The following is a 72,089-nucleotide window of genomic DNA, read 5'->3' on the forward strand; positions in this document are numbered from 1 at the left end:
CCAGGTCTCAGTCCAGACTGGGAGGCTTACTGGCTCTGTCAGAGGATCATGCCTTTACCCTCGAGTCTCATTCCACAGCCAGCAAGCCTCTGCTCACTGGCCCAGGTGTAGCCGGGTACCAGCCCTGCCCACTGAATTCACTCCACACCGGGCAACCACTCTCCTGCTTGTGGGTGCCATCAGAACTGGTGGCTCTGAACCCCCTCCTGACAGACACAGCCCGAAGCAAGGGTCAACACCACCACTGGCCAGGCAAAGTCATCACTGGGGAGACTGCTCCTCCTCCCTCCAAGTGTCCCTTTCTTCCCCTGCCCTCTTTCTGACCACAGTTGTCACAGATTCCGTCCTGATGTTCAGCAGTCCACAGTATGCCCAGATCTCTCAGGAAAAGACCAAACACTTTGCGCTCTGCAGGGGGCAGAACTTCAGACTGCCATGCGAGGGGGAAAGGGTGGACTAGGAGTTTGGAATTGTGGAGGAAAATATTTGTTCGATTTTATGCCTGGTGGGGTAGTGTCTAGGTTTATAAGTGGGACCTCCCTGTAAAGAGAGACCCAGTGTTCAGGAGCTCTCTCTAGCGAGCTAAAATGAGGCATCTTTTGTTCCCTGCTCCCATGCAGAAAACCTGCAAGAGGCCTCCCGTTTGGGGGGTGGCAGTCTCCCGTCTTGTAGTCCATAGGCTTTGTACCTGTAATTTCTTTTCTGAATGCTCTTCCTTGAAGTCACAGCTTGCTGAACATCTTTTGGCTTCATAGAGTCCAATTCTGTCCGTTTTTCTCCCTCTAGACAGGAGCCTCTGTCAAGGGTTGTTACTATTCGGCCATCTACCCAGAATTCCCATTGGAGAATTCTTTGTTGTTGCTGTTGTTGAGACAGTCCCACCGTGTGCCCTGAGCAGAGTGCAATGGTGTCATAGCTCACTGCAACCTCAGACTTTGGCATCCCACTGCCTCAGCCTCCAGAAGCCACTGGGATTACAGGCACTTGCTGTGGTTCCCGGCTGGGTTTTTTTTGTTTGTTTGTTTGTTTTTTGATGATTGTTTGTTTGTTTGTTTTTTCATTTTTTAGGAGTTGGGGAGTCACTCTCATTTAGGCAAGTCTTAAACTGAGCTCAAGCAATTCTTCCCTCCTGAGTCTCCAACAGTGCTGTAATTACAGGCATGAGCCACTGCACATAGCTCCCACTGGAGAATTCTTACTGGAGAGAAACCTTGTAAATATAATGAAGGTGGAAAAGTTTTCAGTTCAAACTCATGCTTAGCACATCATCATGTGTTCATACTGGAAAGAGGCCTTAGAAATGTAATGAGTGTGGTCAAACCTTTAGTGTCCTGCATTCTAGAGAAACCTTTCAAATATAATAAATAGAATATGGCAAGGTTTTCATTGACAATTCCTACCTTGAACATCATCACAGATTTCTGAAGAAACAAATTTTTTTTCTTTTTTCTTTTTTTTTATTTTTTTATTTTTGGGGATTCATCAAGGGTACACAGAACCAGGTTACATTGATTGCTTTTGTTATGGGAACAGGACACAAATATTAGAGGGTCCTTATCTAACAGAAACATCTTGTTTAATAATGAAAAAAAACTAGAAGGAACTACTCAAAATTATCATGAAACAACAATTATAATAGTTGTTTCATGATATTTTTTCTTCATTTTATCTTCATGCCATTTTCAAATTCTCTGCAATTATTTTTACAATTTGTAAAAAATAAGATGTTATTTTTAGCTTATTCATAGAACTGTGGTGATTTTTAGCATATAATGAGTATTCTAAGGGTTAGCAGTCCAAGTGCAACAATATAATAAACAATTCATATCAAAAAAAAAAGAAACATCTTGTTAATAGGACAATGTGATTAATGTACTAGGGTATTTCTCTGAATTAAAGCTTTGGAGAGCATTAAGTAATTCACACATTCCAAGCGTGAGGAATGCAGCAAAGTCTTTAGTTGTCATGTAAAGATTAACCATCAGTTAATGTATGGAAGAGGGCAACCTTGGAAATACATTGAATGGGAAACATTAGGGCCTAAGTTTGACATTTGAAATTTTTGAACATTCCTTGCTGGAGTCAAACCTAAGACCTGAGCACAGCAAATTGTTTAGTGTCCATTCACTTCTCAAAAACCCATACAGGAGAGAGAATTCAAACCTAAAGCACCTGGCAAGGTCTTCTGCCACAATTCACACCTTTCCTACTTGAGAAAAACCTTACAAATACAATGAGGGTTTTAAATCCTTCATTATGAATTCAAATATGAATTGACAGGAAGTTTATAGTAAAGGGCATTCATGTAATTGTATTGTAACAGAGATACTATCCTGGACTCAAACACACTGGGCCTCAAGAAATTTATCTCTGGTGAAACCATACAAATACATGATTTGTGGTTAAGCTTTTGAAAGGCATTGAACATCAGAGCGATCATACTGGAGAACAGCTACACAAATGTAGTGAATGCATCAAGCCATTTAGTCATGAGAGGTTCATACTGGATAGAAAAGGAAGACAAATGTAGTGAATCTAGAAAGTTTGCTAATGCAATGTGCATCCTTAGGATTCATTAAAGAGTTTATAGTCAAGAACACAAATGCAGTGGTATGGTATACTAACCAGTTCTCACAATTTACATTGCAGAGTTGACACAAAGAATAAAGAAGTCTCTAATTCTCCAGGATTAACTTGGGTGTATTACTGCATAATAATCACAAGTTGAAATATGTTAAGAGTCATACCAGGCTGGGCTGGGCTGGCCTATTATCCTTGCACTCTTGGAGGCTGAGACCAGTGGATTGCTTGAGCTCAGGATTTCCACACTAGGTTGAGCAAAAGAGAGTCTACCTTTATTTTATTTTATTTTTATTTATTTATTTTTTTTTTTTTGAGAGTCTATCTTTAAAAATAGCTTGGCGTTGTGGCAGGTGCCTGTAATCCCAAGGTGAGGAGTTAGAGACACATCACCGTGAGTGAGTCATTGTATACATTAAGTCTGGGGTTGAAGTCCACCAGCTCTCCCATATCCGATGACCCAAGTTCCCTACTGTCCTTACAACCTCACACATGCTCTCTTCACCCTACGTGAACTCATGTCCCCAGGACCTCCTGGGGTCATGTACCCCTTTGTTGAAATGGCTCAGCCATTTATCTCGTCCTCGTCCATGCCACATACACACCTCCTGACGCCCTGTTTTCTTGATTGAAACCCTTTACTGACTTCTCCTCAGCCTCCTTCCATGTATAGTGGTCACCTGACAAGTGGATTTAGGAGCATGAAATTCAGGAATTTTGTCCCCCCCAAGCCACGGGCTTGTCACCCCTGGAGGGCAGCATGGCATCCCCAGTCAGGGATGAGCCGCCTCTTCTCCTGAGTTTTGGGATTCCTCTGACCCTACTGGATCATAATCCTGTCAGCACCTTGTCCTCCTGGTTTGGGGCCTTTCTGCTGCCCAGGTTTCCTCCCTCAAGACTACCACATCACCTGATCTGGCACAATATGGGAGGAGATGCCACTTCGATGTGCCCTTTGACCCTTGTTCTTCCTTCCCAAATGCCACCTGGCTGGAAAATGTGCTGTCCCAGAGGCTGTCATCTTATCCCATCTCTGTCCTTGTGCATATGCTTCTAAGAGTGAGTGAGAGTAAATAGAAACATTGAGGAGAATAGAAAAATGAGGGAGACCCAAAGCAGAGGGCAGATGGGGAGGGATCTGCTAAGACACCATAGGAGTGATAGAAGCTGAACACGTAGGAGAAGAAACTAACTAGAGAAATATACAGAAGAGCTCCACATCCAAGGAGGTGAAGCACAGTGAAATAGGGAGTGGGACAGCAAAGGGGAGGCCTCTCAGACTGACAGTGAGGGAGGAGAGGAGGGATTTGGAGCCAGGACAGAGCAGCCTGGTGGTGGGACTAGAGAGAGGCACCTGGTGAAAAGGAGAGCAGAGGCAGAACCAAAACAGGAAAGAAGCCTAGACCAGGTGGGCACGGGTTGCCTGAGAGTGGGGAAGGTGGTGTCAGGAGGGAGAGAGAATTTAACTGGGAATGAGAGGAAGCAGAGAAAGGGAAGAAAGAGGCAGAAATGCATGAGATCGGGGACAATACAGACATTGGAGAGCAGGAGCCCCAGCAGGTGAAACAAGTTTCCAGAAAAGAGCTAATCAGGTGTAAGAGAAGGAATTGAGAAAAGAAGAAAAAGAGCAGAAGAGGTGGGGCACAAAATGAGGAGCAGAAACTCCAGGGAAAACATGGGAAAGAGAAAAAGAGCAAGAGAGAGGACAGTGAGAGATATATAGGGAATGAAGGTGAGAAACAAGGAAAATGAAGGCAGAGGACCCTGAGCCCAGATGGGTGGCCAGTTGATTTGGGAAGGATAATTACATTATAATATATTCATTTCTGCCTTTGTAATTTCACAAATTTAAAATTTGTTTACATCATACAGATGAAAAAGAAAGTTGCAACACCTCTGTCTGTACTGCTGGTGCATTTGATAATTACTGTTGTCAGGCCAGCTTCCATTTGCAATCCCTGTTCATCCAAAGCACAGCCTCATTCAGTCCCAGGTCTCTCTCTTCACTTTTGGGAAAAACAGTATGGTTGGGGGGAGTGTATGAGCTGGGAGGAGAAATCACAGTGCTTTTTTCCCTTCTTGTCACACTGAATAAAACCGTGAACACTCAACACAAATACTTCACCTGTGGTTACCAAGTACAGTCACTGAGAATTGCTGCCCATTCTCTATCAGATGCAATTGGTATCCTATAGTTTAGCTGAGTCCTGACACTATCTACCTAGAATTAGCATCCGGTCCCACAGTGTTAGTGTTCAGTTCTGTAAAACTGGCCACACTTCAGATGCCAGTCACAAGTCCCAGGTTGAAGTTCTGACCGACCAGCTATAAATAGGGGATTCCCATTGCCCCTCCTCAGTCTGTATTAATTTGCCAGAGCAACTCACAGAAACTAGGAAAGCAGTCACTGAGGTTTACTCACTTGCTATAATGAATATTACAAAAGATACAGAAGAGCTGGATGGAATGTTCATTCTAGAAGATGAATCAAATACGGAGGGGCCTGGAAACCCTGATGTTTAGCTGGTCAGTCAGAAGCACAGGTGGCAGGTTGTACTCAGTACTGCGTGTGAGGGGGGCACAGTTTCATGAGGCTGAGCCCCTAACTTGTGGGATCAGACACTCTCTCCTCAAAGATAGTGTGAGAATAAGTGAAAGTTTAGGATTCCCAGGTGGGAGTGTCTGGGAACCGGCCACTGTGGGGAAAACCACACATTTCAGTGACCAGAGTTAATTATTCTGTGCTATGACACTGGTAAGGACAGTTGGTTTTTTCTTTTCTTAAACAGTAATGGAAAAAATCATCCCCACCCCGCTCACTGGCCTTCCTCAGGGCCTGTGTCCTCTGTGCTGTGTTGACTTGGACTCGTCTGCTTTTGCTTTTGCTTTCATTTCTGTTGTCACCTTCTTCTCTTACCATTTCCCTCTTCTGTTGTTTCCCGAACTCCCTGTTGTCTGCATGTGTAGTGACCCCAGCTTAGTCCTTGGACCTCTTCCCCTCTCCGTCCACACCCACTGCCTTTCCTCATCACGTGCTGTCAGGGTTTAGGCCCCTGTGACATGTCTGTTTCCCGGCAGCCCTCTCCCTGGAACTCTGCAATCCCATGTCTAGTTGTGTCCTCACCTCTTTGCTGGGATGTGTAAGAGACACTTCCCTGTCCATGTGTCTAAAAGGGACTTCCTGAACCCCCAAACCTGTTCCCCTGTAGTCGCCAAATCTTAGGTGAGCGGACCGTGTACTTCCCTGGCCTTCTGCATCATCCTATACATGTGTTTAATACATAGGAGATGTTACATTTTTGTAAACATCTTAATAATATACAGAAACAAATTTCTTTGCGTATTTACTTAGAATGAGTGAGGAAATGAATGATTTACAAAACTCTTGAGGCGTTAGAGAGGAATGTGTATAGGCCGGGCCCTCACTGCTCTGACCCCACGGCAACTCTGGCCTCATCTCCTGCTTGTGTTCTGCTCACTCGCTCTGTTCCAGCCACACAGGCCTCTTTCCTTTTCCTGGGAACAAGATTTCTCTTGCCTCAGAGCCTCCAGGTGAGCTGCCCTCTGCCTGGACAACTCTGGCCCCTTAGCTGGAGTTGGAAACACCCTCCTTGGGGTCCTTGTTCCTGTATCCACTTCTTCATGGAGACTTCTGTGACCTGCCCCATTTAACACTCCAGACACACACAAACACCTTCACTGTTGGCTGTTCTCTGTGTGTCTTTGTTTTTTCGCTTTCTACTGCCTGAATGCTGGTGAAAAAACAAAGCCTAGAGGAGAAGCAGTATGACAATGTCAATGTGTGCTGGGCTTGACCCTGAGTCGAGGTTAACCTGGCTTCACAATACAGTGTTGAGGCATTTTGCAGAGACATCTCTTACGCTGCCTTAGCAGAGGTTTTCATTCAAATAAATTGAGTCCTGTCCTTAATAATATTTAAGATACAATCTAATTTGTGTCCAGTACTGAGCACCAGGGCTCTGTATTTTCCGTTGCTAAGGGGCTGAGCTGAGCCTGTGATCACAGAGGGGTGAGGGGCTATACTCTGCCTCAGGTTTGGGGTTGTGTCCTGGAGGCGAGCTTGGTGCAGCTCCGCTCCTCATGCTGCAGCATGTGGTGGGCATCACCAGGGGTGGGGCAGGGTCTGAAGAAAGGGGTCAAAACTCACTATGGAGCCTCCCATAGGAGTTTGCTGTCCCTTTATCCCCCTGGTACACTGGGCAGAGGGGGCCCTGCTTTCTATTGGTGAGATTTTGGGTATGTGGCTGTATCACTGGGAGGGGGTCTGTGGTTCTAAACAATAAACAGCATATTTTTGATATTCAGGATTGACTTCTAAAGATTCGTGATAAAGAAAAGCCATAAAGAACAAAAGGAGATTAGAGGATTCAGGAATAGTTCTTACTCAGGTACAGTGATGTTCTTGGTGGGTCCTTCTGAGTCCCCCCACCCCTTTCTGAGGCACTGGACTTGCTGATCTTCCCTGACTCTGCAGCATCTGGGCTGATGTGTTCGCTCACACTCACCCCTGCCTTCCCTCAGCCCTCTCACCTGCACTGAGCTCAGTGCAGCCCTGCTCCCCACTGCTGCAGCGTGTGGTGGGGGTGTCACCAGGAGGGGGGTGGAGTCTGGGGAAGGGGTCAGAGAATGACTAGGTCATCAGCCTGTGGGAGGGTATTGTCCTGCAGCCCCCGATGTTATGGATAGGAGAGAGCAGTTTTCGTATGTGGGAAGTCTTTCCTCTGCATGGGATAGTGGCACAGATGAGGGGTGAGTTGATTCTCACCATTGAACACCACATTTTGTTAAATTAAGGATTGACTTTTAATGATTCATGTTTGGTGAGGAAGAAGCCCAGATCAGGAGGAAGTGGAAAGAGGTAACTGGAATGTCTTACTCGGGTACAGTGATACAGTGGATTGTTCCGTGTCTTTTTCCTTTCTCAAATGCTGGCTTTGGAGTTGCTGATCTTGTCTGACTCTGAGTCACTCTCAGTGACAAGTTTGCTTCCACTCTCCCACGCCTTCAGTTGTTGTCACCTCTACTTTAATGCCATGTCACTGTGACACAGTGACATGAAGAGCCTCTGTAGGGACCTTCATCCCGACAACCTTTGCTGGGATCTGCACGGAGGGCAGTTGACTCAAGAAGAAATACAGACTCCAGTTATCCACCTGAGTTATCACAGGTGAAATAACCAGTGGGACCCTGTGAGGAGCATGCACTAAGCCAACAGCATCTCAAGTGCAACCAGCAAGTGCGGCCCTGGGCCATTCTCACATAGGTCTCTTGAATAAAAAATCATGATTCAAAAATCATGAAGCATGTTGACAGCATAAACGTAATTTGAGTTATTCAAAGCAAGGCACCTCAAGTAATCATTAACAGTCAGAAGAAGAAGGGAAACGAAGGAAAGGAAAATCTTGCAGGCACACCACATGGTTACAACTTAAACATTACAAATTGGGAATAAACTTGCCTAACTCACTTCAGTAATTTGTATCCATGCCTGGACAGGACTCAGGCAATAGTAATCATTGGTTGCTAGGCCTTCTGTTCTCAGCCACCAGGGTAACAATAAGGGCCTCCTGTAGCACCTGAAAGGGGAGCCCCAGATACTGGACTGTGGTCAACAGGACCGCTGAGCCTGCTGGGTGCCAAACATCCTGTGTAGACCACCAGGCTATTGCTAGCATCCAGGGGTTTGAGAAACTTGGACTCTGGTCAACAAGCCCTCCAGAAATACCTGGCCTAAACTACACTACACACCTGACTCCCACAAGCCTCCACTGGGCACAGTGCTGGGAAGAACTTCACCACCAGCCCTAGGTTGGGGGGGGGGTAGGGGGTGTGGCCCTGGGTGTCAGTAATGTAGGGCAGCAGGGACTGTTCAGGGGCCACATCTGGGTGCACTGCCAGCTCTCAGTAGAGGAGGATTAGGCCAGCTGTACGTGGAAGTCACGAGGTAACATGGTACATTCTGTAAAGGATGTACCTTGTTACCATCTCTCTTCTCTCTCAGGGGAGATCTTTTCTACCCAATTTTCTATTAAATTTCATGCTACATTGTGTGAATCCCCATGTTTCTAATGCTAAATTGTTTGTGACCAAGAATAGTGTGGACTGATAGACATCGGTGGTACAGAGTGTTTGATTCCATCATCTGTTGTAAAATATGGAATCAACATAAACATCTGGCACCAGGAGACTGGTTCAGTCATTCTCAGTGTTTCCTTCCCACAGTGGCTCTGATGTTCCTATGGAGACTTTTTTTTTTTTTTTCACAGACAGACAGGATCTGTGTTACCTAGACAGGATGGCCGAATTACATTCACTGCACCTTCCAGTTCCTGTGCTCAAGTCATCCTCCCATCCCATCCTCTCACGTAGCTGAGAGTGCAGGTGCACATCCCTGCGCCTGGCTGCTTGTTTCTGTGTATAGACAGAGGGTCTCGTGATGTTGCCCTGGCTGGAGTTGAACTTCTGGCATCAAATAATTCTCCTCCTCGATTTCCCCGCGTGCTTGCATTTGCACACATGAGGCACTTGCATGGCTGGAAAAAATTCTTCAGTGATTGTTGCATTGTGATAATTTATACTGCAAGTGTCAGGTTATATATTTAGAGGTAATATATGTCATAATATGTTCATGGCATTTAGCAAGTTTTCTTGTTCTTTTCAAAATTATGTTTCTGTTCCCTCAACTTACATAGCACATAAGGTTCACATCCATGGATCCCCTGAGTTTATCAAGCCTATGCTCTGTGGATAAGGGTGCTCTAGCCTATTCTGTATCCAGCATTGAAAACTGAGGCATGGGCTGGGTGCCGTGGCTCAGACCTTTAATCTCAGCACTCTGGGAGGCCAAGGTGAGCAGATTGCCTAAGCTCAGGAGTTCGACACCAGCCTAAGGTAGTGCAAGACCCTGTCTATGAAAATAGCCGAGCATTGTGGTGGCCACCAGTAGTCCCAGATATTCGGGAGGCTAATGCAAAAGAATTGCTTGAGCCCATGAGTCTGAGGTTGCTGTCAGCTATGACGCCATGGGCACTCTACCCAGGGTGACAAAGTGAGACTCTGTCTCAGGAAAAAAAAAGAAAAAAAACTAAGGCACAGTGTCCTGCATTTGTGAGTGCTGAGATCGGCCTGTGATCCCCACAGGGGTGATGGGGGCTGTGCTCTGCCTTGATTTTCATCAGGGCCTGGTCTGTGCTCTGGAAGAGAGCTCACTCCAGCCCAACTCCCCCTGCTAAACTATGGGAGTGGGTTTCACTGGGAAGGAAGCGGGCTCTGAAGAAATGGTCAGAAACTCTGTACTTGGTCTTCCTTTAGAAGTTATTGTCCATGAAATCCCCTGACTGAGTGGGCAGCAATGGGCTGTCTTTGCACAGAGACACATCCTGTTATTTCAGTGGATATGTGTAAGCATATGTGTGTATACATGAGAGTGTGTCCTTGTGATGTGTGTGAACATGGGCATGGGTCTGCAAAGGCACATCATCATTTTACATAAGTGTTCTGGTTTTTGACCATTGCAATTTTCTCTTGAATGTTTTCCATGGGTCTTAAATTGTTCTACACTCTCATGTTACCTTCTGTTTTGTTTCTTTCTTTTTTTCTTTTTCTTTTCTTTTTTTTTTGTTGTTGAGACCGAGTCCCACCCTATGCCCTGAGAAGAGTGCAGTGGCATGGTTGCTCACTGCAATCTCAGACCTGGGCTGTGGGCATCCCGCTGCCTCAGCCTCCAGAAGCCACTGAGATTACGGTGCTCGCTGTGGCGCCTGGCTGGGTTTTTCCATTTTTTTTAGGAGTCTGGGTCTCGCTCCCACTCAGACAAGTCTCAAGTCTTGAACTCCTGAGCTCAAGCAATTTTCCCTCCTCAGCCTCCCACAGTGCTGGGATCACAGGTGTGAGCCACCGTGCCCAGCTTTGTTTTGTTTCTTAAGGTGGTCCAATTTTATTGAAACCTGTTACTGAGGACATAATTTTATTTTTTTCAATTTTATTTAGACTCTAGTCTCACTATGTCTTACTCATGGCATCACAGCTCACAGAAACCTCCAACTCTTGGGCTTAAGCAATTCTCTTTCCTCAGTCTCCTAAGTAGCTGGGACTATAGGCGCCTGCCACAACACCCGGCTATTTTTTGGCTATAATTGTCATTGTTGTTTGGCAAGCTAGGGCTGGGTTCAAACCTACCAGCTCTGGTGTATGTGGCCGGCGCCCTAGCTGCTGAGCTACAGGCACCAAGCCTATTTTTGTTGTTGTTGTTGTTGTTGTCATTGTTGTTTAGCAGGCCTGGGCTGGGATCGAACCCACCTGCCCCACTGTATGAGGCTGATGCCCTAACCACTGAGCAATGGATGCCAAGCCCTGTGGACATATTTCTAATAAGACTCATCATTTGTAGTTTTCAGGCATATAGATATCTTACTTATACTTTACTACAAAGGAATATCAAATACATTAGTTCAAGGTATAGTGTAAAAAGAAATTTTATAAATGAACACTGAGTCATTAAATTGGATGTTTGCAAGTGATTTCTTTTTTAAAAAAAAATCTTTAGCTCTTAAAAAAAAAATCAGACAACCAGTGATGCCTGTAGCTCAAGCAGCTAAGGCGCCAGCCACATACACCAGAGCTGGTGGGTTCGAATCCAGCCCAGACCTGCCAAGCAATGACAACTACAACCAAAAAATAGTCGGGCGTTGTGGCGGGTGCCTGTAGTCCCAGCTACTCGGGAGGTGGAGGCAAGAGAATCCCTTAAGCCCAGGAGTTGGAGGTTGCTGTGAGCTATGATGCTTGGGTGATAGCTTGAGGCTCTATCTCAAAAAAAAAAATCATATAACCAGTTTGAATTGGGTGAGAAAAGCTGTGCTTACTATAACATGAATTGTGTTCACACTGAGACACTTCAGCCCCAACTTTCACAAACTTCTGTAACTTAAAAGGTACTTTGTTCCTAATGAGAAAAAAAAAAAAGAAAAACTCACATTTTTTCCACATCAGGGGAAATTATACTGGACTTAACACTTTTAAATGAGGAATAACTCACAACATTAGAGAGAAATTACCTCTTGCCTTATGAATGCAAAATAAGTTCTCTAGACTCTCACTTTGTAGAGATTATCACTCACTATTAAAGCCTGAACCTCAGTAAGCACATTTTGGGAAGGAAAGGAGACTTCAACATGAGAATTGGCTAGAATAGGCATGTCCTGCAGGGAGCTCCTCTGATTGTTTTTGTTCAGCATTCTCTCAGTCTTTTTAAAACCCACTCCATTCCTAAGATCACTGAAGAGGGAAAGAGTAAATCATAAGGCCCTGACAGCAACCTTCATCATGTCTTGGCAATGTTTTAACTTGGATCTCTGATATATTTCCTCCCATTTCCTATTGACAGCGTCTCTCCCATCTGTTAGAGTATTTGAGGTTCCCTCATGTGACGGACCCTTCCTTTTTTGGCTTTAGGCATAACATTTGCATTTTTTGAAAAAATGTGTTTAATCAATATTTTTCAAACCCTGTACCTAATTTCCTGCTATGTGAAGGATGGAAGCTTGGTTTGCCTCAGGACTGTCTGATGCTGACTTTTACACCAACCATTTAGGTCGATTCCTTAATGTTTAAGTTTTCTTTATAGACCAGAATTCATAGAAAACAAATTGAGTTGTGAAATACCTATTCCTAATTTAGAGCAAAGCTATACAACATAGCAATCTCCATTTATTAACCTTGGTCACATGCAAATTTCAAGAAAAGAATAATTCCAGACCCCAATATAAATCTTGAAGCTGCTTCAATTCAAACATGATAAAACATTTCTGAAATGTTCCAGTCTTTGGTAGAAGTGGGGTTTTTTTTGTTTGTTTGTTTTGAGACAGAGTCTCAGCATGTCGCCCTCTTTATTTTTTATTTATTTATTTTTCATTTTTTTGCAGTTTTTGTCCGGGGCCAGGTTTGAACCCGCCACCTCTGGTATATGGGACCAGCTCCCTACCTTGAGCCACAGGCACTGCCTGTGTCACCCTCTGTAGAGGGCTTTCGCATTATAGCTCATAGCAACTTCAAACTCTTGGTCTTGGCGATTCTCTTACCTTAGCCTCCCAAGTACCTGAAACTACAGGTGCCCACCACAATGCCTGGCTATTTTTTTGTAGTACTTGTCATTGTCGTTTGTCAGGCCCGGGCCAGGGTTCAAACACGCTAGCCCCAGTGTATGTGGCTGGCACCCTAGGCGCTGAGTTACAGGCGCCGAGCAGAGAAGTGTAGTGTTTTCATCAACATTACGGATCAAATGTGTTGCCAGGGAGCACAGTGTCTGACCTGGTCACAGAAAGTCATTCTGGTAACCTGACACTTGGCCAAGATTCTAAGACTAGAATTCAAGGTGTTCTCTTGGGATTCTGTCCTTGCTTCAGGCTCAGTAAAGATATTGATCAAAGCTTGGCAAAAATAAGCTGGTTGAAGATCGTGGGTAATGTTCTCCAGCAAATTCAACAGGCCACTGGAGTTTTTCAGAGGTCTGTGCCATTTCTCCATGGCCACCTCTGCCAGAATCATAGTCTTGCCCATACTAATCTCATACCTGGTGCCCAGCTGGCCCACATCCCTACTGCCTGCCCTCCTTAAAGCCTGCACCCCATTCTGTGGGGATGATCCCGTCATCTAGACACATTCCACTTAGGTACCACATGGGGTTTTCTGCATGTGCTCTTGAATAGTATTCCACAAAACCAAATCCACGTGCTGTTCTTTCCATTTTATCCAGACTCACAATGATTTCTGCTTTGGCTGAAGAGTTCATAGACCTCTTCTTCAGCTGTATATAAAAAAAAAGATTTTTAACAATGTACAGTTTTTCCATCCTTTTCTTTCCTTTTTTTTTCATTGAGACATAATCTTACTCTGTCACACTGGGTAGCGTGTTGTGACATCATAGCTCATTGCAATCTCAAACTCCTGGGGTCAAGTGATCCTTCTGCCTCAGCTGCTTGAGTAGCTGGGACTGCAGACAGCTATCACAATGCCAGGCTAGTTTTTCCATTTTAGGTAGAGATGGGGTCTTGGTTATATTCAGTCTGGTCTCAAACTCCTGACATCAAAGGATCATTCCTCCTTGGCCTACTGGAGTGCCAGGATTATAGGTGTGAGACACCACACCACATCCTGGTACAGTCTCTTGAGTAGTTTTTGTTAGTCTTCAGTGTCACTGTGGAAGTGCAGGTCGCAATAGTGGCTCGGCCCTCCACCCACAGGAAGCTAGCCAACATAGTGCAGGAGGTGGACAGGCGGTGGGACACTCCCTACTCTATCACATTAATGAGTTGTTATCAGTAAGAAGGCTAACGTATCAGCCGCATACACTGGTGTATATGAACATAATGACCTTTATGCAGTTGCATGTTCTCACCCTTCAACTTGTTTCAGTTTTTCTCAATTACATGATTCTCTGTCAACTTACCTCTGAGGCTGGTCTGCTTCTTAAGGTTTTGAATCATTAGGTCCAGTCCCAGTACCCAGTCACCCAGTTTCAGTGCTTACTGTGCTCTTTTTAGCCCATTGACCCCAAGGAAGGTTTTTCTTGCAGTAACTGAGACACGGTTGTCTCCTCAGTAAGATGGGAAGAGATCTTCCTCTCATGGGCTGTTGTTAGTATAGCAGGTAGTCCAAGTATTCAGAGTCCTGCTTGTCACATGGGAACTGTTCAGTAGCTTCTGACACAGCTGTTGCTGTCATCATATCAGTTTTTAGATTCTGATCTTTCTAAGACTGACAAGGGACATTGTCATGTTGAAGACAACATTCATTATCTAGAGTGGGGGGGGGGATACTGAATAATATTTAGTGTGTCAAACAGATTGAACACCTCTGTAGAGAAAAGGTATAAGCCTGTGTTAATGTCATCCTTGTTTCTCTTGTGATGTCCGCAAAACTGAGATCCACACTAATTTAGAGAATATCCTAACTGCTCAAGGAAAAGTATAAAACAATCCATAGCAAGCTGAAAATTATATTAATGTGGATCTTTCAAAGCACTTACTTCAATCACATCAATTTTGTCAATGCTTTTCTCATTTTCTGTGAAGAGAGAATTTCTTTTCATCTCTCTTCGGTGAAATATGTTTTTCATTTTAGGGACCCTTGACATTCAGAGATGTGGCCATAGAGTTCTCTCAGGAGGAGTGGCAGTGCCTGGACCCTGCTCAGAGGGCTTTGTACAGGACTGTGATGTTGGAGAACTACAGGAACCTGGTCTCCCTGGGTGAGGATAACGTGGCTCTCACAGTCGGCCTCTGCCCTGTGTGTCTTTGCATTTTCACTTCTGCTCCTTGTGGGAGCCCCCGCATAGCTGGGCTGAGATGGAAACCTTATTGACTCAGAGAGAAAAGCTCCATATGGATTTGGAACTTTCAACATCCCCTTTCTGCAGCTGTTGTGCCCCCTTCCTGACATAGCACTTTGTGGGGCCACAGCTTACATATGCAAAAAACCCTTATGGCAGACTTCCAAAACTCTAGTTTTCTCCTCTGTTCCTTTTGACTAAATAGTTGAAACACAGTTTCATACACACTCAGAAGGCAGCTGTATGTGGATGAAGTTGTGAAATATTTTTCTCGATACATTTGTGTTTTCCTCTGCCTTACCTAAACAGAGGGCTTGGATTTTGGCAAAGCTATAGCACTTCTTTTTTTTTTAGAGACAGAGTGTCGTTTTGTCATCCTCAGTAGAGTGCCCTGGCATCACAGCTCACAGAAGTGTCCAGCTCTTGGGCTTAGGCAATTCCCTCACGAGTGGCTGGGACTACAGGCACCCACCACAATGCCCAGGTATTTTTGTTGTTGTTGTTGTTGCAGTTTTTGGCCAGGGGCCGTTTGAACCCAACACCTCCGGTGTATGGGGCTGGCACACTACTCCTTGAGCCACAGATGCCGCCCGCCCAGCTATTTTTTTGTTGTAGTTTGCCCAGGGCTGTGTTCGAACCCACCACCCTCAATATATGGGGCCTGCGCCCTAGTCAATGAGCCACAGGCACCGCCCAGCCACAGCACTTCTTGATCCCTTGTTTACACAAGCAGAACTCTTGCTTCCTGACCTGAGGGTTCTCCCCATGTTGGAGGGAGGAAAAAAGCCCTGGACGTGGAGACTGAAGTGAAAACACCAAGAAATTAAAACTGGCAGAAATGGATCAAAGGGAGTGCACTCAGGTAAGAGCTCAGGTGGGTACAGTGGGAGCCGCACTGTTACACAGTGTGTGGGAACGTCTGCAAGTGGAGAGGGAATTCTCAGGCTGAGCAAAACATTAACTCCTATGAGCTCTAAGCAGGAACCTTTGTCTCAGCTTACCACTGTGTTCTTTAGATGAGGAATAGTTTATTTTTCACCCTCCAGTAGTGCTGCAACTCAGAGACTAAGGAAAATTCTTTATTTTATTAGGCAAGACCTCTGTGAACTCTGGTCCTATGACTGTGTGTGACAGAGGCAGGGCTATTTCAAAGGGGTCTCTTTCCCCTGTGGTGTGTCCTTCTATATTTCATTCCATCTGGTGCTCAGTTCCCTGTCCATACAGGTCAGAGCTGAGACCCCTGCCCCATTTCCTGTACTTGGAAGACCTGATCAGGATGTGGGAAAACGTTGGCTGCTCTTTCTTTGCAATAGCCCAGAGCTGTCTGCGACCCTCTCTGCCTGTTCAGGTCAGCTGCAGATAAGAGGAAGCCAAAGTTTTTTTCTGTTCTCTCCTGACACTCAACACAGGATGTCTCTCTTCTGGTCAGCAAAATGTGTTGGGTTTCTCCCCACCAATAACCAAATTTTTGGTGGCCATCAAAGGGTTTCCTGTACTTCATTTGTGACCCTGTTTAATAGAGTTAGAGTCAGAACCCACAGGCAGAGGGCTGCGTCCCTAAGCCTGCTCCCACCTGATACTCTAGTCCTAAGTAGGAGGTTGTCACCTCTCCTTCTGACCAACCAGCTGTAAGGTGGAGGTGCCTGGAGGCCCTTCTCAGTTGTGATTATTTGCTAGGTTGGCTCACAGCCCTCAGTGACATACTTTATGTGCCTGTGGTTTATTATAAGGGACATTTGAGAGGATACAGGTGAAAAGCCAGATGAAGAGGTGTACTTATAGCTCTTTGAGGATTCGGCATACTTCTTTTTCAAAAAGGCAGTATTAGTTTGATATCCCACCTACAGTGTGTGAGGGTTCCCTTCTCTACACACCGACACCAGCCTCTGTAGCACTGGAGTTTGGGATGTGAGCTATTCTCACTCAATTCCTACCTAACTGGGGTTAGGTGATACCTCAAGATGCTTTTGATTTGCATTTCTTTGCTGATTAGGGACGGTGAGCACTTTCTCGTGCGTTGGTTGAAGTTATTGTCTTATTGAGAATTTTTGTTCATGTCCTTTGCCTACTGATAAATGGGATTGTTTGCTCTCTTCTTCTTCTTCTCCTTCTTCTCAGAAACTCCCTTTGTCATCCTTGGTCGAGTGCTGTGGTGTCACAGCTCACAGCAACCTCAACTCTTACGCACATCGATTCTCTTGCCTCGGCCTCCCGAGTAGCTGGGACTAAAGGTGCCCAACACAATACCTTGCTATTTTTAGAGACAAGTCTTGCTCTGGCTCAGACTGGTCTTGAACTTGTGAGCTCAGGTAACCCACCTGCCTCAGCCTCCCAGAGTGCTAGGATTACAGGCATGAGCCACCACACCAAGCCTGCTCTTTTCTTCTTGATTACTTTGAACTCTGTGTAGATTTTTATGTAGCATTAGAAATACATAAGCAGCTTCAAGTGTCTTATTTTCCCTACAAAGCTTATCTGTGCCTTTTTTCAGCAGCTTTCAGTATCTGTTGTATTTCTCTGTTCATAATTTCTCTGAAACTCACCCATCATCTTCCCAGCTCCTGCACATGGCCCACTACTCCAGTGCATGACTCACCTCTTTGTGTTTTTAGCATTGCCAATGTGACATGCAAAGTATACGGATGTTCCTTTCAATGTCCAAGTAGGTGTCCCGAGTCTTATGCTCAGACTCCAGAAATGCAGAGCCATAGGTTCAAGTTCCCCTTTCTTTTTCTTTTAAGGGAAAGAATGCAAGCCTATTAAAAATCAACTTAGATTAAGCTTTTACTCCTATCTGCCATTTCAAGAGCAACGTAAAATTGATGAATGGAATGAAGTTGAAAACTCTCTCAATCAGATTACCTCACGTTCACCACTTGAAAATATTCTTTCTAAACTCAAAACCCACATACGTAATAAATACAAGAACAATTTGGGGAAGTCTCCAAATAGTCACACAAGAACTGAGCGCACTCTTTAGAGAAGAACCTTACAGGCATAACGAGCACGCACGGCAAAGCCTTTAGTGGGTCTTTAAGGGCTCCTAACTACGGGGTAATTCATACTGGAAAGAAAATTGTGACATGCGAAGTGTGTGGCAAGGCCTTCAGGCAAAATTCAGACCTTATACGACATTGGAGAAGCCATACTGGAGAGGAAACTTACAGATGTAATGAGTGTGGTAAAATCTTTAGAATCAGTTCCTAACTTACGTGACAACGGGGCGTTCATACTGAAGAAAAACCTTAAAAAGGCAATGACTGTGACGAGGCTTTCAGAGCAGCGGTTCTCAACCTGTGGGTCACGACCCCTTTGGGGGTCAAACGACCCTTTCACAGGGGTCTCCTAAATACATCCCGCATATCAGATATTTAGATTATGATTCATAACAGTAGCAAAACTACAGTTATGAAGTAGCAACAAAAATAATTTTATGGTTTGGGGTCACCACAACATGAGGAACTGTATTAAAGGGTCGCAGCTTTAGGAAGGTTGAGAACCACTGCTTTTAGAGAAAAGATATCCCCTTACAGTTCTGTAGAAAAGAAAACACATATTATAGAGAGACTGTACAAAAGTGTGTGACCGGGTCTTCAACTGTAAATGATACTTTGTAAAATATCAGGGTATTCAAACAGGAAAGAAGCCTTATAAATGCAGTGACGGTTGGAAAAAAATTGAGGTCATGTTCGAAACTTCATATATATCAGGTTATCCATAATGCAGATTAACTATAAATGTGATGGTTGTGTCAAGGTTTTCAGGGACAAAGCATCCTTAACAGTTCATCTCTGAATTCATGCTGGAGAGAAACCTTACAACTATAATGACTGTAACAAGGCCTTCCTATGGAAGAAAATGCTTACAGTTCATCAGAAAACACACATTGGGGCTCGACGCCTGTAGCTCAAGCTGCTAAGGTGCCAGCCACATACTCCAGAGATGGCAGGTTCGAATCCAGCCCGGGCCTGCTAAACAACAATGACAGCTACAACCAAAAAATAGCCAGGCATTGTGGCAGTGCCTGTAGTCCCAGCTACGTGGGAGGCTGAGGCAAGAGAATCGCTTAAGCCCAGGTGTTGGAGGTTGCTGTGAGCTGTGACAGCATAGCACTCTACCTAGGGGGACAGATTGAGATTCTGTCTCAAAAAAGAAAGAAAGAAAGAAAGAAAAGAAAGCACACACTGGAGAGAAAGGTTAAAAGTGTATTGGATGTGACAAGGCCTTCAAACACAAGATGTCTCTTATAGTTCATCTGAAAACACGTACTAAAGAGAAACCTTACAAACGCAATGAGTGTGGCAAGGCCTTTGCTCGCAAAAGAGACCTTATACACCGTTAGGGCATTCGTACAGGAGAGGAGCTTTACAAATGACAAATTTAGGTTGTGTTCGAAACTTCATGTACATCAGGTTATTTGTAATGTAAATAAACCCTATAAATGTGATGATTATGGTACGGATTTTAGGCAGAAGGTATCCTTAAGAGTTAACCTCAGTATGTGTACCAGATAGAAACATTATAAACATAATGATTGTGGCAAGGTCTTGGCAGCCTGTAGCACAGTGGTTACAGTACCAGCCACATACATCGAGGCTGGAGGGTACGACCCTGCCTGTGACAGCTAAACAACCATAACTGCAACAAAAAAAAAATAGCCGGGCATTGTGGGGGGTGCCTGTGATCCCAGGTACTCGGGAGGCTGAGGCAAGAGAAGCACTTAAGCCCAAGAGTTTGAGGTGCTGTGAGCTGTGATATGACAGCACTCTACCCAGGGCGACATAGTGTCTCTGTCTCAAAAACAAACAAACAAGCAAAAAATATAATAATAATAAGTAAAAATAAATAAAATTGTACCTTAAAAGTCATCAAAGAATTCACATAGGAGAGAAACTTTACAAATGGAATGTATGCACTAAGGCATTCAGTGACATTCCGTACCATGCATAGCATCAGAGAATTCATCTGTGAGAGACTCTGCAGACTCATTGAGGGTGACAACTTCTCATCATGAGTTCCATCATTAGTCAGCATCAGGGAGTCCATACTAAAGGGAAATCAAATAAATGCAAAGCACGTGGCTGGGCTTTATCCAGGCCTGACCACTCACTCACTCCTCATTACACAACCAAAGGTACATCTTCCATGAAACCACCCAAATGAAATGTTTGTCATGTGACTAATACCCAAGGACCATTATTGTGGAATATCAGAGTTTGCACAAGAAAGAAATCAGTCTCTAGTTCTCCAGTATTTAATGGAGATGTTACATGGTGGAGAGTAACTATACTCAAAATAGATTGACCAGCATGACATGACACGTATCACACATACAAGGACATATGGACATACTCAAGGGTGTTTAAGTTATACAATGTTTCATTATTTGAGGTTCTTTGTAAAGGCTACTTTACTTTTTATGACTTTCACCCTGAACTTTGATATGTCTTAATATGCCATTGTTAGTGACCTTTCACTGTGGTGTCTGAGAAAGAATCAATAGAATGACAGGCCTCAGTTGATCACTGAGATTCACTCATTCAAAGAAGGGACACTGCCTTTAAAGGTTAATTTCTGTTACTATTTTTATGGAGACTATAAGGCAGGGTGAAATGCACTGATGTGATCATAGCCCATCCTCCCTGACCCATAATTCACAGCCTCCATCTGTCTTGTTCTCTCTACCTCCCAGATAGCTGGGATTAGAGTAAACCACATTTGGTCTACCTCATTATTCTTAATTTGTTTTTGACAAAAAGCATCTTGCTGTGTTCCCCAGCATGGTTTCAAACTTTGGATTCTAGCAATTCTCCCAACCTGATCTCCCTGCCTGCTGGGATTACAGATGTGAATCATTGTGCCTGTTTCGTTTGAGATTAAATATTGGCTGATTTACGCAGGATGGCAGTGAGCAGTGAATATTGTACAACTGTGGTGTCAGTCTCATGTCTAGAGCACTCAGCACACACTTCTTAAAGAATGCATGCTGGGTTATAGGAACCAAGTGGTCTGGCAAATCAGAGAAAGAGAACAGGCCACAAGCTCTGGACTCTGAGAATTTTATGAGAAGAAGGTAATAGCTTGTGTTTGTTGTCGTTGTTGTTTTGTTTTTGTTTTTTGCTTTTTGAGACGCAGTTGTACTTTGTTGCCCTGGATAGAGTGCCATGGTGTCATAACTCACAGCAACCTCAAACTTTTGGGTTCAAACGATCCTCTTCCCTCAGCCTCCGGAGTCGCTGGGACTATAGGCACCCACCACAACACCAGGCTGTGTTTAGAGTCAGGGTCTCACACTTGCTGATGGGGATCTCGAATTCCTGAGCAGAAGTACTCTACCCACCTCAGCCTCACAGAGTGGTGGGGTTACAGGAAGGAGCCACCATGCCAGGCCTCAATAATAGGGCCTTAAAGACTAATAAAGGCTGTAGAAATAACACAGGGATACTGGTGGTCACCTTCTCCATTTAATGGCAATAGGTGTTGTTTATTGATTTAAAAAGTAGTCTTTTTTTCAGGCTAAAGAGAAAAGTTCTATCCAAGTAGACAATTTCATCAAAACTACCAGTAGAGCAGGATCTTGAGGCCATTCACATTTACCTCTTGGCATTGTAATTTGCAACTCCTTTATTCAGGATACATCATAATAGCCCAGTTTGAACTAATAAAACAATTTTCATGCTGTATTGAGTCACAGTGTTTCTACCAACGTTGTATTATCCCACCTGAGGAGAAACTTCATGACAGACAATAACATTGGCCAGTTGGGCCAGTGATTTTTAACCTTTTTTTTATACCACTGAACTTTTCAACCTACAGTTAACCTTTTGTGGGCACACTTGAGTAAAGAATAAGAATATATTTATTGTGCTATGAATGTCTTTTCTAAGTCATTTCATTAATGGTCTTTAACAATTCTTTTTTCTTTTTTTTGAGACAGAGTCTCATGATGTTGCCCTGGGTAGAGTGCCATGGCATCACAGCTCACAGCAACCTCAAACACTTGGGCTTAAGCAATTCTCTTGCCTGAGCCTCCCTAGTAGCTGGGACTACAGGCGCCCAACACAGTGTCTGGCTGTTTTTTGGTTATAGTTGTTATTGTTGTTTTTAGCAGGGCCGGACCATATTCAAACCCCCAAGCACCAGTGTATGTGGCTGGCATTCTACCACTGAGTGTTGGGCACTGAGCCGATCTTTAACAATTTTTGAGGCACACCCAAGATCCTCTCAACGGCAGGCACATCACTGCATCGAGGCATTTGAAAATCACCGCATTAGGCCCTGTTGGATGAGACACTTAGAACAAATTTTTTGGTGAAATCAAAGAATTATTCATTTATGCAGGTATGATTGCTACAAAGTCATCATTCTCAGTAACTAGGTTATTGTCTCCGTGCCCCCCTTGGATACTTATGTGAGTCCCGTGAAAATTGCAGAGATACGACTTCAGACTCTTAGACCCTCAAATATGCATCCTGTGGGTGAACATGCTCTGTGTGATGATATTTCTACACGCTTCTCTCCTGTGCCAAGTATGCTGCTTGGTACGCCCCTGTGTTGTCCTTAAGCAAAAATGCACACATAGTAATATAGAAATAAAGACATCCCTTTATTTCATCATAAATAAAATAAAGAAAAGAATAAAATAAATAAATAAATAAAAAATAAAAGAAAGAATAAAAATAACTCTGCTTCCCTTGGTCTTCGCAGGACTTAAGGACATAATTTTTAAATATTATCCCTGTGTATTTCCTGTGTCAAATCAGCCCTGAAAATGGGACTTTTTTTTTTTTTTTTGCTGGGTAAACGAGGGACCACCTGTATTCACTCTTGTCACACTGTACCTGGGTTTTACTTTTCACTCCCCTGGATCTTTGTTGTTCACATGCACCTAACCTTTGGTTGAGATATTGACAGCGGTGTGTACACGGAAGAGGTGTGAGAGTTTGCATTGCACAGTGAGGTTTCTGAAGTTTCTCTCCACCTGCAGGTGCACACATGGCTTGAGAGGAGCTGTCATGTAGGGGGTGTTATGAAGTTTATGGTTGGGGTGGAGGTGGAGTACCCACATGTGGTTTACACCCATCCCTGGTCCCAAAGGAGGGAGCACTCAGACATTGCTGGTAGCCGCCCAGATGAGCAGACGAGGAAAAGAGGAGACAGAGGTACAAAAGGTGTTAATAGTCAAATATCACATGGTGCAGTTTGACTTTTTAAGGTAACAGAGTTTTCTCCTGAAATCACTCAACTTGGTTAGGATAGACCATGTTAATCACACACTTCATTCCTTTCTTGGTCACACCTGTGATCCTAGCACTCTGGGAGGCGGAGGTGTGGGGATCACTTAAGCACACGAGTTCATAACTGGTCTGAAAAAGTACAAGACCCTATCTCTACTAAAAATAGAAAAATTAGCCTTATGGGTCGCATAGTGAGTACCAATGTTGCCACCTGTTTGGGAGGCTGAGGCAGGAAGATCACTTGAGTCCTGGACATTGGGCTTGCTGTGAGCTTAGTTGATGCCACAGCCCTCTACTCTGAGCAACAGAGGGATATTCTGTGTCCAAAAGGAAAAAGGGGAGGATATATAATTTTATTTTTTTGAGACAGAGTCTCAAGCTGTTGCCCTGGGGAGAGTGCCGTGTCGGCACTGCTCACAGCAACCTCAAACTCTTGGGCTTAGGCGATTCTCTTGCCTCAGCCACCCAAGTAGCTGGGACTACAGGTGCCCGCCACAACACCCAGCTATTTTTGGTTATAGTTGTCATTGTTGTTTGGTGAGCCAGGCCTGGATTTGAACCCGCCAGCTTCAGTGTATGTGGCTGGCGCCTTAGCCGCTTGAGCTACAGGCACCGAGCCAGGAAATATAATTTGGTTGGTTAAATTTCCTAAAATGTTTTAAATAGAAACCACATTATTGTGTGGAAATATTTATTATATTATAAAGATGGCAAAATAATTTTACAAAAAGAAGATGTTTTAAAAATTAAGGAAACAGGATGGCACCTGTGGCTCAAAGGAGTAGGGCACGGACCCCATATACCAGAGGTGGCGGGTTCAAACACAACTGCAGCCAAAAACTGCAAAAAAAAAATTAAGGAAACAATCTTTAGACTATGATACAAGGAAATATATACCATGGTTCATTTTCAAGTCTAATGAAATAGTCTGGTTTGTATATGATTTTTTATTATTTATTTATTTTTTATTCTTTTGAGACAGACCCTCAAGCTGTCACCCTGGGTAGAGTGCCGTAGCATCACAGCTCACAGCAACCTCCAATTCCTGGGCTTAAGCAATTCTTTTGCCTCAGCTTCCCAAGAAGCTGAGACTACAGTCACCTGCCACAATGCCCGGCTATTTTTGGTTGTAGTTGTCACTCTTGTTTGGCAGGCCCGGGCTGGATTCGAACCTGCCAGCTCTGGTGTATGTGGCTGGCACCTTAGCCGCTTGAGCTACAGGTGCTGAGCCTGTATATCATTTGTTAACCTAAATATTTGTCTTTCGAATACTGTCGGTCAGCATGTATATTTAATATTTTTTTCTATGTTACTCTAATGACAAATTTAGAGTTTATAAATGAGGATGCTGTTTAGAGACAGGTTTTGTGACATGAGCATGCTCAGAGGACAATGGCAGACAAAAGCTAAATTCTCTATCAGCATGAAAAAGGAGTGTAGCGGCTCCGTGCCTATGGCTCAAGCGGCTAAGGCACCAGTCACATACACCTGAACTGGCGGGTTCAAATCCAGCCCAGGCCTGCCAAACAACAATGACGGCTGCAACCAAAAAAATAGCCAGGCATTGTGGTGGGCGCCTGTAGTCCTAGCTACTTGGGAGGTGGAGGCAGGAGACTCGCTTGAGCCCAGGAGTGGGAGGTTGCTGTGAGCTGTGATGCTATGGCACTCTACCCAGGGTGACAGCTTGGGGCTCTGTCTCAAAAAAAAAAAAAAAAAGAAAGAAAAAGGAGTGTAGCTTAAAGTCTTTAGTGTAGGCATAGCTTTGGGACAGTACAAGATAGTGAACTAAAATTTCTTAATGTGGGCCTTAGATCAGATGCTTGGAAATCACATGTTTGGAAGTTAGTGAGCATCTGCAGAGGAAAATGAAAAGGTAGTAAGAGGGAAAATCCTCCAGACTTCAACTTGACTTTGTGACAAGGAGATAATCTCTATTGCTGAATCCGTAGAGGCCATTGTGCCACCTTTCTGTGGCTTGTATTTCTATTTAGAGTGATAATCATTCAGGAAAGCAAGATGTTTTTGTGGTTGTGCCAGGGAAACTGGTACCTAGTATATTTGATCTCATCCAAAATTGCTAAATAAAAAATTTACATAATAAATACATTTTGTTATAATAATTTCAAGTTGTATGAGGTGGTGCACACTTATAATCCCAGGTCCCTGGGTAGCTGAGGCAGGAGGATCATTTAAGAAGAGAAAACAGGCCCCTCGCTTGTAGTTCAGGGGCTAGGGTGCCTGCCACATACACAGGCCATGGTCAGTTTGAACTTGGGCCAGGCCTGCCAAACAACAATGACAAGTACAAGAAAAAATAGCCAGTTGTTGTGGTGGACACCTGTAGTCCCAGCTACTTGGGAGGCAAGGGCAAGAAAATTGTGTAAGCCCAAGATTTTGAGGTTGCTGTGAGCTGTGATGCCATATGTGAGGGGTACATAATGAGACTCTGTCGCAAAAAAAAAAAAAGGAAAAGAAAACAAAGCCCTAAATTTGACTTACACCTGTAATCCTAGTATCGCAAACCAGCCTGGAGAAGGGGAACAAACCAGAGTAGAAGTAGTGGAGATTGAGGAAAGTATAACATAAGACAAGACACAGAGACCAAGATGGAATAGAAAGTACTGACTCAGCTGATGGCTGCAGCCAGCACCAAAACACAAAATCAGCTTTATTTCATAGTATCTGGAAAGGGTTGTCTATGGGGAAGTAGAATAGATAAAAGACATATTTTGGGTCTTACAGTATGTTTACAAAATGTAAATAACTTTAACAAAGAAAAATCATCCTGTTAATGGTTTCTACTTAACTTCCTTAACATATGATAAGAAGTAAAAAGGGAAAAATCTCAAGGATTTGTGCATAGTTCCTAAGAATTAACTAGACAAAGAAAGAGCTACCTGACTTCTTGCAGAGGGAGCATGAAGAAAGGAATATGATTGTCTGGGGAAAGAAGGAGAAGCAGTTGGGGGTTCATTCCCTGAATGTTCCCCAGGCTGTGGAGGCCCAGCTGCCTCAAGGCCTGCTCTCCACATCCTAGCACTGTGGAAGGGTAAGGTGGGTGGATCACTTGAGCTCAGGAGTTTGAACCAGCTTGAGCACTAATGAAACCCTGTCTCTACTACAAACAGAAAAACTAGCGGGCTTTGTGGCTAGTGACTGAAGCCTCACTTGGGAGACTGGGATGAGAGGATTTCTTGAACCCAATATTTTAAGGTGGCTGTGTGCTATGACACCACAGTTACTACCCAGGGTGACAGACTAAGACATTCACTCTTAAAAATATATATGTATCGATACATGTATATAAAACAATTTTTAAAATGTATTTTCTAATGACCTTCATATTGAACTTACATTCACATGAATTTACCATACTTTCAGAACTTATTGATGTGAGTCTACTCTAAGGCCAACAAATTTTATCTTAAAAGTACATAATCTCAAGAGTGTAAGAGAATAACTAGTGTGAAGAACATGTACGTAATTCCCAGTTACATTCAAGAGTTACTGCGTTTCAAAGCAGCCCTTGGTGACCAGCTTTCACTGCCCTGAACCCTACAGGCCCCAGGGTTGTCCCCCTGACAGTCTCTGAAACTGAGCTTAGGCTTGAAGCCCTCCCTCTGGAGTGAACTGGGAATAAAAACAGAAAGGATTTCTAGTGTGTTCTCTTGGGCATCAGCCTGAAATTGCACATTCAGCCCAGGGAGGGGTTTGCAATTCACATTTTAGTTTGCCTCTCCTACACAGACATTCCTGGAATATTTTATGTGATTATGGAACTTAATTTTAGGGGTGGGGTGAGGTCAGATTGAGGGAGGGTGAATGGTGGGATCACACCTATGGTTCAGAATACAAGGGTACATGTCAGATCTATTAAGTATAGAGTATAAATGTCTTAACACAATAATTCAGTAAACCAGATGAGGTATATATTAACCAGTGTGATGTAAGTGTTCCTAATTATATATGAAGTGAGCACATTGTACCCCTTAAATGAATTAATGTATACATGATCTATGTGTTTATGATTTAACAACAACAACAAAAAAGAAATAGGGGATGGGGAGAAGAAAAAAATAAATATTGTTTTTGTAAGACTGGTGTCTAAACTTTTAAAATTGCTAATAATCAATTTTCCTGACTCATAATGTTTATGTAGCACCCTAACATGTACATTTAATTAATCCCACTTTTTATCAACACTTCAGTTGAAAAACTGCAGTCTAGCAATTGAAGGACCCCAAAATCTCAAAGTAAAAATAAAATTGTTTTCATTTAAAAAGAAAAACAAAAAAGAACTTAATTTTAATTGCAGGAACATTCCTGGATGTTCCAGCGGACGTCGATGCTCACAGCTAGATTCCAGTTTCCTGACCTCTGAATAGGTCCTGCTTCTTCCTACGTTTTGTCCCATAAACCCATGAAATTGGGCACCTGGGGAACAAGAACGCCAGAAACGTAGGCCCCGCCCCGCCAGCCCCTCCCATTCTCGAGGCCCCACCCCTTGTCCCTGCCCGCCCACAACCAGTCTGGTTCTGCTGCCTCTCCTTCCCCCGCAGGTTCCCGCAAACAGGAAGCCGCTGACTGGAACAGATGCCATCCTGTGAGTTTCTCTTTTTTGCTATCACGTGTTTCCTTCCCAGTCCCCAGCCCCTCTATACCTGGATTCTTGGGGCCGTAGCGACCTCAAATCCCCGCAGGGCTCCTTCCACTCTGAGTCAATTCACGACTCTGAGTCAATTCACGTCCCAGTGAGCGTCCCGGGTCGCTTCCCTGTGAACTGAGTCGCCCTGAGGCAGGTCCTGCTCTCGGTCTTTCTGCCACAGGCATGGGAGACAACCCATTTTGCACCGTGTCGCTCCTAAAGCCCCTGAGTGACCCCTGCACTCCCTCCGCGCCCCCTAAAGTCCTCGCTTGAGAGGGGGGTTCACGCACTTCCGGGTCCCCGGCCTCGCCCGAGTGTCCCTGGGGGGCAGCGCCGCAGCCCCGCTCTCCGGGAGCCCCGTCCCGTCCCTGTTCCGGGGGTTCTGCAGACCCCACCTCTGCCCTAATCCGTCCCCTCAGCCCTACCCCGCCTTTGTTCTTGGCGGGTCAGCTCCACGGGACGGTCCTCAGTCACCGGTTCCTCTAAGTGGCGCGTGACACCAAATGTCCTCACAGAGGTAATTCTTGTGCGCTGTTCAGGCGAGCATGTTATTCCTACTTATTACTGATGAACGTGTGAAGTAACGGAGGAAGAGGGAGGAAATAGGAAAACTTAGAGGAAGAGTGAGGCCCATTGAGAGAAGATACCCTGGAAAAGTGAGGTCTAAGAAAACAGAGATCTCTCAAGAAGGCCCCAGGGACAAGTGCAAGGTCCTTCTCATCGTGACTCAGCTTTGAGAATTTGAAGACATTTTACTTCCCGGGACCTGGAAACTGATACTTGCTTCCCGGTCTCTAAAAGCCACAGTCGGCTTCTCTAGCTTGATTCAAACTGACTAACGAGAAAGGTACTGTTGGGCTGGAAAAAAAACTTACTTTTGAGACAGGGTCTCACTATGTCACCGTGGCATCACAGCTCACAGCAACCTCAGACACTTGGGCTTAAAAGATTCTCTTGCCTCAGCCTCCCAAGAAGCTGGGACTACAGGCACCGGCCACAATGCCTGGCTATTTTTTTGTTGCAGTTATCATTGTTATTTTAGCTGGTCTGGAACCCACCAGACTCGGTGCATGTGGCTCATACCATAACCAGTGTGGTATGGGCGCTAAGTCTGGGCTGGAACTTTTGACTGGAGATAAAAGAAGAGGGAGTCAGTCAGGAAATGAGGCCATTGTGGACTCTAGTCAGCCTTTGCTCTCCTGGAGCTAGAATAAAGCCCTTCTTTCAAATTTCAGACCTTTCTGTTTTAAACAGGGTGTTTGGGTGTTCTTTCTCTCCACTTCCTCGACTGGGCCTCCAACACCATGAATACTGCCCACTAGAAGACATGGGAGGGATTTGCAAAGAGACTGGAGAGTGAAAGCCAAAGATGTAAGGTAGTGGAGCCAAAGGGGATGTAGAGCAATAGCTAAATTTTATTTGGAGCTTCAGTGAAGGCAGCTGAGACTCAATAGGCACCATCCTGGAAGCCCAAGGGTGCTTACCTTTCAAAGGTTTTAGGTAGGTAGTATGGGGGAGTGTTAATTTGGTATCCTAGTGAGTGTGGCTATATAGGGTTCCAGCTGGCTTCCTGCTGAGACCATTCTGTTTAAGGTTTGGCCCCACTGGAGCCATTGTGTTCCATACTTCCTCCTTCTGGCTGAGTCCCTGAGGGGTTTGGTTTTAACAGAGGTCACTAAACAACTAATATGGAGTGCCTTGTGCTCAAAATGGATGGCCAATGCTTGTTCTGATTTCGGAGTTCTTCTGACCAACCTCTCAGAAGGAAAGACACTAGCATTTGGGGGCTGGGGGCCGGGGAGAAGGGTAGGAGGAAGTCCCTGGAGCAATTTTCAGAAAACCTAAATGTCCTGACAGATGAAGGAAACCAACATAGGGCAACTGGCATCAAATGGAGAGGGGCTCAGACAGAGAGTCCTGGGAGGGCAGGAATGATTGGGTGTCAAGGCTGACAGAGCAGCATGGTGCTGGGACACCAGAGGGGGGCACCTTCTCTGTTCTCCTTAGTGACTAGAGGTAAAGTAGTCTGTGTGCAGAATGAGGAGTTTTTCCTATTTCAAACACTAAAGGGAAGACATTTTCTAACAACCTGCTCTCCCTGTCCAAGGGCCTGGAACCTATACTCATGGTCTGTCTCTGCCCCTGGGTGTTGCTGGTCCTGGGATTCTGCATCATCGCCAGTCCCACTCAGAGTCTACTGGTGGCCTGGCATTCTCCCTGCACAGCTTTATCAATTTTTGTTTGTTTTATTTTGATTTTGATTTTGATTTTGATTTTTTTTTGAGACAGAGCCTCAAGCTGTTGCCCTGGGTAGACTGCCATGGCATCACAGCTCACAGCAATCTCCAACTCCTGGGCTCAAGCAATTTTCCTGCCTCCGCCTCCCAAGTAGCTGGGGTTACAGGTGCCCGCCACAACGCCTGGCTATTTTTTGGTTGCAGCCGTTGTTGTTTGGCGGGTCCAGGCTGGATTCAAACCCGCCAGCTCGGGTGTATGTGGCTGGCGCCTTAAGCTACTTGAGCCACAGGCCCCGAGCTATCAATTTTTATTTTTATTTTATTTATATGATTATTATTATTTTATTTATTTATTTATTTATTTTGAGACAGAGCCTCAAGCTGTTGCCCTGGATAGAGTGCCATGGCGTCACAGCTCACAGCAACCTCCAACTCCTGGGCCAAGTAGCTGGGACTACAGGCTCCCATCACAACATCCGGCTATTTTTTGGTCGTAGTTGTCATTGTTGTTTGGCAGGCCCAAGGGGGATTTGAACCTGCCAGCTCTGGTGTATGTGGCTGGCACCTTAGTTGCTTGAGCTGCAGGCGCCGAGCCTGTGTTTGTTTTGAGGCAGAGTGTCTGTCACCTGGTAGAGTGCCCTGGCATTATCATAGCTCACATTAACCTCAAACTCTTGGGTCAAGAGATCCTCTTGCCTGAGCCTCCCCATGAGCTGAGAGTAGAGGTGCCCACCATGACACTTGGGTAGTTTTTCTGATTTTAGTAGACACAGGGCCTCACTGTTGCTCTGGCTGGTCTGGAACTCCTGAGCTCAGGGGATCTTCCTGCCTTGGCCTCCCAGAGTGCTAGGGTTATAGGCAAGAGGCGCAAGGCACCAGGCTGGCCCAGAATCTTTTGTCATCTCTGTCCACACCCTGCCTTTCCTTATTACCTCATCTCATAGTTTAAATCCCTGTGACATGTCTCCGTCTCCCCTATCACTCTCTCTCCTGAACTCTGGAATTCAGTGTCTCATTGTGTCCTCACCTCTCTGGCAGGCCAAGTAACAGGCATCTACACCTTCATGTGTTCTAAGGGGACTTTCTCAACTCTGTGAAACATGTTATCCTGCAGTCCTCATGTCTCAGAGCAGTACGACCCTGTGCTCCCTGGGGCTCATGGAACTTCTTGTCAAATATTTAACATGGTAACCGCCATGTGAGTTGTACTTAAATTGTGCAAGTTTTGAACCTGTGGCCTCAGGAAGCATATATCACTCACATATCTCTTGAATTGTCTTGACATAAGGAAACATCATGGCCCAAAGCAACAATTTTCTTATACTGTATTGTAATTTGTAAGGCATGGTAAATGTTGGTCTGTCGCCTGGGCTAGAGTGTTGTGGCATCATCATAGCTTACAACAACCTCAAACTCTTGGGATCAAGCCATCTTTTTTTTTTTTTTTTATTAAACCATAGCTGTGTACATTAGTATGATCGTGGGTAAGCCATCTTCTTGTCTCAGCCTGCCTAGTACCTGGGAATACAGGTGCCCACCATGACACCTGGCAATTTTCTTGTATTTTTTGTCAACACAGGGTCTCACTCTTGCTCCAGCTAGTCTCAAACTCCTAAGCTCAAGCAATCTGCATTTCTGGGCCTCCCAAAATGCTAGGATTACAAGGATGAGCCAATGCACCAGGCCAAGACATATCTTAACACATTTTTTTTTTTTCTTATTTTACTCTGTTGCCCTGGATAGAGTGCCATGGCATCATAACATTAAATTCTTGAGCTCAAGCGATTGTCTTGTCTCAGCCTCCCAAAGTAGCTGGGAATAAAGTGCCCACTACGCCACCTGGGTAGTGTGTTTGTATTTATAGTAGAACTGGGATTATCGGTCTTGCTGTGGAGGATTACAGATTCCTGTGCTCAAGCAATCCACCTGTTCGTACTCCCAGAGTGCTAGGATTACTCGCATGAACCCGTACCAGGCCAAAATGTTGTTGATAAGTAATTTTACCCAGAAGCAATCTCATGTCACTGTTAATTATTCCGGTGTGACAATCAAGAGAGCTTTTACAACATCCTACATTACCCTGTGTTTGAAAAATTGCCATGCCTATTGCAAGTGCAAACACATAATACCTTGTGACTGGTGAACAACATTTGCATGTGAAAAGCCAGCTTATCATGACCTGTCAACAGTGCATGCAGTACATTCTTGTGTAAAGCAAAGAAAAACAGTACATGTTTACTTAAATGAGATGGGGAAATACATCCTTTTCAAAGTTATCTTGAGATGCAGGAGGTATAAGTGTGCAGGCCTGGGCTCTCCCTGCTCTGCTCACCTCTCTGGCCTCCTCAGCTTGTGTCCTGCTCGCTGGCTGTGCTCCAGCCACATGGGCCTCTTTCCTTTCCCCACATTGCTCCTGCCACAGGGGTATAGTGGTGGATGTCTGTCTTTCTAGAACTCTCCTGCCTGTTGGCTACAGGTAAGAAGCACCCTCCCTTCCTTACCTGTTTGTTCTGATGTCACCTTCTCACAGAGGTCCCCTATTTAATATTTCAGCCACCTCTTCACCCCCATCAGGCCTCTGACAGTCCATATTGGTTGAGCTGTGTAATTTTTTGGGTCTCTTGCCATTTGCTGTGAGGACACTGGTGACAAGTCTCCATGGGGAAAGCAGAGATAGAAGGTGGGAAGGGTCCTATCCTTCACCCTCTGAGTGGAGCTCAGGCCTGGCATCACGTTAGAGTGTGGAGACTTGTTTCAATACATCTCTCCTATCCCCTTCCCATTCACACAAAAAGTGGGGACCCACCTTTAGTAACGGTTCTAGTGACCAGGTGTCTAGTCTGTGTCCAGCACTGAGCACAAAGGCTCTGTGTCCCCCATTGCTGAAGGCTGAGGTCAGTCTGTGATCATGGAGGGATGAACCCTGTGCTCTGCCTCAGGTTTGGGGCTGTTCCCTGGAGGGGAGCTCAGTGCAGCCCAGCTCTCCTCTGCTGCCCTGTGTGCAGGATGTCTCCAGGAGGAAGGCTGGCTCTGGTGTATCGTCTTTCTGTAGGAGCGTATTGTCCCTGCATCCCTCTCGGTGCAGTGGGCAGCAGAGGACCTGCTTTTCGCAGGGCGAGGTCTTCCCTTTGTGAGTGGTTGTGTCACAGGGAGGGAGTATGTTGGTTCTAAACAATAAGCAGAGTATTTTTCTTATTCAGGATTGACTTCTAAAGAACTCGGTTACAGAAGAATAAGCCCAGAAGAGGAAAGAAAAGGATTCAGAAATGGCTCTTACTCAGGTACAGTGATGTTCTCGTTGGGTCCTCTGAGTCCCCCTCCTTTCTGAAATGCTGGCACTGGACTTGCTGATCTCTGACTCTGCAGTGTCCACCCTGACGTGTTTGCTGCCACTCAGCCCTGCTTTCCCTCAGTCCCTCTCTCCATTACCCAGTGACTTGAGCTTATGCAGAGGCTCCATTGGGCAGGGCCCTGGGAAGGACCCTCAGTTAGAGAGGGGATGTGGCCACTGTGGTGTCAGTGCTGTGGAGCAGCAGGGACTGTATAGGGGCCACATCTGGGTGCACTGTCACTCTCTGTAGACCAGGAATAGAGAAGCTGCGTCTAGAGCATCTACCCAGAGCAGGTGAGATTTTTCCTTCATCAAACAAAACTTGCTTCTGTGTTCTTTTTGTACTTACAATTTTTGAAACCCTGAGGAAAATGACAGACCTTTGTGTTAATATTTTTCATTTTGTGTTAAGTGTTCATAATTTTCCTTATTTTGTGGAAGTGTATACATAAAATGGATTTTCATACTTGCCTCAATTTTCTATTCACATATTTTAGGATCTATTTTATATCTTTGGTTTATATTCTTTGTACATATCTTGGTGTCTTTTTATAAATTATTCATTTCAAAAATGTGAAACAGGCTCGGTACCTGTGGCTCAAGCAGCTAAGGAACCAGCCACATACACCTGGGCTGGCGGGTTCGAATCCAGCCGGGGCCCGCCAAACAACAATGACGGCTGCAACCAAAAAATAGCCGGGCGTTGTGGCCGGCGCCTGTAGTCCCAGCTACTTGGGAGGCTGAGGCAGAAGACTCACTTGAGCCCAGGAGTTGGAGGTTGCTGTGAGCTGTGAGGTCACGGCACTCTACCCAGGGCGACAACTTGAGACTCTGTCTCAAAAAAAAAAGTGAAACAGAAATCTGTTTTTTCTAATACCACTTGGGTTTCTTTTTTGTGCTTTTGTTTGGTTTTTTTTTTCTTTGCAAGTCCTTTCATGATCACAAAATACTGTATTTCATTGAGTCTAAAGTTTTACTGGGTAACATTTTGGTTATGTTTCTGTTTCATTTGAATTATTATGTAGATCTTATTTTAGGTATTTAATGTCCTAAGGGGTTCATGTTTAATTTGGTAAATCCCTCCATTTTCTTCTTCTTTTCACAATTACGTTTGTTCTCCTTTGACGTGACAGAGCTTCATTGACACCCCAGTATTTTCCTTGTCTGTGAATGGCTCTGGACTTGTTGTCACAGAGGTCTTTACATGTCCACATGTTCTTATGAGAATTCGGTTTGCCGGTCCTTGATCGTGTTTTTGGTATGTCCTTTAGTAAAGTTTCTTTCTTTGTGTCTTTCACAGTTCAGCAGTGTCAGGTGTATTCCCATTATTATGCTACATGTTCCTCAAAGTTGTCATACTGGGAAACTGTCCCCAGCAACACCAATTCCCCCTCTGACTTTTCATTTCTCTGCCGTCTGTCACGGTGTCTTTGTAAGAAGTTAACAGCATTAAGTATTCCATAGGAGCAGAATCCCACACTGTCTTTTTGTGACTGGCATATTTTTCTTAGAATAAAGTCCCCGAGGTTCATCCATTTTGTAGCATGTGACAGGATTTCCTTTTTTCTTTTTTAAGGCTGAATAACGTTGCGTTACATGCGTATAGTATATTCTCCTTACCCATTCGTCTGTAGATCACGTGTTTATTCCTTCCTCTTCTTGGCTGTTGTGTATGATGCTGTGATGAGCTTGGGAGTACAGATATCTCACTGAGAGAAACCTTTCCGTCTTTCCCATATACACACCTAGAAGTGGGGTTGCTGGATCATGTGGGAGTTGCATTTTGAATTTTGTTGTTGTTGTTGAGACAGGGTCTCTTTGTATCATCCTTGGTACAGTGTCATGGTATCACAGCTCACAGCCACCTCAAACTCTTGTGCTTAAGTAATTCTCTTGCCTCAGCCTCACAAGTAGCTGGGACTACAGACACCTGCCACAACGCCTAGCTGTTTTTTGTTGCAGTTGCCATTGCTGTTTAGCTGGCCTGGGCTGGTTTAAACCTGCCACCCTCAGTGTATGTGGGTGAGCAACCTCACCACTGTGCTGTGAATACCCAGCCTTTTTTTTTTTTTCTTGAGACAGAGTCTCAAGCTGTCGCCTGTGTTGAGTGTAATGATATCGTAGCTCACAGCAACCTCTAGCCTCCAATTTGGGCTCAAGCAATCCTCTTGCCTCAGTCTTTTTTCTATTTTTAATGGAGACGGGGTCTAACATTTGCTCAGGCTAGTCTCAAACCCCTGAACTCAAGTTATCTACCCGCCTCAGCCTCCCAGTGTACTAGGATTACAGGAGTGAGCCATCATGCCTGGCCTGTATTTTGAATTGAATGAGGCACCTCCTTCCTGACTTCCATGATGGATGCACTATTGTACATTTGCAGCAACAGTGCATGAGAGTTCCCACTTCTCCACATGGACTCAGGGTCTTCTGTTCTAACATTAGTAGCCCGAGTTCGCCCTCAAGTCTTTCTGTGGTGTTAATTTGCATTTGTCTTATGATCAGTGGTGATGAGCATCTTTACATGTGCCTATTGGCCATTTGCTTATCTTCCTTGGAGTAATGCCTATGGAAGTCCTTTGCCCAGTCTATAATTGGTTTATTTCTTTTTTTGTTGTAAAGTTGTAGAAGTTTCTTACATAATCTGGGTGTGAACCCCTGTCAGAGACATGATTTGCATACCTTTTTTTCCATTCCGTAGATTTCCTTTCCCTCTTTTGATTGATAATGTTGATGCATAGAAGTTTTTTATTTGGATCCAGTTTCCTTTGTCTGTATTAGCTTTTCTTGCCTGTGCTTTTGGTGTTATATTGTAGAAAGTCTTTCCAAGCTCAGTGTCTTATGATTCTTTTCCTGTTGGTACTTGGTTTAGTGTTTTTTATTTTATTTTACTTCTTTATTTTTTTGAGACAGAGTCTCACTGTGTCGCCCTTGATAGAGTTCTGTGGCGTCACAGCTCACAGCAACCTCAAACTCTTGGGTTCAAGCAATTGTCCTGCTTTAGCCTCCCAAGTAGCTGGGACTACAGGCACTTGCCACAGTGCCCAGCTATTTTTTTTGTTGCAGTTGTTTAGCTTGCCCAAGCCAGGGTCAAACCCGCCACCCTTGGTGTATGTGGCTGGCGCCATAACCACTGTGCTACAGGTGCTGAGCCGGTTTCTTATTTTCAAGGGATGCCAAATTTTTTCTACATTTTATCTTAGAGTATATTCAGCGGTGTCTAACCTGAGTCCTGGGTGCCCCATGTGCATTATTTCAGGACTGTTTTGCTCATCTGTGGTGTAGGATTTTGCAGAAATCATTCACAGCCCTGTGTTTGCTCATCAGCTTTTGTTAGTATTTGAGTATTCAGTGGGTGGCCCAAGACAATTCTTCTTCCAAAATGTGGCAGGAAAAAGAGGTTGGACACCCATATGTGACACAGTTCCCAGTAAAATGGAACCAGCGCTTTCTCTCTAGGGTATTATGTTGGCACATGGTAGTTAGCATAACACCTAGCACAGGGAAGTGTTCAGAAGCTTCAGTCACTCCTCTTGCTGACATCATCTGGGATTTTAGATTCTGGCCTTTCCTTAAAGGCACCATGAATGTTGTCATCTGTGAAGTCACCACCCATCCTTTAGCTGTCCTTTAGCTCATGTAGGCACTCAATATCACTTTCTGTGTCACAAATAATAGCTAACACACCTATAGGGATAGCCCTGCATTGATTTTTTTATTTGTCTATTTCTTAAATAGTCCACAAGAATGAGAAATACCTTCATTGAGAGGGTATTAGAACCATTAAAAGAAGAGTACAATAAAACAGGAGGGAGACATAATGTGCTCCAATAGACTTCATTTGGATTTGTAGGAACACTCATCTCAATGAGTCCATTCTCTCACCTTTGTCTTTTCTTTTTAGTAAACATAAGAACTCTACCTGTAACCCTTTTGTAAAATGTGTTTTCATTTCAGAACCCTTTGACATTCAGAGATGTGGCCATAGAATTCTCTCAGGAGGAGTGGACGTGCCTGGACCCTGCTCAGAGGGCTTTATACAGGGACGTGATGTTGGAGAACTATAGGAACCTGGTCTCCCTGGGTGAGGATTTTTCTCCTGAAGTTAGGATCTATCCTTACATACCTTTCTGTTTTCCCTGATTGTCTCTTGGAACCCCCTGTGTTCTTGACTGAGATCAAAGCTGTATTTCTTAAGAAATGAAAAGCTTTGTAATGTGTCATCCGGACCTTCCCTGTCCATTTGTTTATGGTATTTGTACCCTTCACCATACCAGGGCTGAGGTATACTTGAAACCATATGACTTTTTATTATTATTTTATTTTATTTTTAGAGACAGAGTCTCCCTTTCTCGCCCTCGGTAGAATGCCATGGAGTCACAGCTCACAGCAACCTCCAACTCCTGGGTTTAGGTGATTCTCTTGCCTCAGCCTCCCAAGGAGCTGGGACCATGGGTGCCTCCCACAACGCACAGCTATTTTTTGGTGCAGTTTGGCCGGGGTGGGTTTGAACCTGCCACCCTTGATATATGGGGCTGGTACCCTGCTCACTGAGCCACAGGCACCGCCCAAAATCACATAACTTTTTAAATAGCCAATTCTTTATTCTCTACCCTTGTAGTTTTGGTTCAGTAGTTTTGGTAAGTCTGCTGGACAGCGGCGTCTCACAGTGTTCCCTCAGCATTCAGAAGTGGATGTTCAGTAGATGAATTTGTGAAATATTTCCCTAGATCTCTTTGTAATGTACCCCTCCTACCTTTACGTGGGGCTGGGATTTGGAAGAGCACCAGGACTTGATGTTCATTTATTTTTTATGTCTGTGACCAGGAATCTCTCTTTTTGACCTCAGGATTATGGCAATGCTGGAGCAAGGAAGAAGCTCTGGAGTTAGGAGAGTATAGTGGAGATAGCAAAAAACACTCCTGGTGGGGAAGTATCTATATACTTTATAGAAAAGTATCTATATACTATATAGAAAGTATCTATATATTAGGGCGGCGCCTGTGGCTCAGTGAGCAGGGCGCCAGCCCCATATGCCGAGGGTGGCGGGTTCAAACCCGGCCCCAGCCAAACTGCAACAAAAAAATAGCCGGGCGTTGTGGCAGGCGCCTGTAGTCCCAGCTGCTCAGGAGGCTGAGGCAGGAGAATCGCCTAAGCCCAGGAGTTGGAGGTTGCTGTGAGCTGTGTGATGCCACGGCACTCTACCGAGGGCAATAAAGTAAAACTCTGTCTCTACAAAAAAAAAGATAAAAAAAAACAAAAAACGAAAGTATCTATATATTATATAAGAACTATAATACTTTTTTTTTTGGTTCTTTTTTTGTTAGGGCCAAGACTCTTAACTCTGTTGCCCTGGGTAGAGTGCCATGGCAGCATAGCTCATAGCAACCTCAAATTCCTGGTCTCAAGGGACATTTCTGCCTCAGCCTCCTGAGGAGCTAAAACTACAGGCACTCACCAGTACAGCCAGGCTAGTTTTATTTTATTTTTTTGTTTGTTTGTTTGTTATTGAGACAGAGTCTCACTATGTCATCCTTGGTCGAGTGTCGTGGCGTCACAGCTCATAGCAACCTCAAACTCTTAGTCTCAAACTCTCAGGAAATTCTCTTGCCTTCAGCCTCCCAAGTAGCTGGGACTACAGGTGCCCACCACAATGCCCGGCTATTTTTTATTTGTTGTTGCAGTCATTGTTGTTGAGTTGGCCCGGGCTGGGTTTGAACCCTCCAGCCTCGGTGTATGTGTCCGGCGCCATAACCACTATCCTATAGGTTCTGAGCTCAGGCCAGCTTGTTTTTCTATTTTTAGTAGAGAGAGGCTCTCATCCTTACTCAGGCTGGTCTTCAACTCTTGAACTTAAGCGACCTACCTACCTCAGCCTCCCAGGGTGCTAGCATTACAGGCCTAAGCCAACACGCCCCGGCCTACATAAAATCTTAAGTCCCCCCTGCTGATGAAATGGACCCCCATCTTTGCCAAGAGGATCCCAGAAATACCTAAAGTTGAGTTTCTTGCCCTGAGAAGGAAGGTGAGACCTGCCTCCACACGATTCCCCTTCCCTTCGTTTTTGTTTTTTTTTGAGACAGAGCCTCAAGCTGTCACCCTGGGTATCACAGCTCACAGCAACCTCCAACTCCTGGGCTCAAGCGATTCTCCTGCCTTGGCCTCCCAAGTAGCTGGGACTACAGGTGCCTGCCTCATGCCTGGCTATTTTTTGGTTGCAGCCATCATTGTTGTTTGGCAGGCCCGGGCTGGAATCAAACCCAGGTGTATGTGGCTGGTGCCTTAGCCGCTTGAGCCACAGACGCCAAGCCCCCCTTCCCTTCTTGAAGATATTCTTTTTAGCTCATTGACAGGCTGAGGCTGTGCAGGACAAAGCTTAAACCACACCTGCATGTAATCAGTTTACTTAACTGATTCCCATTTCTTTAAATAATTACAAATCAAAGAATTTCTAAACCAACCTATAACCTATAATGGCTCACTTTGAGATTTCCAGCCTTTTCGGTCCAATTTGAAGTATGCCTTCCATGTATTGATTTATGATTTTACATGTCTTTCCTGTCTTCCTGACATGTAAAATTGAACTGTGACCCTGCCATGGGGAGAACACTTGCTCAAGGCTTCTCGGGTGTGACTGTTTATGCAGGTGATGGTTCCACATACTTGTCTCAAAATAAACCCCTTTATGTTATTTGCATCCTTTTCCTTTGGCGTATCAAGGGTGGTAACGGGTAAGAGCTCCAATGGGCAGAGAGAAAGGTGCACCATTAAATGGTGTTTGGGAATCTCTCCTCATGCCAAAGAGTTTACAACACAATAAAAGGTTAAATCCTGGCTTGCTGCCTGTAGTTCAGCGGCTAGGGCACCAGCCACAGACACTGGTGCTGGCGGGTTTGAATCCAGCCCAGGCCTGCCAAACAACAATGGTAACTACAACAACAACAAATAGCTGGGTGTTGTGGCGGGCACTTGTAGTCCCAGCTACTTGGGAGGCTGAGGCAAGAGAATCGCTTAAGCCCAAGAGTTTGAGGTTGCTGTGAGCTGTGATGCCATAGTACTGTACTGAGGGCAACTTAGTGAAACTCTATCTCAAAGAAATAAAAAACATTTAAATCCTGTGAGCTTTGAACAGAAGCCTTTGTTTGTCCCCACTTGTTACTCTGTTCTTTACACATGTGATGGTTTATTTTGTCCCCCTTCATTAGTGCTACAGCTGAGAGGCAAAGGCAAAGTATTTATTGTGATGGACAACACGCTGTTGTCTAGCTTCGGTGAAGTCTTGGTTCTCTTCTCCATTTACGGCACTTGAGGGGCTGTTTCAAAGGGTCTCATTCCCCCATGGTGTGTCCCTCTGTACTTGATTCCATCTGGTGCTCAGTTACCTTTCTTTAGGGGTCAGAGCTGAGGCCTCCATAGACCTGACACCTTGCCCTTTTCAGGTTCCTCCCTATTTCCTGTGCTTGGAAGACCTGATCAGGATGTGAGCAAACACTGGCTGCTGTTTCTTTGCATCTGGGGTCAGGAAACTGCACCAGCTGTCTGCCGCCCTCTCTGCCTGTTCATATGTATCTGAGATAGGAAAGAGCCACAACATTTTTTTCTTCTACTCACACACTGCTCATCACACAACACCACCCTCTGGTCTCCAAAATGTGTGGGGATTTCTCTACTCCTACAACCGATTTTCTGACCCATACCAACTGGGTGTCCTGTAATGCAATTTAGTTGTGACCTTATTTACCTGAACTAGAGGCAGATCCCACAGGTTAAAGGTCAGGTTCCCAAGACTGTCCTGTGCTTCAGTCGCTAGTTGCAAGTGGTAGGTGGTCTCCTCTCCTTCTCACCGACTGCCTGCAAATCAAGGTTCCCACGACTCCTCTTGTTCTGCAGATGTGTTTAGGGTGGCTCACAGAACCCAGGGAAGCACTTAGGTTTACTGGTTTATTGTAAGGGATTTTTCAAAGGATACAGATGAATAGGTGAAAAGGCTTAGGGGAAAGGGCCAAGGAGATTCATGGTCTTTCTTTGGGCATTGGCCTCCAGGAACCACCAGGTGCCCAGCATTCGGAGTCTCTCTGAACCTTGTGGTGAGGGATTTTTACAAAGACTTCTTCATGTGGGCATGAGCAACATTAGCTCAGTCTCTAGCCCCTCACTCCTTCCTGGGGGATTGAATTTGGGACTTTAATGTTCCAGGCTTCTCATTACAGCCTGGCCTTTCTCTTGACCAGCCCCTAACCAGGAGATCAGCAAAGTTGCCTTCTTAGAACAAATCACACTCCTGTTACCCACGAAATTCCAAGTGATCAGAGGCTCTTTTTCAGGATCTGAAGAGGAGACCAATACATGAACTTCTTCTTTCTTTCTTTTTTTTTTTTTTTTGTAGAGACAGAGTCTCACTTTACTGCCCTTGGTAGAGTGCCGTGGCCTCACACAGCTCACAGCAACCTCCAGCTCTTGGGCTTATGTGATTCTCTTGCCTCAGCCTCCCGAGCAGCTGGGACTACAGGCGCCCGCCACAACGCCCGGCTATTTTTTTTGTTGTTGTTGCAGTTTGGCCAGGGCTGGGTTTGAACCCGCCACCCTCGGTATATGGGGCCGGCGCCCTACGCCACAGGCGCCGCCCCTGAACTTCTTCTTTCACAAGGTCTTTCAGCCATTCCTCAGTTCTACTTTCTCTACATGTCCCTGCTGAGTGTAAGAGGGGACTATATTAGTTCTTTGAAATTGTTACTCAGCAGAACAGGAAAGAGAGTGAACAGAAAGATCCCGTATGCAAACATGGAGCATAGCTCACTGGAATGATGCCTCTGTTTCTGTATATTCTGACATTTGTGTAAATTTGTGCTGATTTCCTGTCATACATCTCCATATATTAGAAATGAACTTGGTTTTTATTTAATTAGCAGTCCCATACTTTTATGATACTCTTTGTGTTCTTTGCTTTTTATCTACAGTGTGTGTAATTGTTGTATCAAGGAATGACTGTTTGAGGCCCGGCGCAATGGCTCATGCCTGTAGTTCTAGCATTCCGGTAGGCCAAGACATGTAGTTTGCTTGAGGTCAGGAGTTTGAGACCAGCCTGAGGAAGAATGAGATCCCATCTCTACTAAAAAGGGAAAAAGTACCTGGGTGCTGTGGCGTGTGCCTGTAGTCCCAGCTACTCTGGAGGCTTGGGCAAGAGGATCACTTGACCCAGGATTTGGAGGTTGCTGTGAGCTGTGACACCATATCACTCTACCCAGGGTGACAGTGAGATTCTATCTCAACAAAAAAAAAATACAAAAGGAATGATTATTCACTTGTATATTTTACAGATTTCCTTGTTGTGCAGAGGGTAAGGCTAAACAGAGTTAATATCACACCTACATATACTGCAACTACACAACTTTCTAAAGATAATGTCTGATTATTCCCCCACAACTGTTTGATCGGTGTACTTACTATTAAAGTTTGCTTTTGACCATTGAATTGGTCATAGTGTTTAAATAGGACTTTTTGATATTATAAAATTTGCTTTTTTCTATTAATTTACTGTTTTTTTGTTTTTTTGAGATAGAGTGTCTCACTCAGTCACCTTGCATCAAGCTCTGTGATATAATGGCTCATAGCAACCTCAAAGTCCTGAGCTCAAGCAATCCTCTCGCATCAGTCTCCCAAGTAGGTGACCCTACAGGTGTCCATTGCAACACCAAGGTAGTTTTTACATTTTTGTAGAGACAAGGTATTGCTCTTAGTAAGACTGGTCTTCTCAGCTCAGGTGAGGACCCACATAGACCTCCCAGAGTGCTAGGATTATAGGTGAAAACCACTGCACCCCACTTTGTGTGTGTGTTTTGTTTTGTTTTGTTTGAAACAAAGTTCTTCTCTGTTGCCCAAGCTTGAGCACCATGGCATCAGCTTAGCTCACAGCAACCTCAAAGTCCTGTGTTCTAGTGTTTCTTCTGCCGCGGTCTCTCAAGTAGCAGGCACTATAGGCACCCAGCTAATTGTTAAATTACTGCATAATCCCAGAAATACCATTAAATTGACTTACGAATATTTATTAAGACAGTTTTCTGTAGTGTGTTTTCGATTTCCTAAACATAATTGGTGGATATTGTTTTCATTTTATTTTTGCTCTGTTGAAACAAATGACATATTCTAATACTGTGTATATTCATCCTGCTTATTTTGATATATTAAATTAATATTTGAGTATCTCATATTTTGCTGGAATCTTACCACATTTCTTATATACTTCATGACCTCTGCTATAGTTTATATCACTTGTATTTTTGTATCATTTCGGGGGTTTTGGAAGTTGCATTCTTGAGGTAACACAGGACTACTGTTTTGCTCCTCATTTTTCTTTCCATCTGAATCTTTTATAACTGTCACCTGGTCCCTGTGAACCCACCTTCTTGTGCTGTCTTTGTGTTCTCTGCCTCTTCTGTGCTGTTGATGTTGCTGCCTCTTCCTCAGTGGGTTTCTGTGCCACTGCCAGGAAATGGATCCTCCCCTTGCTGCTACTAACAGTGTCCTCCAGTGCAAACCATTCCCCACCGGGGCTCATTTGCTTATTTTCTCCTTAAGGTTACTAGTGTTCTCTTGTGCTATCTGTGAAGTCAAATTGATTGATTGATTGATTGACAGAGTCTCCCTCTCTTGGCCAGGCTAGAGTACCCTGGCATTAGCCTAGCTGATAACAACCTTAAATTCTAGGCTCAAGTAATCCTCTGCCTTACTCTCCCAAGTAGTTGTAACTACATGTGCCTGCCATGATGCCCATCTAGATTTTCTATTTTTTTAGTAGAGACTGAGTCTTGTTCTTGCTTAGACTGGTCTCAAACTTCTGAGCTCAAGCCATCCTCCTCCCTTGGCCTTTCAGAGTGTGAAATTATCTTGTTTCATGTTTTCAGTTTCAGCCTATGTATGTCCTTAGAGCTAAGGCAAGTATACTTTGGACAGCATATAGTTGGATCCTGTTTATTTAGCCAATCTGTGTCTTCCAAGTGCTGAGTTACTCATTGACAATTCACGTATTAGTGATGGAGAAGATTGTAGTTTTGCATTTTTGTTACGTACTATCTGATTTCCTGTAGGTTTTTTTATTCTTCATTTTTCACTCACTGCCTTGTTTTCTGTCTTGTTGCTCTCTTCTACCGTACCTTTACTCCCTTTTTATTTATTTTTTTCTGTATGTCTTGTAGATATTTTGGGTAAAATACATTAAGCATGTTAAAGTTATAATGTAATTGATTAAACTGATAACTTAATTTTCATACCCTGCCAAGAACTGCTTTGTTACATGTTCACTAACTACGTTAGGAATGTCAGAATTCTTCTATATATGTTGTGTGTCCATTAAGATATATATATATGCACATAGTATTTTTCTGGCTTTTTTCTTTTTAATGTTAAGAGAAATAATGTCAAGTTTTTAAAAAGAGTAGAATATGGCTCTGCGCCTGTTGCTCAGAAGCTAGGGCTCCAGCCGTATACACTGGAGCTGGTAGGTTCAAATCCAGCCTGGGCCTGCCAAACAACAATGACAGCTCCAACCAAAAAATAGCTGGGTGTTGTGGTGGGCACCTGTAGTTCCAGCTACTTGGGAGGCTGAGGCAAGAGATTCGCTTAAGCCCAAGAGCTGGAGGTTGCTGTGAGCTGTGATGTCACGGCACTCTACCGAGTGCAACATAATGAAATTCTGTCTCCATAAAAAAAGTATACGACAATCTCTGTGTCTGTCCATTTATTTACATTTACTGGAGAACCTTCTTTCTGGGTTGGACTTGCAATCTCCGCCTTTTTCAGTTTTAACTTGATACACTTCCTAACATTTCTGGGAAGGCAAGCCTAGAATGCTAATGAACTCTCTCTTTGTTAAACACTTACATACCATCCCACTGCTTTTAGAACGGAAGGTTTCTGCTCAGATACCCTGATAGTCATACACAAAATTCTCTGTGTATCACAAGTCTGTTTTCTTTGGCTACATACACAATGTTCTCTTTCTTATTGCATTCAATAATTCCTTTCCATTTTATTTTATTTATTTATTTATTTTTATTTTCTTCTTTTGGAGACAGAGTCTCACTTTGTTGCCCTTGATAGAGTCCCATCACAACATAGGTCACAGAAACTTCAAACCCTAGAGCTCCAGGGATCTTCTAGCCTCAGCCGCCCATGTAGCTTGGAGTATAGGTGCCCACCACAACACCCAGCTAGTTTTTCTACTTTTAGTAGAGACAGGGTCTTGCTCTTGTGTGAGCACAGGCAATCTACCTGTCTTAGCCTCCCAGAGTACTACAATTAGGATTGCAGGTGTGAGCCACCTGACTGGATCTAATAATTTCTTTTTACAAAGAAGTTATTGTGGGTGTCTTTGGGTTATATGACATTGGACATGGTTGCACTTCTTAAACTGCTATGTCCATATCTTTCCTTCAATTTGGGATATTTGGGAAATTATTTCTTCAAATGAGTTCTCAAATCCTCTTCCTACCTTTGTAAGTTTCTCAAAACATGTATATTCTTCATTTGATGTTGTCACATAAAATGATTAGGCTATTTTCTTTTCTCATTTTTTCACTTTGCATTTCGAGTGAATAATTTGCTATATTTGTTTCCAAGTTCTCACTTGGAGAGTTCTGAATGGATGTTCTTTATAGTTTTGCTCTTTTTTCATATTCTCATTTTGTTGCTATATCTTTTTATTAATTTCATTTAATTGGGTATCAGTTATTTCTTATTTCACTGAGCATCATTAAGACAGTTGTTTTACATTTTAATCAAGTAATTCACAGGACTATCTTGTTTGAAAAGGTTCCTAGAGACATTTTATCTTAAAGATACTTGCACCCAACTGTTTATAGCAGCACAATTCACAATGGCAAAGATGTGGAAACAACCCAAGTGCCCATAAATATGTGAAGGGATTAATAAATGTGGTATATGTACAGCACGGAATACTATTCAGCCATTAAAAAAATGGTGACCTAGAATCTTTTGTAACAACCTGGATAGAATTAGAGACCGTTGTCCTAAGTGAAGTATCATAAAAATAAAAATAAAAAAAACACTACATGTACTCAGTGCTAAATTGAAAGTAGCTGAGTAATACTTATGTGCACCTATGGGAGCAGAACTCCACAGCATTCAAGTAGGTGGAGGGTAGGATGGGTAAATTTACACCTGATGGGTACATGCACGCTTTCTAGGTAAAGGGCATATTGATTACTTTTGTCTAAAATATATAAGGGTCAGGCATGGTGGCTCATGCCTGCAATCTTCTCACTCTGGGAGGCAAGGTAAATGGATTGCTTGAGCTCAGGTATTCAATACCAGCCTGAACAAGAGTCTCTAGTCTCAAGTCTCTATTATAAATAGAAAAACTGAGGCAGTAGTATCACTTGAGCCCAGTAGTCAGAGGTTGTTAGGAGCTATCATGACGCCATGGTACTCTACACAGAGTTGAACAGCATGAGACTCTGTCTCAAAACAAAAATAAGATATGTATCTGTGTATAATTACACAGTATTATGTATATGTATGCATATATATGAATTAGAGACCATTTTCCTAAGTGAAGTATCAAAAGAATCACTATATATGTAAATATATACATACATATATATATGAGAAAACTGTGTAATTAAAATGTATGTACTTCTGGCTCAGCGCCCATAGTGCAGTGGTTATGGCGCCAGCAACATACACCGAAGCTGGTGGGTTCGAACCCATCCTCAAACAACAATGATAACTGCAACAAAAAATAGCCAGGCGTTGTGGCAGGCACCTGTAGTCCCAGCTACTTGGAAGCTGAGGCAAGAGAATCGCTTAAGCCCAAGAGTTTGAGGTTGCTTTGAGCTGTGACGCCACAACACTCTACCAAGGGTGACAGTGAGACTCTGTCTCAAAAAACAAACAAAAAAAAAATACGTACTTCTGTAATATTGTGAAATAAATTAAAAATTTTTTTTTCCATGATGGGATTTTGTACTATATTTTGGTAATGTGTCTCCCTACAGGAATGAGTGTCTGAAGTTTTCCAGTCCTCTATCTTGCAGATATTGTGATCAAGGGTGGATTTTTTTTTTTTTAATTCTTTCTTTTTTTGAGACAAAATCTCACTCTGTCACTGTGGGTAGAGTGTCCTGGCAACATCTCTCACAGCAACCCCAAACTCTGAGTCTCATGGATCCTCTTTCTTGGCCTCCTGAGTAGCTAGTACTATAGGTGCCACCACAATGCCTGGCTAATTGTTCTGTTTTTAGCATAGACAGCATTTAACTCTTCCTCAGGCTGGTCTCACAGTCCTGGGCTCAAGTAATTCACCCACCTCAGCATCTGGGACTGCTAGGATTCTAGGCATTAGTCACAAGGCCCAGCCCAAGGGCAGATTTCAGTAATAGCCTCCTACCTTTATTTCTTGAAACATCCCTCTACCTGACCAGCCAGTGAATCATCATTCTGCACCCAGGATTTGTCTACATTGCTGTACCATTGGTAACAACATTTTCTGTCTTCATGAGTATAGTATGAGACGAGCTCTCTCTTCTCCATGGCCATATCCAGGTTTTTCCTTTTGGGTCCCACTGAGAGCATACCTGCACATGATTTCCTAGAATCTCCCATCCACCTACCAACCAGGCCTGATGCATCTTAGCTTCTGAGATCAGAGGAGATTAGACACATTCAGGGTAGTATGGCCATAGACAGTCTCTAGAATCTATATGCAGAATTTCTTGAATATATGCTAGAAATAGAATTCATAGGTCATTCAATGTGATAAATTTAATTTCAAACTAAACTTTTTTTTTTTTTTTTTGCAGAGACAGAGTCTCATTTTATTGCCCTCAGTAGAGTGCCATGGCATCACAGCTCATAGCAACCTCCAACTCCTGGGTTTAGGCGATTCATTTGCCTCAGCCTCCTGAGTAGGTGGGACTATAGGCGCCTACCACAACGCCCGGCTATTTTTTTGTTGCTATTTGGCCAGGGCAGGGTTTGAACCCACCACCCTCGGTATATGGGGCTGGCGCCCTGTTCACTGAGCCACAGGTGCCGCCCTAAACATTGTAAGACTTATAAACCTAATTTCTTCCTACATTATCAAACCACCTCTCCTTCCAATCTCTTCCATGTTAGCCTCACTGCCACAGCTTTAGTCTCATAGTTGGCAATGGGGTAGTTATGTGTTGGTTGCTAAACCACTTTTCCTTTCCTACCACAGTTAGAATTTTAAAGGACATGGTATAATTCTGTTTCCATAGATTTTAAGTATAATGTCTGTATCTACATACCCATGTAAAGACATATTCTGTATTTAGTATTTTAGTAACCACAGTGGGGTTTTAGCATATTACTTTTTGTATTCCTGAGTAGACAGTTTCTTTAAGACCACTTACCTCCAACACTACTCTCACCATGTAAACCTAGTTTCTTACCATTGGCGAACTTTTGCAAGACTGCCAAAGTTGTTATTTTCGGTGTTGCCTTAATCAGGATGTGCCTTGGGTGATGACTCACACATCGTTGTCCATGAAGGATGACTGAGTAACCTTGTTGGCAACATAGTTGAGACCTTCTGTGTCCCTCAAACCGTTCCTTCCTATGCTCCTCTGTTTCCTATGACCTGTTGTTCCTTGTGTTGCTTGGATCAGCAGTGGCTCCTAAGAATACGTGTGAGCCTGTAGGCCTTGGGTCAAGTCCTGTTTTTATCACTGAATGTGCAAATTTGGCTTAGATGCATGAATGCTGTGGACCTGGTGATTTCACATGAAAAATAAATTAATGTCTCAGTTCCTCTTACAAGTTTGTGCTAGCTGATGGCTAAGAATACTGGATGTTGTTTGTAAAGACTGCTAAATTCTGCATAGGACTTTAGCAGATGAACTTTGACCAACATGAATGTTCAAATCATAGTTGCCTGAATTATGTTGTATAGGATCGTATATATCAATTTGTTCCAAGTAATGTTTTCTGTGACCCTAGTTCATAACGTTTTCCAAGTACAACTACATCATTCCCTTCCATCATTGAACACCATGTGCTTTCAGCCTATTGCAGTGCTTTGCCTGTAGGATAAAAATAATCTGGTTTTAGTGTTAACATGGGCTTTTGTGAGGTGTTTTGCTAATAGGTTGTTTCCTGCTAGCCTTCCCTACCTACTCTTTTTTTTTTTTTTTTTCCTTGAGACAGAGCCTCAAGCTGTCGCCCTGGGTAGAGTGCTGTGGCATCACAGCTCACAGCAACCTCCAACTCCTGGGCTCAAGCGATTCTCCTGCACCCACCTCCCAAGTAGCTCGGACTACATGCACCTGCCACAACACCTGGCTATATTTTGGTTGCAGCTGTCATTGTTGTTTGGCAGGCCCGGGCTGGATTTGAACCTGCCAGTTCTGGTGTATGTGTCTGGCGCCAAGCCAGCTTTCCTATATTTAAAAAAAAAAAAGTTGGGCGGCGCCTGTGGCTCAGTTGGTAAGGCGCCGGCCCCATATACCAAGGGTGGCGGGTTCAAACCCGGCCCCGGCCAAACTGCAACCAAAAAATAGCCGGGCATTGTGGCGGGTGCCTGTAGTCCCAGCTACTCGGGAGGCTGAGGCAAGAGAATCGCTTAAGCCCAGGAGTTGGAGGTTGCTGTGAGCTGTGTGAGGCCACGGCACTCTACCGAGGGCCATAAAGTGAGACTCTGTCTCTACAAAAAAAAAAAAAGTTTTCCTAACTTTTAGGAAATTGTATGTTTTATAACTTTGTGTGCTGTGCCTATGCTACTCTTGATATAATGTCATATATGTCAATAGGAGGTGTTTAATGACGATGTGTAATTCATCAAATGCCTGTGGTTCTTTATCTTGTAGGTATCTCTTCTATATGTGTGATAAATGAATTGCCACCTGAAGAGGATGGTAGTATAGAAGAAATATCCCCCACCATGATGTTGGAAAGGAATGAAAACCATGACATTGAAGGCTTTTGCTTTAGGGAAATCCAGAAGAATATTCATAAGTTTAAGTGTCAGTGGAGAGATGATGAAAGACATTGCAGTGGAGTCCGTATGACCCGTCAAGGAAATCTCACTGGAAAAAGAGATCAACATGATTGGAGGGGTTCAGAAAACAAGCTTCTTAATAATCAGGTGGGATTGAACACCCAATCACATCTATCAGAACTGCAGCTATTTAAGATTAAAGAGAAAATTTACGAATGTCATCCCATGGAGCCATCTGTCAACAGTGATTTCTTGGTTTCCCCATCCCACAGAATTCCTTCTACTATGAAACCCTACCTTTCTCATGAACATGAGTATGAACTTATGGATTTATTCCCACAAAGAAAGAAACCACAGATAGTGACAGAACATCACAAATGTACGGCGTGGGAGAAGTCCTTTAATGAAGGGTTGCATATCAATATTGATCAAATAATGCATGAGGAAGAGAATCGATTTAAATGTGATATATATGCCAAGGTGTTCAACAAAAAATCAAGCCTTGGAAGTCATCAAAGATTCCACACTGTAAAGAAAACTTACAAGTGTAATGAATGTGGCAAGGTCTTCAATTACATTTCACGGCTTGCACGGCATCAGAAAATCCACACTGGAGAGAAACCTTACAAATGTAATGAATGTGGAAAGGTATTCCGTGAAAGTTCAGCCCTTGCACAGCATCAAAGAATTCACACAGGTAAGAAACCTTACAAATGTAATGAATGTGGAAAGCTATTCCGCACAAGTTCAATCCTTGGACGACATTGGAGAATTCACACTGGAGAGAAACCTTACAAATGTAAAGAGTGTGGAAAGGTATTCCGTGACTGTACGGGACTTGCACGACATGCCAGAATTCACACTGGAGAAAAACATTACAAATGTAACAAATGTGGCAACATGTTCAGTCAGAAGTCATCCCTAGCACATCACTGGAGGATTCATACTGGAGAGAAACCTTACAAATGTAATGAATGTGGAAAGGTATTTAATCGTAGTTCACACCTTGCAAAACATCAGAGAATTCACACTGGAGAAAAACCTTACAAATGTAATGAATGTGGCAAAATGTTCAGTAGCAAGTCATCCCTAGGAAAGCACTGGAGAATTCATGGTGAGAGAAATCTTGCAAATGTTATGAATGTGGAAAGGTCTTCAGTCGCAATTCACGCCTTGCATGACATCTAATATATTCATACTGGTGAGAAACATTATAAATGAATATGGCAGGGTGTTCAGGCAGAATTCACCTTGCAAATCATTAGAGAATTCATACTGGAGAGAAACCTTACAGGAATGATGAATATGGCAAGATCTTCAGTCAAAATTCATATCTTATGTATAATCGGAGAATTCTTACTGGAGAGAAACCTTATAAATGTAATGAATGTGGAAAGGTTTTCAGTCCAAACTCATGCTTAGCACATCATCATTGGAGAGTTCCTACTACAAAGAAACCTTACACATGTAACTCGAGTCTGGCCGTTAACTTTAGTGTTCTCCATGACTAGAGAAACCTTTCAAATATAGTAGATAAAACATGCATGGCAAGGTTTTCAGTGACAATTCCTACCTTGAACATCATCAGAGATTTCATTCTGGAGAAACAACTTGTTAATAGGACAATGTGATTAACGTAGAAAGGCATTTTCTCAGAATTAAAGCTTTGGAGTGCATTAAGTAATTCACACTAGAAGGAAGCTTTCCAATTGTGAGGAATGCAGCAAAGTCTTTAGTTGTCATATAAAGATAAACCATCAGTTAATCCATGGAAGAGGGCAACCTTTCAAATGTATTCAATGGCAGACATTAGGTATAATTGTGACATGAGTTTTTTGAACATTCATTTGGGTTTTTTGTTTGTTTGTTTGTTTTTAAGATAGAAAGTATGTCACTATGTCGCCCTCAGTACAGTGCTGTGGCCTCACTGCTCAAGCAACATCAAACTCTTGGGCTTAAGCAATTCTCTTGCCTCAGCCTCCCAAGTAGCTGGGACTACAGGTGCCCCGCTATTTTTTTGTTGTTGTTGTTATCATTGTTGTTCAGCAGGCCAGGGCCAAGTTCAAACCTGCCTGCCCCGGTGTATGTAGCCGGCGCCCTAACCACTAAGGTACAGGTGCCGTGCCTTTTTGAACATTAGCACAGAAAGTTGTTTAGGGTACATTCACTTCTCAAACACATGAGGTAACCGAAACAGGAGAGATACAATTGAAATCTCATGTATGTGGCAAGGTCTTCTGCTACAGTTGACACTAAGCTTTGACATCATGAGAGAATTCCTACTTGAATGAAACCTTACAAGTACCATGAGGGTTTTAAGCCCTTCCTTATGAGTTCAAGTATGAATTGACACAGGAAGTTCATAGTAAAGGGTATTCATGTAATTGTATGTAGCAGAGATATTATCCTGGCCTCAAACATACTGAGTCTAAAGAAATTTATCTTTGGTGAAACCATGCAAATATATGGTTTGTGCTTAGGCTTTTGAAAGGTGTTGAACATCAGAGTGATCATATCGGAGAGCAGCTACACAAACATAGTGAATGCATCAAGCCCTTTAGTCATGAGAGGTTCATACTGGATAGAAAGCAAGACAAATGTAGTGAACACAGAAAATTTGCTAATGTAATGTGCATCCTTAGGATTCATTAAAGAACTTATACTCAAGAAAACAAATGCAGTGATACTGTAAACTAAACAATTCTCACAATTTACATTCCACATTGGAGAGGTGATACAAAGAATAAAGAAGTATAACTCCAGGATTAACTTGGGTGTATACTGCTATTATAATAATCACAAGTTGAAATATGTTAAGAATTATGACAGGCTGCACTGGGGGTTCATGCCTATAACCCTTGCACTCTGGGAGGCTGAGACCAGTGGATTGCTTGAGCTCAGGACTTCCACACTAGTTTGAGCATGAGAGAGTCCACCTCTAAAAATAGCTTGGTGTTGTGGCGGGTGCCTGCCATCCCAAAGTGTGGAGTCAGAGTCACATTACCATGGGTGAGTCTTTCGTTGTGTACATTAAGTCTGGGATCACAGTCCAACAGCTCTCCCATATCCAATGACCCCGGTTACCTATAGTCCTTAAAATCTCCCGCATACTCCCTTCACCGTACCTGACTTCCCAGAATCATGTACCCTTTTGTTGAAGTGACTCAGTGATTGGTCTCTGCCCCGTCTGTGCCATGTACCCACTTCCTGGTGCGCTATTTACTTGATTTAAACCCTTGACTGACTTCTTAGCCTCCTTGCCATGTACAGTCCTTACCTGCTAAGTGGATTCAGGAGTGTGAATTCAGGACTTTTGTACCCCCAGGCTATGGGATTGTCAGCCCTGGAGGGCAGCACCACATCCCAAGTCAGGGAGAGCAGGTTCTGAGACTCCTCTGACCCCACCCGCTCATAAACCCACCAATACCTTGTCCTGCTGGGCCTTTCTGCTACCCAGGTTTCCCCCTCACTACCACCACATCACCTGACCTGGCACAATGTGGGCAGGGATGTCACTTGGACATGCACTTTGACACTTGTTCTTCCTTCCCAAATGCTACCTGGCTGGAAAATATGCTTCCCCAGAGGCTGCCATCTTATCCCATCTCTGTCCCTGTGCATGTGTGTCTAAGAGTGAGTAAATAGAAACATTGAAAGAATAGAAAAATGAGGGAGACCCAAAACAGAGGTCAGAGAATGGGGAGGGATTTACAAAGTTACCATAGGAGTGAAAGAAGTTGAAGACGTAGAAGAAAGTAACTAGAGAAATACACAGAAGAGCTCCACGTCCAAGGAGGTGAAGGGCAGTGAAATAGGGAGCTGGGCAACAAAGGGGAGGCTCCTCAGACTGACAGAGAGAGGAGGAAGGATTTAGTGCCAGGGCAGATAGAGCAGCCTGGTGAGAGTAGAGGGGGCACCTGGTGACTAGAAGAGTAGAGGGGGAACCACAGCAAGGAGGAAGCCTACACATGGTGGGGGAAGGGCCAGAGAGTGGGGAAGGTGGTGTCAGGAGGGAGAGGGAATTTCACAGGGAAGGGGGGAAGCAGAGACAGGGAAGAAATGGGTAGAAATACATGACATCGAGGACAATGCAGACATTGGAGAGAAAGAGCCCCAGCAGGTGAAACAAGTTTCCGGAATGGAGCAAATCTGATGTAGGAGAAGGAATTGAGAAAAGAGGAAAAAGCAAGAGAGGAGGGGACACAAAATGAGCAGAAGCCCCATGGGAAACATGGAAAAGAGAACAAGAGAGAGAAGGTGAGAGTACAAGGTGGATGAGGGCAGAGACCCAAGGAAAGTGAAGACAGGGAGCCCTGAACCCAGATGGGTGTCCAGTTGATTGGAGATGGATGATTACATTATGATATTGTCTTCTGCCTCTGTAATTTAACAAAATTTGAAATTTGTTTATATCATATAGATAAGAATGAAAATTGCAAAACTTTTGTCTGTATTGCTGATGCATTTTATAATTACTGGTGTCAGGCTAGGTTCCATATGCAATCCCTGTTCATCCAGAGCACAGCCTCATTCAGTCCTGGGTCTCTCTCTTCACTTTTGGGGAAAAGAGAGTGGTTTGGGGGGAGTGTATGAGCCGTGAGGAGAAACCACAGTGTTTTTTCCCTTCTTGTCACACTGAATAAAACCGTGAACACTCAACACAAGTACTTCACTTGTGGTTACCAAGTACAGTCACTGGGAATTGCTGCCCATTCTCTATCAGATGCAATTGGTGTCCTATAGTTTAGCTGAGTCCTAACGCTGTCTACCTGGAGTTAGCATCTGGTCCCACAGGGTTAGTGTTCAGTTCTGTAAGACTGGCCACACTTCAGATGCCAGTCACAAGTCCCAGGTTGATGTTCTGACGGACCAGCTATAAATGGGAGATTCCCATTGCCCCTTTGTAAATCTGAGCAGCGCATAGAAATTAGGAAAGCAGTCACTGAGGTTTACTCATTTGCTATATTGAATATTGCAAAAGATACAGAAAAGCTGGATGGAATGTTCATTCTAGAAGATGAATCAAACACGGAGGGGCTGGTAACCCTGATGTTTAGCTGGTCAGTCAGAAGCACAGGTGGCAGGTGGTACTCAGTGCTGTGTGTGAGGGGGGCACAGTCTGTCGCGGCTGAGCCCTTAACTTGTGAGATCAGACACTGTCTTCTCAAGATAGCATGAAAATTACATGAAAGTTTAGAATTCCCAGGTGGGCGTGTCTGGGAACTGGTCAGTGTGGGGGTGTTGCAGGAAGACATGGCCCAACAGAAAGAGCACCCAACCACCATGTTTATAAGAGGAAGGGCTTTTATTCACTGGCCAGGAGCTTAAGGCATAGAAGAATTCCAAATGGCCGTGCTCCCCGACTGGCTTGGTCTTTCCCTTTTTAATCTACAGTCAAAAAGTTCCAACCCTTTTTCATTGACCAGTTTGAATCAAGCAGGAGATGCTATTCCAGCCCCCACAGAACTACAGGATTTCACAGAAGTATAAATTTCCAAGTTCCAGGAAGTTAAGTTTACAAATTCCCAAGAGCTGAGTCAACATGGAGAGGACCCTGCAGATGTATCCTTGTGGTCTCCTTGAGAAGACCTGTTCTCCTAGACCTCACCTTTCTCGAGTCTCCTCTCTCAGGGGAAATAACACATTTTGGTGACCAGAGTGAAGTATTGTGTGCTGAGTGTGACAGTGGTAAGAACAGTTTGGTTTTTTCTTCTCTCAAACGGTAATGGGAAAAATCATTCCCAACCCGCTCACTGGCCATCCTCAGGGCCTGTGTCCTCTGTGCTGTGTTGACTTGGATTTTTGCTTTTTGCTTTTATTTTCATTTTCTGTTGTCACCTTCTTCTCTTACCATTTCCCTTTTTAGTTGTTTCCTGAACTCCCTGTTGTCTGCATGTGTAGTGACCCTCAGTGTTGTTCTTGGACCTGGGACCTCTTCCCCTCTCCGTCCACACCCACTGCTTTTCCTCATCATGTCATCTCAGGGTTTAGACCCCTGTGACATGTCTGTGTTTCCCTGCAGCCCTCTTTCTGGAACACTGCAATCCTGTTGTTGCAGGAAGATGAGACCCAACAGAGAGAAAGAGCACCCAAACACCACGTTTATAAGAGGAAGGGCTTTATTCACCAGCTGGGAGCTTTTTTTATCGACAGTCAAAAAGTTCCACCCCATAGCTACCCTTCTCATTGGCCAGTTTGAATCAAGTGGGAGATGCTATTTCATCCCCTACAGAACTATAGGATTTCACAGAACTTGGAAATTTCTAAGTTCCAGGAAGTTATGTTTACAAATTCCCAAGAGCTGAGTCTCCATGGAGAGGACCTCACAGGTGTATCCTTGTGGTCTCCTTGAGAAGAGCTGTTCTCCTAGACCTCACCCTTCTCGGGTCTCCTCTTTCACTGTATCTGGTTGTGTCCTCACCTATCCACTGGGATGTCTAAGAGAAATTTCCCTGTCTATGTGTCCAATAGGGACTTCCTGAACCCCCCAAACCTGTTCCTCTGTAGCCTCCACATCTCAGGTGAGTGGACCCTATACTTCCCCAGCCTTCTGCATCTTGTACATTCCTTAGGGCATGTGTTTAATACATAGAAGATGTAGGCGGCACCTGTGGCTCAGTGGGCAGGGTGCTGACCCCATATACCTAGGGTGTTAGGTTCAAACCCACCCCCAGCCCAACCACAACAAAAAAATAGCCGGGCGTTATAGTGGTCACCTGTAGACCCAGCTAATTGGGAGGCTGGGGCAAGATAATTGCCTAAGCCTAGGAGTTGGGGCTTACTGTGAGCTGTGTGATGCCAGGGCACTCTACTGAGGGTGATAAAGTGAGACTGTCCTACAAAAAAAAAATATATATATATATTTATATATTATATACATATATTATATATATATACACACATAGGAGATGTTACATTTCTGTAAACATCTTAATAATGTACAGAAACAAATTTCTTTGCATATTTACTTAGAATGAGTGAGGAAATGAATTATTTACAAAACTTTTGAGTTGTGAGAGAGGAATGTATACAGGCCGGGCCCTCCCTGTTCTTCCCCCACGGCCTCTCTGGCCTCATCTCCTGCTTGTGTCCCGCTCACTGGCTCTGCTCCAGCCACACAGGCCTCTTCCCTTTTCCTGGGAACAAGGGTGCTCTTGCCTCAAGGCCTTCAGGTGTGCTGCCCCCTGCCTGCACAACTCTGACCCCTTAGCTGGAGGTGTCTCTATTCTAATATCCACTTCTTCGTGGGGACTTCTGTGACCTGCCCCATTTAACACTCCAGGCACAAATACATATGCCCTGCCTGTTGTCTGTTCTCTGTGTCTTTTGTTTTTTTTCTCCTTCTACTGCCTGAATGCTGGTGAGAACAAGGTATAGAGGAGAAGCAGGATGACAATATGTGACATGTGCTGGTCTTGACCCCCTGAGTCAAGCTCAACCTGGGTTCACAATACAGTGCTGAGGCATTTTGCAGAGACATCTCTTATGGTGCCTTAGGAGAGGTTTTCATTCAAATCAACTGAGGCCTCCTTAATAATATTTAAGGTAGATTCTAACATATGTCCACCACTGATCACCAGGGTTCTGTGTCCTCTGTTGCTGAGGGCTGAACTGAGACTGTGATACAAGCAGGAAGGAGGCATCAGGTTTGGTCAGGGTCAGGCCTGTGTCCTGGAGGGGAGCTCAGTGCAGCCCAGTCATGCTGGGGTTCTGAAACTGTCTGCTAACTGAATTTCAGAATCTCTTGGCATGTCTGGAAAATTCTCTTTCATAATTTCATGGAGAAGGCCCTCTGTGCCTTGTGAAGCCACTTCATTGCTTTCAGGGATTCCAATGAGGCGGATATTAGCCTTCTTCAAATTATCCCAGAGTTGGGTGGCGCCTGTAGCTCAAGGGGTAGGGCACTGGCCCCATATACTGGAGGAGGTGGGTTCAAACCCAGCCCCAGCCAAAAATTGCAAGAACAAACAAGCAAACAAATTATCCCAGAGTTCTCTGAGAGAATGATCCTTTTTTGCTCTGCATGTCTCTTCCTCTTTGAGAGTTTGAGAGTGTTCAAAATCATTGTCTTCAATGTCAGAAATTCTTTCTTCTGCTTGCTCCACTCTGTTACTGAGAGATTCTACTGTATTTTTCAGATCTTTGAGGGCTGCAAATTCTTGCTTCAATGTGTCAAAATCTTTGGTGATTTTTTTCTTTAAATTCATTGAATTCTTGAGACAACTTTTGAATTGCTCCTCAAATTTCTAATTCCAACTTTTCCTCCATTCTATTAATCTTGTTTGCAATCCAAATTCTGAATTTGATTTCTGACATCTCAGCCATCTGTTTATGAATGGGATCTTCACTTACGTCTGCCATATCTTTCCTTGGGGGGGGGTTGATCTACTCTGGTTATTCATGTTACCAGAGTTTTTCTGCTGATTCTGCCCCATGATTATTTTACACCATGTGACTAGATGAGTGGATAAAGAAAAGTTGGGTTTGGGGCTCCAGGCGTAGTGATTAACCAGCCCTGTACCCTAAAGCTGGGTCTGGTGTCTGTACTTTTTCCCTTGGAGCTTTTCCAAGGACCTGTGCAGTGCTACAGCCTGAGAAACTAGGAACCTGCTTGGTGTGGTGGGGCTAAGTGGCTCTGTGTTGTTTTCAGCTGGTCTCTGCCCAACCCTACTGAAACAGTTACTCTGGGTTGAAGTCTCATCTGTGGAGAAATACCAGCAATTAAGTCACTCCATCCCCCACAGGCAACAATTGGAAAAGGAAAATCAAACCTCCTACAACCACACACCCAGGGTACCACTTGGATAGTCCTTGGGCTATTGGCCCAGTTCAAGAGGTCCAAATCAATTGTCTCAGTCAGCACCTGTCTCAGGTGGGCGAGTTTAAAAGGTTTCTTGCAACTAGATCGCAGGGGTCTGCTGACAACTCAACTCAAATATGACTTGCTTCGGTGCTCTGTGAGGTCAGGAGGACCCACCCAGCAAATACATTAGTCTGGGAAGGTTGATGCCTCCTTCCCCACCTTGCATCTCTGTCACACCCAGTCAAGGATAACCCTGCAGGGCTGTGACCCAATTGCCTCCAATGAGCAGATACTCCAGGGATTTGCACCTGCCTGACTCACAGGGAGATCTATGTCTCTTCAGCCAGGCCACTGCTTGGCTGCTGCTCTCTGCCAGTATCCGGCAGGGGAGGTGAGCTCTGACAACCTCGGGTGCTTAATGGAGGCTGGGGCTGTTCACTCAGTCCCAGCCCAGCCCTTGATTGATGTTACTGACAGAACAGAACAACTTCTCAGAATTTGTTTCTGTCCCAGCTATCTTCCCCTGCAGAAGAGAGGCTGTTAGAGTTCACAGAACCTGCGCCTGAGGCCCTATCTGTGCCACTGCCCGGTCTCACTGCCATTTGTATTCCAGTGGCACGTGGTTAGCTGTCAGTTCCAGCCTCTGGATGCCCTCCTTTGTCTGGGCTAATGATCCCCTGAGGGCCAGGTGTGTCCCAGACTCAGTAATGTGGTACTCTGTGTCAGCCCTGCCCTGGGAATCTACCGGCTCTGTGCATGCATTTTCTAGTCCCCGCGCTACACCCTGGCTGCTACTGCCTGAGGCAAACCTTTTACTCATGGGGCCTGCATTTTGGTCCCAGATCTGTTCTGCCAGTGGCTGCCACCAAGATGCCCAGCCTCCTCTGGTTGCCCAGAGAGACAGAGGGTGTGACTCTGGAACATCCAGGGGTGAGCCCTATTGTTGCCAAAAACGGCTGCTGCTCTGTGCCTTGGGACACTGTCGCTCCTATGTGGTTCCCTCTTAGCTGACCATCCTCTCTGTACTCCCGTGCCGCGGAATCAGCACTGACCAGCAGTAGTCCATGCCCTGTCCACACCTATTGAGAAAATACCCAAGAATGTGGACTCCTGGGGGACAGGCTTCCAGACCTCAGAGTGAGAGTGGAGGGGAGTTCTGGGAGCTCAGAATTGCAGGTAGAGAATATATATAGTTTTATACAGTTTTATGCCTGGTAGGAGAGCGCATGGCACCCTAGTAGGGGAAGGAGGTCCAGTTTTTAGAGTGTCTGTCCCGTGGGATATAATGGGAGGACTTTTGAACACTGCTCATTTGTTTAGGGAGTACTCAGAGCCGTTCTCATGGGGGAGGGGACTCCCATTCACTTGGCGATGGATTTTGTACCTTTTATTTGTATCCTTGGGGTTGCAGCTCACCTCAGCAGGGTTGATGTGTGTTCTTCAACCTTCTCTCTTGGTGCAGCTCTAATCTGCCAGGTTACTTGCTAAATTTCTGTCCTTTAACTCTCCTTCTGGATGGGAGCCTCTGTGGAAAGCTGGCTTCAGTCAGCCATCTTGTCTCTGTCCCACTTTTTTTTTTTTTTTTTTGAGACAGGGTCTCACTTTGTCACCCTCAGTAGAGTGCTGTGACATCACAGCTCACAGCAACCTCCAACTCCTGGGCTTGGGTGATTCTCTTGCCTCAGCCTCCTGAGTAGCTGGGACTACAGGCACCCACCACAACACCCAGCTATGTTTTGTTGCAGTTTGGTGGGGGCCGAGTTTGAACCCATCACCCTCAGTATATGGGGCTGGCGCCCTACCCACTGAGCCACAGGTGCCAACCAGCACCACATTTTGTTAAATTAAGGATTGACTTTCTATAATTTATGTTTGGTGAGGAAAAAGCCCAGATCAGGAGGAAGTGGAAAGAGGTGTCCAGAATGTCTTTTTTAATTTTCCCCCCTAGGGACAGAATCTCACTTTATTGTCCTCGTTAGAGTGCTGTAGTGTCATAGCTCACAGCTGCCGCGGACCACCCTGTCGGTGAGCTTCAGTCCGAGGGAAAGCAGGGAAACGGAGTCAGGTTGGTTGAAAGGTCGACGCAGGAATGACAGTCTGACACACAGCACTTGGTGAAGTAGGCAGCTGCGCTTTACTGAGTTTTAAGTACGGTTTTTATACAGTTTCCACAAAACATTACAGGTTACACAAAGTAATGTTACAACTTGCTGACCTTTACAAGTTATATTTTAAGTTTGCAAACGTGGGTAGTTATCCATTACTACTTTTCAATGTTCTGTCCTTAAGGGGAACAAAGGTTAGTGGTTATCAGTGAAACCTGCTTGCTTCCTCTTATCTGAGGAATGTTAATATACTGCAACTTCTTATATTTAAACTTAAGTAATAGTAAAGGTATAACTTGTTTAAAAGTTCTTCTATGGTATATAAATGTTAATTTCATATATGTTTTTATTTTGTGTTTATTATTAATCATATGTAATTATTCCATTGTGCGTTGATTGACTAAAAAGTAAGTGAAGTAAGATGTTTTTTAAGGAAAGTTTTACTGTGGGTGGTGATGGTGTATATCGTGCTGGAACATCTTGTTTAAACATCTTGTTTGCTGTGCTCGCATTGTCTTAGCCCACTGGCGTTTATGGTGGGGACTCTTGTTTGCTGTGCTCGCATTGTCTTAGCCCACTGGCGTTTATGGTGGGGACTTGCTTTTGTGCAGGCTTACTTGGAGCCACTGAGTCTGGCACAGTCATACTTCTAGTGCTGTTTCTGGATCAACTATCATTGTGTTCATTCTGACAAAGACTTATTGCTTACTTATCAGGACAAACAGACATTCAGCTTAACATACACGTACACTGTAACAGAAAGCCATACCCTTAGGTTAATGCGACAAAAAACAGCATGCTGGGCAACATCTCTGTCGCTGCGCACACTGGGGGTGCTGGGGGCTTCGCTCCGGGGAGCACGGACCTCCTTTCCGTCGTTTTACAACGCGGACAGCGCCACCTCGCTGCGGCTTGGTGCCGAGGGTGCGGCATATCCCCCTTTTTTGTTTTTGAAACGCATTTCAAAGAGTTCTTGGCGTATGGTATTGACAGAAGAAAATAGACAGCGAATAAGACATGGTAACAGTAACACAACACAGAATATCAGGCAAGCAATAATAGCTATGAACACAATATACTGGACCCAGGTTAATGGATTTAGTGCTTTAAAATTATCATTAAGAGACTGAGCCAGAGTATCTAGTGATGAGACAGGTAAATGAGCTTGACTTATAGCTGTAATGTCTTCCCGTAAATTAAGTAAATCATGTGTTATATCATTATCTTTCCAAACTCCTTGAAGATGTGCCTGCACTTTGGACCATGATTCAGACAGGTTATATGGTAAAGGAGTTACACAAATGGCTTGAAAAGCAGAATGGCATTTAGTTTGTAGCTTTTGTTGTATAAATTTAATATCCTGCCCTAACGCTAGAACTACTTCTTCTAATACATTTAGTTTTGCTTCTAGCTTATTATCAATGCTGGCCTGTGTCAGCAAGGCTAGAGTTACATTATTGCTCAAAGTATTGACAAAGTGCGCTGTATGAACTTGTTGTACTAAGGCCGTAGTGGCGACAGCAAAGGTGGTCACTATAGAAGTCAAAGCTAAAATGCCTAGAATTAATGCTGCTACAAATCTTTTAGGTCTAATTAGTTCATTAAGTGTTTGTAATACTTGTAAAGCAGAATTATCATACCAAGGATCATCTTGCAAATCTACAGGTAACATCACATAAGAAGGTCTTTTTACAATTAACACAGAATTAAACACCCTTTCTTTAAACAAATCAGTAGAAGTAATGCAGTTTGTTACTTTACATGCAGTACAGGTTACATGGTAAGAATTTTTCAGTTGAGTGATTGTAAGATAAGTGTTAGGAGCCAACAATAATGCATACGGATAACCAACACAGACTCTAACTGATACTGCCGTGGGTTTGTTCATACCCGGTTTCTTTTCTAATATCATATCAGATGCAGCAACAAGTCTAAACAAATCATAATGTATTTGAGTTTTATTTTGATCTTGTGCAACCCATATGGGTTCAACTAAACCGGGTGAGAACCATCGTCTGATAGGTTGAGAGGCATCAGACCACTTATACTGGTGATATTTCTCTGGATTGTTAAACAAATATTTTTCATAATCATAACAGCAAGAAGTAGCAGAATAATCCCAGATTATTACTTTTGAGTTAACAGGAAAATGTTTACTAGCTGCATTCGAAAATCCACAAGAAAGCCAAGTAGGAGTTTTTGTCAATGACGATTCCCAAAATTGATTTATATCTCTATATTTTTCTTTACAATTAGGAATAGGTAACCAGCTTACATGTAGAAAAGTTTCATCATAAGTGGGAGTTCCTATAGTTTGTAATTCATATTCCCAAATATAACGTTTATCTGCATCATTAGGGTCTGGGGCATCAGTTAAGAACACTCTATAACTGGTAGGTAAACAAAAAGGAGGGGCTTTGCCTCTTAACGTAAAGCAGATGGGTGCAGAATCTGCTCTGCCAGTGAAATTAACTAAAGTCGAGGCGTGACCCCTGGACTCTGAATCTTGTAGGCCTCCCAATCAGAGGGTGTCATTAGTTAGAATCTTAATAGGATCTTGATCTAACCAGCCCATCGGGTGGAGTAGTGGTGGGTTGGGAATGTATGCCCAATAGGCTGCACCATCCGCTACAGGACTAGATATCAGAGACATGAAGGCTGTAAAATACATTACAGGAGTCAAAGGGTTATTCTGTGCTAACAATAGTTGCTTAGCTTGTTTAACTAAAGCTCTAACTTGAGTCCACGTGATCTTGGACGCTCCTTGCGGCTGGACTTTCACTTTGTTCATCTGTTGCGCCAGGCTCCGTATCCGACGCAGGCGTCTCTTCTTGCGCCGAATCCTCCGGGGGAGATGGTCTGATGAGTCGATCTGGGATCCAGATGGGGGATTCGGCATCCTGGGGAAACACACAAGCATATCCTCGTCCCGAGGTGATTAAAACATCGGGGCCTTTCCATTGCCCTGATAATAAATCTTTCCACATTACTCTTGGAAATACAGCGGCTGATTTTGGCTGCCAATGAATTAATGCTGGTGTCTGATTGTTAGAATTTATATTTAAATGATTTAAAACAAATAAAGCATGAGATAAAATATGATGAGGAGAGAAATATGTATGAGCCTTTTGCAGGCATTCAATCTGTAATTTTAATACTTGATTAGTTCTTTCCACAATAGCTTGACCCTGGGGATTGTAAGGGATCCCCGTTGAATGAGCTATTTTCCATTGAGCACAAAAGTTGGTAAATGCTCGAGAAGTATAGGCAGGAGCATTATCTGTTTTTAATTGAAGAGGGACACCTAGCTGTTGAAAACAGTTAAACAAATGTTGAACAACATCCTTGTAAGCCTCGCCAGTTTTTGCAGAGGCACAAATATAATGTGAAAAAGTATCCACAGTGACATGTACATATGTTAATTTTCCAAAACTGGGTACATGTGTAACATCCATTTGCCATAAAACATTGGGGCGGAGGCCCCGAGGATTAACTCCAAATTTTAAAGGGTGATGAGTAAGGGGGCATGCTTTACACCGCAAGACTATTTGTCTTGCCTGTTCTCTGGTAATATGAAACATCTTTCGTAATGCGTTAGCATTTTGATGGTGTAAAGCATGACTATCTTCAGCTTCAGTAATTGATGCCACTACGGTTCGTGTTAAGAGATCTGCAGTGGCATTTCCTTGGGCCAAAGGCCCAGGTAAATTTGTGTGTCCTCTTATGTGGCCAATATAAAACTGGTTATTTCTATGTTGAACTAAAGTTTGTAGTCTTTTTAATAAAGGTAAAATAGTTGAAGTTCCTGTTAAAAGAGCAGTCTCAAGGGCTGGAAAAAGGGAAGCAACATATTTAGAATCTGTATATAGATTAAACTTTTGTGTAAAGTTTTCGAAAGCAGTGATTAAAGCCCATAGTTCTGTCTGTTGAGCAGAAGATTGTGCCACTTCCTTTATGAGAGGTGGCAAGCCTGGGCTAAAAACCACAGCTTTTCCTGTTGAAGAGCCATCTGTGAACAGAGTAATTACTTCAGACAGAGGCTGTCTGGAACACATAAGAGGAAACACAAGTGAAACTGTTCTTGCAAATTCAATTAAAGGATGTTTTGGATAATGATATAAAATTTGACCTGTGTATCCTTGTAAAGCTAAAACCCAATCTTCATTGTTCTGAAGTAACTGTTCTATTTGGTTTTTATTATAAGCAGTTATAATTACATGAGGTTCTTTACCAAATAATTCTCGTGATCTCTTTCTTCCTTTATCTATAAGTAATGAGATTAAAAACGGATAGTCTGCAACAATTTTAGCTTGTACATGTGGTAAATGAATCCATTCTAAAATGCCTTCCTGCCACAGGCAGGCTGTAGGAGTATATTTAGTAGAAAAAATAAGTAAAGACCATGGGCTTTGATAATCAATCTGTTTAACTTTAGCTTGACTAAGGGCTTGTTCAACAACTTCTATGGCCTGTAAGGCCTCCTTAGTTAATTGTCTCGGGGAGCGTGGATTTGGGTCCCCCTGTAAAATTGCAAATAAGGGGCTAAGAGTTCCTGCAGTAATCTTCAAATAAGGTCGAATCCAATTTATGTCCCCTAAGAGTTTTTGATAATCATTAAGTGTTTGTAGTTTATCTCTTCTTATCTGTACTTTCTGTGGAGTGATATAATCTGAATGAATCCACTGACCTAAATAGCTAAGAGGCTTATCTCTTTGAATTTTTTCTGGAGCAACAATTAGGCCAAATTTAGTTAATTGTACTATGGCTTGTTCTAGCATAAGCTGTACTTGTGCCTGGTGTGGATGAGCCAATAAAATATCATCCATATAATGAATGATGTAAGCATCTGGAAATTGTGCTCGCAGTGCTGCTAAAGCAGCGGCTACGAACTTCTGACACAATGTAGGACTATTTTTCATACCTTGAGGTAAAGTTTTCCATTGATACCTTTTAAAAGGTTCCCGTAAATTTAGTGAAGGAACACTAAAAGCAAAACGAGGGCAATCTTCAGGATGCAGGTTAATGGTAAAAAAGCAATCCTGTAAGTCAATGATTATAATTGACCACCCTTCAGGTACAGCTACAGGGGACGGGAGTCCAGGTTGCAAGGCTCCCATGTCTTCCATAATGGCGTTTACTGCCCTTAAATCCTGTAAAAGTCTCCATTTGCCAGATTTTTTCTTTATCACAAACACAGGAGTGTTCCACGGGCTAGTGGATTCTTCTAGGTGCCCTCTATCCAATTGTTCTTGTACTAAAATTTGTAATGCCTGTAGTTTTTCTATTGTTAGGGGCCACTGACTAACCCATACAGGCGTGTCCGTTAACCATCTTATTTTACAGGCATGATTTTCTGCAGTGGCCCCTATGAAAAATGCTGGTCATTTAACTGATCAGAAGTAACTAGTTTCATATCCATAACATGTAAGAGGTCTCTGCCCCATAAAGTATATGGTAAAGAGGGTAGCACATATGGCTGCATAAAACCTGTTTTCCTTCATATTCCCAAGCAAGATAAGCCGTACTTTGCATAACTCCAGAGACTGAACCAAGACCAACTAAAGAACAACCGGTTTTCTGAACTGGCCAAGCTTGGGGCCAGTCAGAAGCTGCAATACAGGTTCTGTCAGCTCCTGTGTCCATTAATCCTTTAAATATTTTTCCTTCTATCTTTATTTTTAGAAATGGTCGATCATACAGATCATGTATGAGAGCTACATATTCTTGATCAGTAGATCCAAATTGACCTTGTCCTCTAGTTGCCTTTAAATGAGAAGCCGGTAGTGGCACATATGGTAGCAAAAGTAATTGTGCAATTCTTTGTCCTTTGTGTATTTGAGTGGTTTCTACTAAAGCCTTAACCATAACTTTAATTGTGTTTTGTGTGTCTGAATCAATTACTCCTGGAATAACTTCAAAATGTTTAGTATAATTGGAACTCCTTCCTATTATAAGACCAACTGTTCCTGGTAATAACTGTCCTTTGACGGCAGTAGGAATTAAAGTGACACCGTCCCACTTAGATAAAATTACATCTTTTTCACTAGCAAGATCTAAACCAGCACTGCCAGGAGTTCCTCGTGGAAGGTCATGAATAGTAAATTCAGGGGCTTGAGGATTCAATGTAGATAAAGGCTGTGTTTCATTAACTACAGCCTGCTCTCCCTTGGGGTCTGGGCTGGGAGAATGCCCCTTATCTAGTTTTTTGATCTCTGTATGTTCTGCTCTCCAGCAGCAGCATCGCCCTTGTCGGACAAGGGGGTTCCATCCTTATGAAACTTAGATTTACATTCATTTTTCCAGTGTCTGCCCTTCTTACAGCGAGGGCATAAGCCTGGGGGATCCCCCCTTGGCTTATTGGTGTTGGTGTTGGACCGTTTACAGTCCTTCTGAATGTGTCCCGGTTTTCCACAGTTGTAGCAAGTAGGTACTGCATGTGGTGGGTCACAACTATAACAAGTATTGCTAGGGTTTTGTTGTCCCCTTCCTCCTTTATTAAAGGAATTTTTCACATATGAGCTAAATTTCTGACCTTTCATTGCTGCAGCAAATGCCATATCTTGGACAATTGCTGGTGAGGCATCTATACATGCTTTAACATAATCTTGTAATGTGCCTGTCTTTCTGACAGGGCGTATTAGATCTTGGCACAGCGTGTTCGCATTTTCCCAAGCCAGTTGCTTGAGCAATAATGTTGTTCCCTCAGATGGTGGGAGCATTCTATTGATGGCTTCTTCCAGCCGAGAAATAAATTCAGGGTATGCTTCTTCCACGCCCTGCTTTATGCCTGCTAAGGTAGTACTTTTGGTTCCCGGAGGAGGGAGCTTACGCCATGCGGCAACAGCATTTTGTGTAACCAATTCTAGAAATTGGCGTGGGATAGTGGTCTGAGCTTCAATAGAGGCAAAACCATCTGTACCCAGCAACATTGCCATGGTGGGCTGTAATCCTCTCTTTCCCTGATACCGCTTAATAGTTTCTCTTGATCTATCCTCATATTCTGTTCTCCATAAAACATATTCTCCCGGAGAGAGTGTAGCTTTGGCTGTTTGCTGCCAATCATAAGGAGTGAGCCACAGGCTGCTTATTATTTCTACAACCTGAAGAGTATAGGGGGCAGAGGCTCCCGAAGTACGAACTGCCTGCTGCAATTCTTTTAGTGTTTTTAAAGGCAGAGGTTCCCAGACCGGTGTTGCATTTTCGTCAGCAGGCAATTTGACTGGAAAAGCGAAAGTAAAATCACCTTGCTGACGGGCTTCATGCACAGCAGCCTGAAAGCCCGTAGGGGGCAGCGGGGGCCACGGTGCACGTGGGCGAGGAGCCCGCGGGGCTGGTCTGGCCCTTGCCATGTTAACTAATGCTGCCGGGGGATTTTGGCGATGATCGAGAAGATCACCTTCCGCATCTTCCTTTGCCATCTCATCCATCAAATCCCACTCATCATTATCAGACAAATCATCATTTTGTGGCGGTGGCGGGATTAGATCTTTTAGAGTCGGCGCGGAGGGAACTATTCCATCAGTACGTGGCGCCGGCTCAGGCTCCGCAAGAGCCTCTGGAGGTACTTCATCATCAATGGGTGCTGCTTTAGCCTCAGGGCTCCCAGCCTCTGAAGCGGTTTCTCTTATAAATGCCTCCAAAAATGTATTGTCAGCTAAAAGTTCCCTAATTTGCAACCATAAGGAAAAGGCTTGTGGGGGCAAAGTTTGCTCCCCATGTGCCTGCACATGAGCTCGCATTTCCCGTCCCACTCTTTTCCAATCAGATAGAGATAGCGATCCCTCCTCCACGAACCAAGGACTAACCAATTTTATAAAATGCATAAGCTCCTCCAACCGTTTGAGGGACACATGAAATCCATTCTTAACCAACAAACGCTGCAACATGACACTTAACATGCGTTCCTCCTTAATCAATGCGTGCCCCATGGTACCTGCTGATTGCTCACACTTAACCGGTCAGCCTTTACAAGTTATATTTTAAGTTTGCAAACGTGGGTAGTTATCCATTACTACTTTTCAATGTTCTGTCCTTAAGGGGAACAAAGGTTAGTGGTTATCAGTGAAACCTGCTTGCTTCCTCTTATCTGAGGAATGTTAATATACTGCAACTTCTTATATTTAAACTTAAGTAATAGTAAAGGTATAACTTGTTTAAAAGTTCTTCTATGGTATATAAATGTTAATTTCATATATGTTTTTATTTTGTGTTTATTATTAATCATATGTAATTATTCCATTGTGCGTTGATTGACTAAAAAGTAAGTGAAGTAAGATGTTTTTTAAGGAAAGTTTTACTGTGGGTGGTGATGGTGTATATCGTGCTGGAACATCTTGTTTAAACATCTTGTTTGCTGTGCTCGCATTGTCTTAGCCCACTGGCGTTTATGGTGGGGACTCTTGTTTGCTGTGCTCGCATTGTCTTAGCCCACTGGCGTTTATGGTGGGGACTTGCTTTTGTGCAGGCTTACTTGGAGCCACTGAGTCTGGCACAGTCATACTTCTAGTGCTGTTTCTGGATCAACTATCATTGTGTTCATTCTGACAAGGACTTATTGCTTACTTATCAGGACAAACAGACATTCAGCTTAACATACACGTACACTGTAACAGAAAGCCATACCCTTAGGTTAATGCGACAAAAAACAGCATGCTGGGCAACATCTCTGTCGCTGCGCACACTGGGGGTGCTGGGGGCTTCGCTCCGGGGAGCACAGACCTCCTTTCCGTCGTTTTACAACACAGACAGCGCCACCTCGCTGCGGCTTGGTGCTGAGGGTGCGGCACACAGCAATCTCCAACTTCTGGGCTTAGGTGATTCTCTTGCCTCAGCTTCTCAAGTAGCTGGGAAGCTACAGGTGCCTTCCACAATGCCTGGCTATTGTTTGGTTGTAGTTGTCATTGTTGTTTTTAACTGGCCCAGGCCAGATTGAAAACCCCCAGCCCTGGTGTATGTAACCTGTGCTCTAGCCACTGAACTATGGTCACTGAGCCGATCTTTAACAATTTTTGAGGCACACTTAAGATCCTCTCACTGCACATCACTGTACCAAGGCACATCATTTGAAATCACCACCTTAGGCACTGTTGGTTGATGCACCTAGAACACATTTTGGGTCAAATCAAAGAACAGATTCTTTTGTGTACATGCACTTAGGTAGGTCTGATTGCTCCAACATCATAGTTCTCAGTAGGAAAGTTATTGTCTCTATTCTCGCCCTAGGATACTTATGTTGAGTCCAGTGAAAATTGCAGAGATATGACGTTAGACTCTTAGACCCTCAAACATGCATCCTGTGGGTGAACATGCTCTGTGATGGTATTTCTACATGCTTCCCTCCTGTGCCAAGTATGCCCCTTGGCAAGCCCCTGCGTTTTCCTTAAGCAAAAATGCACATATACTATTATGGAAGTTATGATGAAATAAAGGAATGTCCGGGCAATAAGAAGAAAAATAACTCAGGTTCCCTTTGTCCTTGCAGGACTCAAGGACATAATATTTAACTATTATCCCTTATGCATTTCCTGTGTGGAGTCAGCACTGAAAATGGAACTTTGTTTTGCTGGGTAAACTAGGAACCACCTGTATTCACTCTTGTCACACTTTACCCAGGTTTTACTTTTCTTTTCTTTTTCTTTCTCTCTTTCTTTTTTTTTTTTTTTATTAAATCATAGCTGTGTACATTAATGTGATCGTGGGGCACCACACCCTGGTTTCATAGACCATTTGACACATTTTCATCACACTGGTTAACATAGCCTTCCTGGCATTTTCTTAGTTATTGTGTTAAGACATTTACATTCCACATTTACTAAGTTTCACATATACCCTTGTAAGATGCACCACAGGTGTAATCCCACCAATCTCCCTTCCTCTGCCCACCTCACCCCTCCCTAGCACGTCACCTTCCAAGACTTAGCCAGAATCAAGTGGAAATGTTGAACAGGCCCATATCAAGTTCTGAAATAGCATCAACCATACAAAACCTCCCTAAAAAGAAAAGCCCGGGACCAGATGGTTTCACATCAGAATTCTACTAAACCTTTAAAGAGGAATTAGTACCTATATTACTCAACCTGTTCCAAAAGGTAGAAAAAGAAGGAAAAGTACCCAACACGTTCTATGAAGCAAACATCACCCTGATCCCCAAACCAGGAAAAGACCCAACAAGAAAAGAAAATTATAGACCAATATCACTAATGAATATAGATGGAAAAATATTCAACAAGATCCTAAAAAACAGAATCCAGCAACACATCAAACTAATTATACATCATGACCAAGTCGGTTTTATCCCAGGGTCTCAAGGCTGGTTCAATATATGTAAATCTATAAGTATAATTCAGCACATAAACAAATTAAAAAACAAAGACCATATGATTCTCTCAATTGATTCAGAAAAAGCTTTTGACAATATCCAGCATCCCTTCATGATCAGAACACTTAAGAAAATTGGGATAGAAGGGACATTTCTTAAACTGATAGAGGCCATCTACAGCAAACTCCCAGCCAATATCATATTGAATGGAGTTAAATTGAAATCATTTCCACTCAGACCAGGAACCCGATCAAGGCTGCCCATTGTCTCCACTGCTCTTTAACATTGTAATGGAAGTTTTAGTCATTGCAATTAGGGAAGAAAAGGTGATCAAGTATATCCATATAGGGTCAGAAGAGATCAAACTTTCACTCCGCAGATGATATGATTGTATATCTGGAAAACACCAGGGATTCTACTACAAAACTCTTAGAAGTGATCAAGGAATACAGCAGCATCTCAGGTTACAAAATCAACATTCATAAATCGGTAGCCTTTATATATACCAACAATAG

At 43.7% G+C, this 72,089-nt stretch overlaps 1 protein-coding gene across 2 annotated transcripts; it reads left to right on the forward strand.

Moving 5' to 3' along the window:
- The first annotated feature begins 27,680 nt into the window (after nucleotides 1-27,680).
- LOC128595870 (zinc finger protein 415-like) lies at nucleotides 27,681-54,818 on the forward strand. Of its 2 annotated transcripts, none has more exons than XR_008383006.1 (3): nucleotides 27,681-27,766; nucleotides 33,246-33,326; nucleotides 37,331-37,647. XR_008383006.1 is itself a non-coding variant. In XM_053604953.1 (3 exons), exon 3 carries the CDS (start codon nucleotides 50,292-50,294, stop codon nucleotides 51,534-51,536), a length of 1,245 nt encoding a protein of 414 aa, XP_053460928.1. In that variant the 5' UTR covers nucleotides 27,681-27,766; nucleotides 33,246-33,326; nucleotides 50,218-50,291; the 3' UTR covers nucleotides 51,537-54,818. The 2 variants fall into 2 exon arrangements, 1 of the variants encoding a protein (XP_053460928.1); XM_053604953.1 differs by lacking the exon at nucleotides 37,331-37,647 and adding an exon at nucleotides 50,218-54,818.
- The last annotated feature ends 17,271 nt before the right edge of the window (nucleotides 54,819-72,089 follow it).

The sequence above is a fragment of the Nycticebus coucang genome, chromosome 10, assembly GCF_027406575.1.
Source record: "Nycticebus coucang isolate mNycCou1 chromosome 10, mNycCou1.pri, whole genome shotgun sequence".
Lineage (NCBI taxonomy): Eukaryota > Metazoa > Chordata > Mammalia > Primates > Lorisidae > Nycticebus > Nycticebus coucang.

Bases quoted from the DNA above. Each gene is read 5' to 3' on its own strand.
- LOC128595870 (XM_053604953.1), top strand. From the start codon at position 50,292: ATGATGTTGGAAAGGAATGAAAACCATGACATTGAAGGCTTTTGCTTT.